At 36.6% G+C, this 72,089-nt stretch overlaps 5 protein-coding genes and 1 pseudogene across 7 annotated transcripts; 4 read left to right on the top strand and 2 right to left on the bottom strand.

The window, feature by feature from the left end:
* Positions 1-13,278: 13,278 nt before the first annotated feature.
* LOC143545658 (4-coumarate--CoA ligase 2-like) lies at positions 13,279-18,826 on the top strand. The gene is made up of 6 exons (XM_077037503.1): positions 13,279-13,881; positions 14,773-15,324; positions 16,374-16,572; positions 16,841-17,054; positions 18,206-18,308; positions 18,585-18,826. The coding sequence occupies exons 1-6, from the start codon at positions 13,447-13,449 to the stop codon at positions 18,702-18,704; spliced, it is 1,623 nt and encodes a 540-aa protein (XP_076893618.1). The 5' UTR covers positions 13,279-13,446; the 3' UTR covers positions 18,705-18,826.
* Positions 18,827-22,195: 3,369 nt separating this feature from the next.
* On the top strand, positions 22,196-27,098 carry LOC143545659 (4-coumarate--CoA ligase 2-like). Its single transcript, XM_077037504.1, has 6 exons — positions 22,196-22,636; positions 23,120-23,671; positions 25,075-25,273; positions 25,746-25,959; positions 26,476-26,578; positions 26,878-27,098. The coding sequence occupies exons 1-6, from the start codon at positions 22,202-22,204 to the stop codon at positions 26,995-26,997; spliced, it is 1,623 nt and encodes a 540-aa protein (XP_076893619.1). The 5' UTR covers positions 22,196-22,201; the 3' UTR covers positions 26,998-27,098.
* An 11,201-nt stretch (positions 27,099-38,299) lies between these two features.
* Positions 38,300-44,578, top strand: LOC143545642 (4-coumarate--CoA ligase 2-like). Of its 2 annotated transcripts, none has more exons than XM_077037489.1 (6): positions 38,300-38,760; positions 39,350-39,898; positions 42,066-42,264; positions 42,564-42,780; positions 43,777-43,878; positions 44,355-44,578. In XM_077037489.1, the coding sequence occupies exons 1-6, from the start codon at positions 38,326-38,328 to the stop codon at positions 44,479-44,481; spliced, it is 1,629 nt and encodes a 542-aa protein (XP_076893604.1). In that variant the 5' UTR covers positions 38,300-38,325; the 3' UTR covers positions 44,482-44,578. The 2 variants fall into 2 exon arrangements, with proteins under 2 accessions (XP_076893604.1, XP_076893605.1); XM_077037490.1 differs by having other exon boundaries at positions 43,777-43,879; positions 44,362-44,578.
* Positions 44,579-47,313: 2,735 nt separating this feature from the next.
* Positions 47,314-49,102, bottom strand: LOC143545641 (mitogen-activated protein kinase kinase kinase 20-like; annotated as a pseudogene).
* A 7,003-nt stretch (positions 49,103-56,105) lies between these two features.
* LOC143545640 (ubiquitin receptor RAD23b-like) lies at positions 56,106-60,003 on the top strand. Of its 2 annotated transcripts, none has more exons than XM_077037488.1 (12): positions 56,106-56,290; positions 57,902-58,063; positions 58,147-58,185; positions 58,271-58,335; positions 58,430-58,637; positions 58,700-58,825; positions 58,928-58,993; positions 59,074-59,121; positions 59,193-59,302; positions 59,377-59,458; positions 59,559-59,702; positions 59,780-60,003. In XM_077037488.1, the coding sequence occupies exons 1-11, from the start codon at positions 56,225-56,227 to the stop codon at positions 59,673-59,675; spliced, it is 1,089 nt and encodes a 362-aa protein (XP_076893603.1). In that variant the 5' UTR covers positions 56,106-56,224; the 3' UTR covers positions 59,676-59,702; positions 59,780-60,003. The 2 variants fall into 2 exon arrangements, with proteins under 2 accessions (XP_076893603.1, XP_076893602.1); XM_077037487.1 differs by having other exon boundaries at positions 58,268-58,335.
* A 2,713-nt stretch (positions 60,004-62,716) lies between these two features.
* Positions 62,717-65,796, bottom strand: LOC143545632 (uncharacterized). Its single transcript, XM_077037482.1, has 5 exons — positions 65,577-65,796; positions 64,250-64,470; positions 63,638-63,766; positions 63,438-63,569; positions 62,717-62,889 (listed from the first exon to the last, which is right to left on the bottom strand). The coding sequence occupies exons 1-5, from the start codon at positions 65,794-65,796 to the stop codon at positions 62,773-62,775; spliced, it is 819 nt and encodes a 272-aa protein (XP_076893597.1). The 3' UTR covers positions 62,717-62,772.
* Positions 65,797-72,089: the final 6,293 nt, after the last annotated feature.

The following is a 72,089-nucleotide window of genomic DNA, read 5'->3' as shown; positions in this document are numbered from 1 at the left end:
GCGAGCGCGCTATGTTAAGAACCAGCGCGGGCACATTATGTGCGCCCGGCGCGAGCATATGTTAGAATCAGCGCGGGCATTTATGTTTGCCCTGCGCGAGCGCGCCATGTTAGTCAGCGCGTGCATGTGTTATGTGCGCCCTGCGCGAGCGCACTATGTTAAGAACCAGCGTGAGCATATGTTATATGCGCCATGCGTGAACGTATTGGCCTTATGTTTTCATGTAACTTAAACGTTATGTTGTCTATGGGTTGACCATCCCGCATGATGCTAAGGCGGGTGCATCCTACATCGTTTATGCGCGTGCGGAAGGGAACTAACCTACCCGCATGGCGGGAACTTTGAGAGCTAGTTTGTCTGAAGCTCCAGGATGGAATTGACTTCAACATGACTGATCACTATGTTGAAATACCAAAACCACCTGGAGAATCTACAAATGAAACTCAAATGTCCCTAACTGCGAGAAGGTTACGCACCTACCCGCAGCAAAGAAATGTCCTACACGCAGAAAGCTATGCGCACCAAGTTAAACGCGCAGAACACTTAGTCAAAATGTTCAGATTTAAGGAAATTGTCCCCGCCCAAAAGAGGGCGGTTGCGTGTTTCAGAAAACTTCTACTTTTTACTGTACACTGTCTAAAGCACTGAAAAAGCAAACTGTAAAGGTCAACTGCCAGCCACCCACTCTCACCAACCACAGCCCTGCATGTCCTGTCCATATCAAATCAGAATCTTTAATCTACTTTTCTACTCTTTTTAATAAATAATAATAATTTCCATACTTTATCATCATTTCAAAAGATTTCAATTCCCTAAAGCAAGGGATTATGTTCCCTTGAGTTTGCCTATAAATTTGTAGCCTAAATTATCACCCAAAACACACTTCAAAGAACTACAAACTTGCACTAATCCTTTCCCAAGCATCCGTTGTTTCCAGCTCCGATCCTGTTACTAGGTAAGCCGAGATTATAACCTTGAGATCTACTTTCCAACCCTTATATCTTGATCTTAATATATATATTTGTTATTTAATCGTATTCTAGACCTTCGATTCCGAGGCCAACACCAAGAAAACCCGAATCTCGATTAACCCCTTAACAAGAACCACAGGTGAGTCTCACAGCCCCTATTTTCACTATTTTCACCATTTTAAACTGCTTTCGGGGCGAGGGACACGTATTTAAATAATGTTTTATCATGGTATATTTACAAGCTAAGCAAACGATTACGTGTTTAAGTTATGTTTCATGATGAGCAATGCGAACAGTTATCTATGGTTTTTCGATGATAGTGCACCAGATTCGAGTAAGTGATCACTTTACCATTGGAACTCTAAGGGTAGGGACTGCTGGTTTGATCCGCCCACTCGTAGGGGTCGCACCTCTTACATAGACGAGTGCCTAGTATGGTCACGGGGCAGTACTATGGGTATGAGCCCGCTCGTAGAGGTCGCTCCTCTTACGCAGACGAGCGCCTTGTTTTCCGGCACAACGTCCGCGCGTAACCCGCGGGACGGTATTACAGCATATAATCGCTCGTAGTGGCAGCGTCACTTACACAGACGAGCACAGTTTTCCAGAAGTGTCCGCGCGTAACCCGCGGGACGGTATTACGTTATTTTAGCTCGTAGTGGCAGCGCCACTTACACAGACGAGCACAGTTCCCAGAAATGTTCGCGCGTAACCCGCGGAACGATTTTATCAGAATATGTTGATAGAACTATGTTTTACCAAGCATGTGTTTTAATGATGCTAACAGAATTATGTTTCAGAATGATTATGATGCAATACGATTTATCAAGTTACTAAACTTGTGAACTCACTCAGTTTATACTGATTCAAATGTTTTTACGTGTCTTTCAGGAGATAACTAGGTAGCGCATGGAGTCGCACTTAGAGCACCACACGCTGAACATCTAAAACAAGCTTTTTGGAAGATTTTGGTTTTATCCCCTCGATGCGCACGGTTACCCGCCGCGCAAGGGGATATGGCGAGAAAATCTTCAGTTTTTGTACTTGGATGTTTTTTTTATGTAATCCTTAAACAATGTAATGTATTTGTATTAGACTTCTCATGCGCAATAAAAATCTTTGAATGTTTTGCAATGGCCCGTGCTTAAGTATCAATCCCCACTCGTGCGCGCCCGGCTGTTTCCGCCGCTCAGGGCCGGGTGTGACAGATTGGTATCAGAGCACTGGTTATAGCGAACTAGGAAAAGAAGTTTTTAACCTAGACTATAACCTTTGGGGAATCGCATGAAATATTTTTCAAAGAATATTTTCAAAAGAAAAATCACACACGCACTTAGGAACACGGGTCACAGTGTCTAGAGATAAGAACATTATGTGCTCTGAGTACATGCGCTAAGTTTGTTACATTTTCTTTTTATGAAAAGAATGCCTCCAACCAGAGCCAAGGGAATTACCATGACACCCGAGGAGCTCGCAGAAATAATCGCGCAGGCGATTGCAACGCATGAGGCCAGCAAGGCCGAATCTAGTCAGGGTCGCCAAGAGAACGAGACCCCAGAACCCGAATCAGGAGCCTTGGACAAAGGTTGCTCCTATAAAACATTCATGGCCTGTAGGCCTTGGCCGTTCAAAGGCACCGAAGGAGCCATTGGGCTCTACAATTGGATTGACAAGATGGAGACAGTTCTCTCCATCAGCGGATGTAGTGAAAACCAGAAGGTCCTTTACGCGACCTGCATGTTCCAAGAAGCAGCTTCATCTTGGTGGAAGCTCCAAGTAAAGACTTTGGGGCGAGAAGTTGCTCTTCACAAGACCTGGGAAGAATTGAAAGAAATGATGATGAGAAAGTTCTGCTCTCGCGCAGAAATTCAGAGCTTGCAACAAGAATTCTGGAACCACACCATGGTAGGAACAGATATCGATGCCTACACCAATCGTTTCAACGAGCTTTGCCAGCTGGTGCCAGACATGGCAAACACAGAAGAAAAGAAAATCGAGAGGTACATCTTTGGGTTACCTCCTGTCGTTAGGGTCCCGCTCAACGCCGCCGCACCTCCGACCTTTGACGAGGCGGTTGCGCGAGCCATCACCCTTACAAGGGATACGGTTCGTGCGGGTATGTTGACCACCCGCTTGAACGAGCAGCGAACCTCTGACTCCAAGAGGAAATGGAACTCCCACCGGGGATCAGACTTCAAGCAGCCACCGCCCAAGAAGCAGGAAAGCACAAGGGTTTACGCGATTCAAGCCGCGGAACCATCAAGGAAAGGATACAGCGGGCCTTACCCATGGTGCAACAAATGCAAGTATCACCACGAAGGCGAATGCGCGAACGTCACGTGCGCCAAATGTGGCAGACCAGGACACAAGGCGATGAATTGTCGCATCAGAGAAGCTGGATCGAGCGACAGCTGCTACGCATGCGGGAAGCCTGGACACTTCAGTCGGGATTGCCCACAGAAAGGAAACCAAGCTCGCGGGAGAGCTTTTGTGATCGGCGCGGGTGAAGCAAAGGAAGAGCCGAATGTGGTAACCGGTACGTTTTTGCTTAACGGTCATTATGCATCTGTCTTATTTGATACTGGCGCTGACCTAAGTTTTATATCCCATGAGTTTAAAAACTCCCTGGGCTTAGCGACCAGTAGGCTAGACAAACCTTATACTATAGAACTAGCCAATGGTAGGCAGTTATGCGCGAATGAAAGGACTGAGCAATGTGTGTTAGTCGTGGGAGGTCATGAGTTCAATATAAACTTGTTGCCAATAGATTTGGGAAGTTTCGATATTGTGGTAGGTATGGATTGGTTGGTCGAGAATCTCGCGGAGATTGTTTGTCATGAGAAGCAGGTTCGAATTCCACTGTTGAACGGAGAAACTTTGATGATTCAAGGGGAAAGAAGGGGAGTTGCGACGAAACTGATTTCATGCCTAAAGGCGCGTAAGTGCCTAAGGAAAGGGTGCTACGCCTTCCTGGCGCATGTAGTAAAGAAAGGAGATGAGCGAAGAATTGAAGACTTACCAGTAGTGCGCGAATTTCCAGAAGTTTTTCCTGAAGATTTGCCCGGGTTACCGCCGCCGCGACAAGTCGAGTTTCGTATTGATTTGGTCCCAGGAGCTGCGCCAGTAGCTCGAGCGCCTTATCGCTTAGCTCCATTTGAGATGCAAGAGCTATCCAATCAGTTACAGGAACTATTGGATAAGGGTTTCATACGCCCAAGCTTTTCACCTTGGGGAGCTCCAGTACTGTTTGTAAAGAAGAAAGATGGTTCGTTCAGAATGTGTATTGACTACAGGGAGCTGAACAAGCTGACAGTCAAGAATCGGTACCCCTTACCGAGGATTGACGACTTATTTGACCAGTTGCAGGGATCCAGTTATTATTCGAAGATAGATCTACGGTCAGGATACCACCAACTTAGGGTCCATGAGGAAGACGCGCCAAAGACAGCCTTCCGAACCAGATATGGCCATTATGAGTTCTTAGTGATGCCTTTCGGGCTAACTAATGCGCCGGCTATATTCATGGATCTGATGAACCGTGTGTGCAAACCATACTTGGACAAGTTTGTGATTGTGTTTATAGATGATATTTTGATTTACTCTCGAACCAAGGCCGAGCATGAGCAACACCTGAGAATGATTTTGGAATTGTTAAGGAAAGAAAAGTTGTATGCGAAGTTTTCCAAGTGCGAATTTTGGCTTAGAGAAGTTCACTTCCTCGGTCACGTTGTAAACGAGAAAGGAATTCACGTTGATCCTTCCAAAGTCAAGGCCATCGAAAACTGGGAAGCGCCAAAAACCCCAACTGAGGTGAGGCAATTCCTTGGACTAGCTGGCTACTATCGACGCTTCATTGAGAACTTCTCCAAGATAGCTCTACCTCTGACCGCGCTAACTCAGAAAGACAAGGCGTTTATTTGGGGCAAGAATCAGGAAGCGGCATTTCAAATATTGAAACAGAAGTTATGTAGTGCGCCAATCTTATCCCTGCCCGAGGGGACAGATGACATCGTTGTTTACTGCGACGCTTCACATCAAGGACTCGGATGTGTCCTTATGCAGCGAGACAAAGTTATAGCGTATGCCTCGCGCCAACTTAAGACCAATGAGAAGAACTACACAACGCATGATTTAGAACTTGGAGCTGTTGTCTTCGCGCTAAAGATTTGGCGCCATTACCTCTACGGTACGAAATGTGTAATCTTTACGGATCATAAGAGCCTCCAACATATATTCGATCAGAAGGAATTAAACATGAGGCAACGAAGATGGGTTGAATTGTTGAATGATTATGATTGCGAGATCAAGTATCATCCGGGGAAAGCGAATGTGGTAGCAGACGCGCTAAGCAGAAAGGAGCGAATAAAAACGCTACGAGTCAAGGCTCTAAGGTTGACCATTCACGCAGATCTCTCTACCCGCATCCGAGACGCTCAGCAAGAAGCCTTGAAACCAGAGTTTGTTAAAAACGAATGCCTTGGGGGTATGGTTAAGAATTTGGAACTTAAAGGGAACACTCGATATTTTGCCAACCGCATATGGGTCCCTCTCAAGGGAGGATTGCGCGAGCAGGTATTAAACGAAGCTCACAAGACGCGGTATTCCGTACATCCTGGCGCAGACAAGATGTACCAAGATGTTAAAACGCTGTATTGGTGGCCCAATCTTAAAGGCGCCATCGCGATGTATGTCAGTAAGTGCCTGACGTGTTCAAAAGTAAAGGCTGAATACCAGAAACCATCGGGGTTGCTTCAACAGCCAGAAATTCCCATGTGGAAGTGGGAACAAATCTCTATGGACTTCATCACCAAACTACCAAGGACACCTGGGGGTTATGACACGATATGGGTTATTGTAGATCGGCTAACTAAGTCAGCGCACTTCCTGCCGATTAAAGAAACTGATAAAATGGAAAAGCTAGCCCGACTATATATTCGAGAAGTAGTTTCAAAACATGGAGTCCCAGTGTCCATCATTTCTGATAGAGATAGTCGGTTCACCTCAAGGTTTTGGAGATCATTACAAGAGGGGTTAGGTACTCGACTGGACATGAGTACGGCTTATCACCCCCAAACGGATGGGCAAAGCGAGCGAACAATCCAGACATTGGAAGATATGCTGCGCGCGTGCGCGATCGATTTTGGAGGTAGTTGGGATACCCACCTCCCGTTGGTTGAATTTTCTTACAATAACAGTTATCACACAAGCATTAAGGCTGCGCCGTTCGAAGCTTTATATGGGCGCAAGTGTAGATCCCCACTGTGTTGGGCTGAAGTGGGCGACAAGCAAATGACTGGTCCAGAAGTGATCCAAGAAACAACAGACAAGATTTTTCAGATAAGGGATCGCCTTAAGGCAGCACGCGACAGACAGAAAAGTTATGCTGATATGAGAAGGAAACCGTTGGAGTTTCAAGTAGGGGATAAAGTACTTTTGAAAGTCTCTCCATGGAAGGGAGTCCCCCGTTTCGGTAAGCGAGGAAAGCTAAATCCGCGCTACATTGGACCTTTTGAGATCCTGGAGAGGATCGGTCCAGTTGCTTATAAACTCCGTCTACCCGCCGAACTCAGTGGAGTTCATGATACGTTTCATGTATCCAACCTCAAGAAATGTTTATCTGACGAAACGTTGATTTTACCGGTGGAAGAAATTCATATTGACAAACAGCTGCACTTCGTAGAAGAGCCTATAGCAGTAACCGATTGGAAAGAACAAAGGTTGCGCAGAAGCAGAATCAAGTTGGTAAAAGTTCAATGGAACTCAAGGCGTGGGCCTGAATTCACTTGGGAAAGAGAAGATCAGATGCGCATAAAATACCCACACCTCTTTCAGAATATGGCTTCTGCCAGCAACGTCTCCTAAATTTCGGGACGAAATTCGTTTAACGAGGGGAGAATGTGACACCCGGTAAATTCCCCAACCCCTTAAACTAAGTAATCAACCTAATAATTAGGTGATTGTAAATATTATGCGCGCCATGTTAGTCAGCGCGTGCATTTGTTATGTGCGCCCTGCGCGAGCGCGCTATGTTAAGAACCAGCGCGGGCACATTATGTGCGCCCGGCGCGAGCATATGTTAGAATCAGCGCGGGCATTTATGTTTGCCCTGCGCGAGCGCGCCATGTTAGTCAGCGCGTGCATGTGTTATGTGCGCCCTGCGCGAGCGCACTATGTTAAGAACCAGCGTGAGCATATGTTATATGCGCCATGCGTGAACGTATTGGCCTTATGTTTTCATGTAACTTAAACGTTATGTTGTCTATGGGTTGACCATCCCGCATGATGCTAAGGCGGGTGCATCCTACATCGTTTATGCGCGTGCGGAAGGGAACTAACCTACCCGCATGGCGGGAACTTTGAGAGCTAGTTTGTCTGAAGCTCCAGGATGGAATTGACTTCAACATGACTGATCACTATGTTGAAATACCAAAACCACCTGGAGAATCTACAAATGAAACTCAAATGTCCCTAACTGCGAGAAGGTTACGCACCTACCCGCAGCAAAGAAATGTCCTACACGCAGAAAGCTATGCGCACCAAGTTAAACGCGCAGAACACTTAGTCAAAATGTTCAGATTTAAGGAAATTGTCCCCGCCCAAAAGAGGGCGGTTGCGTGTTTCAGAAAACTTCTACTTTTTACTGTACACTGTCTAAAGCACTGAAAAAGCAAACTGTAAAGGTCAACTGCCAGCCACCCACTCTCACCAACCACAGCCCTGCATGTCCTGTCCATATCAAATCAGAATCTTTAATCTACTTTTCTACTCTTTTTAATAAATAATAATAATTTCCATACTTTATCATCATTTCAAAAGATTTCAATTCCCTAAAGCAAGGGATTATGTTCCCTTGAGTTTGCCTATAAATTTGTAGCCTAAATTATCACCCAAAACACACTTCAAAGAACTACAAACTTGCACTAATCCTTTCCCAAGCATCCGTTGTTTCCAGCTCCGATCCTGTTACTAGGTAAGCCGAGATTATAACCTTGAGATCTACTTTCCAACCCTTATATCTTGATCTTAATATATATATTTGTTATTTAATCGTATTCTAGACCTTCGATTCCGAGGCCAACACCAAGAAAACCCGAATCTCGATTAACCCCTTAACAAGAACCACAGGTGAGTCTCACAGCCCCTATTTTCACTATTTTCACCATTTTAAACTGCTTTCGGGGCGAGGGACACGTATTTAAATAATGTTTTATCATGGTATATTTACAAGCTAAGCAAACGATTACGTGTTTAAGTTATGTTTCATGATGAGCAATGCGAACAGTTATCTATGGTTTTTCGATGATAGTGCACCAGATTCGAGTAAGTGATCACTTTACCATTGGAACTCTAAGGGTAGGGACTGCTGGTTTGATCCGCCCACTCGTAGGGGTCGCACCTCTTACATAGACGAGTGCCTAGTATGGTCACGGGGCAGTACTATGGGTATGAGCCCGCTCGTAGAGGTCGCTCCTCTTACGCAGACGAGCGCCTTGTTTTCCGGCACAACGTCCGCGCGTAACCCGCGGGACGGTATTACAGCATATAATCGCTCGTAGTGGCAGCGTCACTTACACAGACGAGCACAGTTTTCCAGAAGTGTCCGCGCGTAACCCGCGGGACGGTATTACGTTATTTTAGCTCGTAGTGGCAGCGCCACTTACACAGACGAGCACAGTTCCCAGAAATGTTCGCGCGTAACCCGCGGAACGATTTTATCAGAATATGTTGATAGAACTATGTTTTACCAAGCATGTGTTTTAATGATGCTAACAGAATTATGTTTCAGAATGATTATGATGCAATACGATTTATCAAGTTACTAAACTTGTGAACTCACTCAGTTTATACTGATTCAAATGTTTTTACGTGTCTTTCAGGAGATAACTAGGTAGCGCATGGAGTCGCACTTAGAGCACCACACGCTGAACATCTAAAACAAGCTTTTTGGAAGATTTTGGTTTTATCCCCTCGATGCGCACGGTTACCCGCCGCGCAAGGGGATATGGCGAGAAAATCTTCAGTTTTTGTACTTGGATGTTTTTTTTATGTAATCCTTAAACAATGTAATGTATTTGTATTAGACTTCTCATGCGCAATAAAAATCTTTGAATGTTTTGCAATGGCCCGTGCTTAAGTATCAATCCCCACTCGTGCGCGCCCGGCTGTTTCCGCCGCTCAGGGCCGGGTGTGACAGTTAATCAGTTAACTTCAAGCCCAAATTTGACCTGTTAAAGTTATCCGTAAATAAAAAATTATAAATATAAAACAACGGTAAAACCCAGTGTTGATTTAATAAGTTAATGGGTTGTGGCTCTAGTAAGAAGCTACAAGCCAAAAACCACCACCATCAAGTACCAATGTTAATTATATAAACACTCATATTAGAAAATTATTTTGAGGCAATTCATCAAAAGTTATATTTTACATGTTAAAAAAAGAAGTTAAAATAATCATCAATCAAAAAAGATGAATATGATACCCTTTTGACCTTTGTTATTCCCCCCCCCCCCCCCCACCCACACACACACACACAAACAAAAACAAAACAAAAAAACCCAAACCCACCTTAAAATTCAACTAACATTGTAGTTGGTTTCCATGTGATGTATTCTCTAGAAGTCCTTTAGAATTAAAGCTCATGTTTCAACTTCATTTCTTGTGCTTTCTCTTTCAACATAAAAAAGAAGATGACTTCCTTCCTTGTAGCACCAATTGAGATATCCATTTTATGTAATGCCAAAGGGGGGCGTCCAATTCCAAGAAAATCATATACATTTTTGCCTCCAACAAAATCAAAATGTACCTAAAAGGAAAGAAAAAAAAACTAAAACTCTAATTAACTACAAGATGCATTTACTTAGGTAATCATGATGACGTTATCTAAAATCGTACATATAAGATGTCAAAGACAACAAAGTTGAAAGTCGGATAAGACTATAAGATAAGACTGGACAGACCTCTCACTAGCTTATAGTTCAAAATAACCGAAACTCTAAGTTTATAACGGTAAATATGTTAGTTCATTAACCGATTCTATTATTAAACCATTTGTTATGGCAAGAATTCTGGGTGTGAAAAGGTACATGTGCACAAGTGAAGGGTGTCACCATTCAAGTGAAAGGGCGCTACCCCTTGATGCGTATAAGCCTTCGCGGATGTTGCCTCACACAAGCCATGTTTTTTCATATTTTTTTAATTACTAAACCATTAAACAAATTATTTCACTTCATCTCATAGCACAATTACATTTCATATTTCACCTACTATAACACACTCAACTTAGTGTGAAATCTCAAATCTCATTTGCCACATAAACACTTAAGTGTATATGTTTACCCATTCACATTTAATTGATAGCCTTAAACATTGATTTTTTTCTTTTTATGTCATCTCTCTAAAAAAAGAAAAAAAGAAAATTCAAATTAATTTCAATTGTCAACAACATTTAATACACTAGATATCATGAACATGATGATCATTTTTAAATTGTTGATCATGGCTAATGTGGGACCAAAATGATATATACTGACTATACATGCTGAAGTTATATATTTTCAATAAAAATAAAATACAAAAAGTTAAAACCCCCACAGTAATCCGATCCACTCCTGCGATTGCGGTAAAACTTTAGGATGTGAAAATGCACAATCGAACAGGTGAAGGGCGCCGTCACCATAGCACCATTTAAGTGAAAAGGTATCGTCCCTTACAGCGAGAAAACCTTAATGGGCGTTACCTTTCATAAGCCATGTTTTTTTAGTTTTTATAATTACTTATAAATTATTAAACCAATTATTTCACTTCATCTTATCACACAGTTACATTTCATACTTCATCCACCATAACATACCAAACTTAGTGTGAAATGAGAAATCTCATTTGGCATATAAAAGCTTAAGTACCCACATTTACACTTCACATTACCTTTTTCACTATTCTCATTACTACTAGCATAAACACTGATTTTTTTGTCATGTCTTTTAGGGAAAAAATAATGAAAATTCAAATTAATTTCGGCTGTCAACAACATTTAATACACTAGATACCATGAACATGATGATCATTTTTAAATTGTTTGATCATGGCTAATGCTGGACCAAAATGATATATACATGTTTGAAGTTATATATTTGATTATTTTGAAAGAGTGAAATGCGTTTTTTGTTCATGTGGTTTGTTCAAATTTGCGATTTTAGTTCAATAGTTTCAAAATTGCGATTTCCGTTCTTGTGGTTTCATTAAACTTGCAATTAAACCTGACCCCACTAACCCAGTTAAGTCTGGTCGTTAAACCCATCAGTGTGCCCCTTACATGAAGGGCAATTTTGTCATTTTTCTCCCCAAATAAACCTCAAGCGTGATTCGCAAACCCCCTCACGTGAGGGGCTGGTGTGTATTTGGGGAAAAGGGGACAAAAGTGCCCCTACGATGATGGGTTTAAAGGCCATACTTAACGGGTTAGTGAGATCGGGTTTAATTGCAAGTGAAATGAAATCACATTGACGAAAATCATAAATTTAAAACTATTTGACTCAAACCATAGATTTGAACAAACCATATTGACAAAAATCACAGTTCACCATTTTCAATAAAATAAAATATAAAAAATTAAAACCATCATAGTAATCCATCCACTCCTTGTGGTAGGTAGGACCAAGGGTAGAAAAGGTAAGCCAACCTGGATCGGTCCAAAACTTTGTTACGTCAACTTTAAAACATGACCACCCGATAGATGATGACAACACCAAACTAGATAAAAACTTATAGCTTAAAACCAAACCTACCAAACTTATTAAATAAACGTGACATTCATTTTCACTAGTATTATTATACACCCTGTGATCTATATTAATTCTAAGGTGTTACGTTATTTATTTGTATAAATAATTCATTTTGATTAGAATATTGAGAAAAAAGTTATGAAAGTGATTGATCATGTAAATTAAAGAGAAAATTGGACGAACGATCAATGTGGTTTTATTGTATTGCAAGTTTCGTCCTCGTGTTTTGAATATTGTAAACCTAGTTTAAATGTTTGTGAAGAATTTCATGTATAGCTCTTACTATTATTTCTAGTTAGCTTTTAATAAAAAAGTAATTTCATGAGCCATTAGTTTGAGATTAATTACGCCTTTTCAAATTCGAAATCTTAAAAAAACATACTTTTAACTCCAAATTTTCTAACGTTGACTTCATCACCTTCATCTAAATTCTAAACCTTCGATTTTGCACTGATTGAAGGTGGCAAAGTCGACGTGAGGAGTTTCGAGTCTAAAATAGTATTTTACTTTTTTATATTTTTTATTCCAAGTTTGAAAAAACTTAATTCCCCTCACATAGTCACATGAATAACACGTTACAATACCTTTTCGATAAAAAACTAACTAAAATAAACGGTGGAAACTCAACGTCCAACCCTTCACAAAAAGTCAAACTAAGTTTCTAAATTTAAAAATATATATATATATATATATATATATATATATATATATATATATAGGGTTGTCATCATTTAAGAACTCTAGAAAAGTTAAGAAATCTTGGGAACCCTAAACAATTAAACTTTTTTTAATTTTTTTTATATACTAACATTATTTAAAAGTAGTTTTATCATATTTTATATAAAAAATTTTGATTACATATATTAATTACAAGTTTACATATGTGTAAAATTTATGTACTACCAAATTTACATAGGTGTAAAACAAAACATAGATATGTATAAAAACTAATTTTCAAAATTGTAATTGTAAATATAGATATACAAAATGATGAAACTACACTCACATAACATTAAAATACAAAATTTTTTATAAAAAACATTAGGTTTCAATGGTTCCTTCAAAATCTTAAATAATTTAACAGTTCTGTAATGACACTCATCCTATATATATGTATATATTTGGATTATCATATAATATTTTAATAAATGATCCAATTACAATAGAGAATGACAAAACTGATCCTACTGAAAAAAAGTTATCGTTTTTCGGTGTCGTTAAGTTACTGTACAAGATCCGCAAAACTCTTTTCAGAACTGTAGCCACATCGAGGGCAAGAGACCCAAGGGTATCGAAAACAAAATGAATAAAAACGTGTTGATTCTCAATACATTCCTTCTCGTGCTTAATTAGCAATTTTTCCTAATTCTATATTTAAACACAACCTACCTAACAACAAACCCGATATCCCTAAACCCGACAAAAAAAGACACCCGATAAGCTCCACATTCAATTATTCGAAAATCAAACTGGCAATATATTCAAAACCACAAGGATATCATTTGTAATTTATTTTTTTCTAATTAAAACTCATCATTTCCCACCAAACCTTCATCACACATATATAGTTGCATTTACATATAAACTATATAAAGGTTTTACCGTTTTGGTTTCTTATTCTTATTCTTATATTCCCATAAAACACACATAATAATCTCTCTCTAGAAACACAACACCAAAACATATTATTTCCGATGGAAACAAAACATGAAATAATATTCCGATCAAAGCTGCCGAACATATACATACCAAAACACCTACCCCTGCACTCCTACTGCTTTGAAAACATTTCTGACGTCATCGATCAGCCCTGTCTGATCGATGGCGCCTCGGGTCAAGTGTACACCTACGCTGACGTCGACCTCACGTCACGAAAAGTTGCTTCCTCACTTCACAAACTCGGTATCAACAAAGGTGATGTTATCATGATTCTACTCCCGAACTCACCCGAATTTGTGTACTCGTTTTTTGGTGCCTCGTTTATTGGTGCCATATCGACTATGGCGAATCCTTATTTTACTGCAGGTGAAATTATTAAGCAGGCGAAAGCGTCAGAAGCTAAAGTTATTATTACTCAGTGTGCACATGTACCGAAAGTGGAAGCGTTTGCGTTAGAGAATTCGATCAAGGTAAAGTTTTAGCTTGGAATATTCTGAGTTAGTGGCGTTCAGTCATAAAACAGTGTTTGGATTCTGACTTAGTGGCGTTAAGTCATAGGGGGTGTTTGGGTGAGTTTATAATTTTGCTTTTTTGCTTATTTGCTTATTAAAAAGCAAAAGCAACTTTTGAAAGCTTTATTTTAAAGCTTCTGTTTTACCAAACACCTTTTGTTTTTCAACAAACAAATAGCAAATAAGCAGGTTTTAAAAGCTCACCCAAACACCCCCATAATTCAGCGCGCAGGGCTGTCCTGCAAATTGTTAAAAGATTTATAGAATTTTTAAAAATTAAGAATTGTTATAAAGTTTTTTAACTTCTTTTTATAATAAAAATCAACCATGGGTGATCAGGCCATGAACCGTCTCTGGAGCGACTATGAGCACCAAGGCCGGCTGTCAGGCAGGGCCGGGTGGTTGACCAACCCCGGTCATACACCCTGACATGCTCGATTTTTTTATATAAAAATATATTATTTAAAAAAAAAAGAAAATCTTCCACCCCAGTGGATCTGAGCACCAAGGCCGGGTGGTTGATTGATCCGATCCGGCACCCTGAGTTAATAAAAATCTGTTTTTTTTTAAAAAAAAATATATGCATTCTTAATGTTTAAACCCAAATTTCTAAAAAAGAAATTTATTCTTAATGAAAAAAAAAATATGTATTTTTTAAAAATTAGTATCTTTTTAGAAAAAAATATATGTATTCTTAATGTTTGAAAATAAACTAATTTAACGCCCAACTTTTTTTCTCCTCCGGTCCAAAATCTTTTCTCAATTCTCGGAGACAGTATTACCGAGCGCATGCAATGCATGACTCATATTTTTATAAAATTACCTTATAACTGTTACTAATATGTTTAGGTAATATGCATTGATTCGGCTCCAGAAGGATGCTTGCACTACTCCGAGTTAACATCAGGCGACGAGACTAAATTACCCGAAGTCGAGATCTCTAGTGATGACGTCGTAGCGCTCCCGTACTCTTCGGGTACCACAGGACTACCAAAAGGAGTGATGTTAACTCACAAGGGGCTCGTGACAAGCGTTGCGCAACAAGTGGATGGAGAGAATCCGAATCTATGGATACACAATAAGGATGTGTTAATGTGCGCTTTACCGTTGTTTCATATCTACTCGTTGAATTCGATTTTATTATGTGGATTACGCGCTGGTGCGGCGATATTAATCATGCAAAAATTCGATATAGTGCCGTTTTTGGAGTTGACCGAGAAGTATAAGGTGACGATTGGTCCGTTTGTGCCGCCGATAGTTTTAGCGATCGCGAATAATGAGCAAGTGGTGGATAAGTATGATTTATCGTCGATGAGGACGGTGATGTCCGGTGCGGCGCCGTTGGGGAAGGAGCTAGAAGATACTGTTAGAAATAAGTTTCCGAATGCAAAACTTGGACAGGTATGAATATAATACAATTAGTGTACCGGTACCGAAATACTGACACTCAATATTCATAAAAAAAATGGATATCAATACCAAAGGCAATGAGTAATAAAAATATTAACACATAGTAGTTGGATATGCTTACACGTATTTCATATAATTTTACTAAAAATTGACATAAATGATAAATTTACTTGTTCCACAATAATTGATTCCTGGATAGGAATATATATTGGATACTCGAATATAGAAAGTATAGTTAGCATAAAACATTTTAAATATTTTGTTTTTAAGATTAGTTCACATTTGGTTTAAGGTATGTGTGGATAAGAATGAGTAAATGAGTAAATTTTAGCCACATAGAAGTCATACCTAATTTCGGTAAACGTGACGGGTAATGAGTTGTCGATGTCAACGATTATAAGACCGGGTAAGAAATATAGATAAGTACAATACCCGGTCAATTGTTGAGCGCAAATAAAAAATTTTTTTAGCAAGACCATAAGATCTTTTGATGAAGATCTATAGCTTTTTATTCCTTTTAATTGATCAAAAAGGTAAATTAATGTTACATAATTATTGTATTTCCAACCTGACGGTTACATAATATTCTTTGGTCCATTGTTGTTAAAAACAATAAAGGCAAAATAATTATGTTATTTAGCACAAACACCTAAAAGAAAATTAATTTAAAAATATATTTTACTTGTATATATATATGTGTTTTTTTAACTGTAAACTTTTATAAACAATGCATCCAATGAACATTCAACTGTAAACCTTTATAAACAATCAAACTTTTATATATTTTAGTTGTATATATAAGTCGTTCCTAACTAATGTTATGATATTTGAATTAAAATATTACTCAAACGCCATATAAATCTTGGCCACGTGAAATTCTGTGACATAATAATAGCAACCTTTTCTCATCGGCAATGATAATATTAAATAACAAAATAAAATAATAAATTTTTTGGCTACTACAGAAATATAATAATTGAATTAACTGAAATAAATGGGGTAGGTGTTAATTATGAGGTTGACATGAATGATCATGACAGGGTTATGGTATGACGGAGGCTGGACCGGTGCTAGCCATGTGTTTAGCCTTTGCTAAGGAGCCCTATGAGATCAAGTCCGGAGCATGTGGTACCGTGGTTCGTAACGCTGAGATGAAGATCGTCGACCCTGAGTCAGGCGTGTCCCTCCCCAGGAACCAGCGAGGCGAGATTTGTATTCGTGGTGACCAAATCATGAAAGGTGCGTCTTTTAATGAAAGTTTGTATTCGTGGTGATCAAATCATGAAAGGTGTGTCGTTTAAAGAAAGTTGTGGTTCGAAAAAGAAAACTTATGTTTATTATTTGTTTGTTTGTTTTTTTATCTATATATAAACAACATTTTATGAATTGATTGATTGCTACATCTTGATGCATATCCATTGCGTATTTGTGTACATAATTAATTAAATAAATTATTAAATTTGTTCATACTTAATAATTATGGTTTCATGTTCCAAAATCTTTATAGGTTATCTTAATGATCCGGAAGCTACAAAGGCAACAATAGACTCGAATGGGTGGCTACACACAGGTGATATAGGGTTGATTGATGACGATGATGAGTTATTCATAGTAGATCGTCTCAAGGAGTTGATTAAATACAAAGGGTTTCAAGTAGCACCTGCTGAGCTTGAAGCGTTATTACTAACTCATGCCGGCATTTCAGATGCTGCCGTGGTCTCGTAAGTCTATTATGCTCAGATATATTGTTATATATATGTTGGAACCGAATTAAAATAGTTTTAATAAAAATGATAATAAGACATTAAAATGAGTGGCTATGACATCCAATAACAAAATATTTACGTTAGCACTTCGCTTAGGGGTGTGCATGCGCGTGTATATACATACACCACACATACGACACGAGAGTCAGTTAGGTAATTTAGGCATCGAGAAAACGTACGGGTAGAGCCAGTTTGGTAATATTTAGTTTATGGTTTGATGGTTATATATTTTTGAACATTGACTAGTTTGATAAGCCACTATTTAGAGAAGCAATTAGATCAAGTCATTATGTGACCAAATAGACTGCTCACGTGACCCTGGTTTATAATAGAGTGATAACTTATTTACTTAATAACACTAACTAAAAAGTTTTGTGTATTAAAAAACAGGTTTTAAATTCAATACATACAATATTACAAAAAGTCAAATGCATTACCCAAAATAATTAGTTTAGTTTGGCAAAAGTGAAGCACACTTGATTGGATCTGCACCAACTTCGGATACGCACATGTTTGGTTATTGCAAGCTGGCACTAACATTTATGATAATTAGAATGATCCAAATATCCCACCAACTACTCAAAGTCATTTGCTTGTTTTGGCTCCGCGATAAAATATTAGGCCTACCAGTTATCAATATTTGACTTCTCTCTGAAACAAAATTTCAAATGTTAATTATTAGTTTGACACTTCAAAGATTGAAACTCATAACAAAAGAAAACCTCTAAGGAGACCATGGGCATGAGTGACGGCACCAGAAATCCACATTAAGTATGAGCTTTAAAATTAGGTACCTCTACGGCTCTACATGTACTGACCTTTTATTTTACTTTTTGAACGGTTGTACTTACATTTACGCCCCACAAATGGTAAAAAGCACGTGGTGATACTTTAATTTGTTATATATGCATTAAATTAAAGTATATATTGTTAAGTAAAATGTAAAAACAGTTATTACTATATGTATTCGTCATGCTGAAGATAAAATTTGTACTTCTATATAACGTTTGATGCGGTTTTACGATTTCTTAATAGACATTTGCAACTTAGAAGTTAGAACATTATTTTGACTCGAATGTTGACCATAGACCATCTCTTTATCTTAGTATGGTAAATGACGTAGCTGGAGAGGTTCCGGTTGCTTTTGTGGTGAAAATCAACGGCTCAGGTGTAACAGAGGACGATATCAAGCAATTTGTATCCAAACAGGTAATTGTAACTGATTCACATAAATCCCAAATAAATCATGTATAGTTTACATTCAAAACTTAATATAAGTATAGCTAGAACCAATTTAAACTAAAAAACATATAAACAGTTGTACCTATTGCTTTAACTGTAATATAAAACGTAAACCGCCTCCTTTTTTTTTCTTTGTCGTTGTGTATTGTAAGTGATACCTATTAATGTTTATGCAGTTCTCGTGTATGTGTAACATATTGACTTATATCTAACAGAGATTGATTATGATTTATTACATTGTAGGTGGTATTCTATAAGAGAATAAATCGCGTGTTCTTCACCGACACAATTCCAAAATCACCATCAGGGAAAATTCTTCGCAAAGAGTTGAGAGCGAAGCTTGCGGCTGGGGTTTCAAATTAATTTTCTCTACATACATCATAAAAGTTAATTGCTGAAGAATGTTTTTGGTTGGTGGTGGGTCAATAACCAGAATATTGTTTGTATGTTGACTCTTTTTGATGATTGTAGCCCTTAATTAGGTTGATACTTGATATCATTTGATTTCAATCTCTGTTAATTGTTAAACTTTTACCATATAAGGGTGGACGGTACACAACCGATATGGGTGATCAGGTGATGTGTCACTTGGTACCGGCTTGAACACCACCCGTCCCCTCTTGGTATCGAGAAAAATGATCCCCCGATTGGCATGTTTGTCTAGACGATCCCAAACCTCAATTGGCCATGACTGTTATATTCGTCGTTAAAAAAGTTAAGTGATTTAAAACCAAACAATATATATAATTGAATCGAATTTTGTTTTTCTCACACAAATCTTAGATTTTCTCTCTCTTAAAATTTCAACCCACAATTTATTTAATTGAATCGATGTTCTGTCGAGAAAAAAATAAAATAAATCTTCGCTACAAGATCCATAAAAAGGAATACAGGTGTGGTTCGATAATACCGACATTGTGTGGTGGTTCATTACCATACCAATACGATAATGTCACTTATATAGCTTACTATACCAAATATACAACATTTTGAATAAAACTTTGTTTTACAAAATTCATGCCAGAATGTCGAGGAAAATAAATAAATACAATTGTTTATTCATTTTTTTAAGTTAACGAACTCAAGTTGTTAGAGAAAACTTATGATCTAAATGTCCTTCAAGAAATAGTGAAATGAACTCTCTTTCATCAAAGTACTTGTATACCATTCTCATTGACTAAATTACAAGCTATTCTAATTCCTAATCATACAACACAACATTTTAAAGATGTGAATTAAAATTTTAAAACCTCAACTTGTTATTCCTTGAAACCATGTATACAAACCTTCCCCAAAAGTATTGGTCACTCTACATCGAGTTGCCACGGATTTAGCTCCATAGCGTTGGTTAAGTCCACCAGTGAAACTACCTGTTTCGGTTCAGGTTCAAGTTCTTGCATTTGATAAACATGAACATGCCTATAACCATTTCCCTTTAGAATTAAAGTCCATGTTTCAACTTCATTTCTTGTGATTTCACTTTCAATGTAAAAATCTATAACTAATTACATGATAAGGTTAATCATGATAAGGTTATTGAATAATCGACTTTTTGCAGTACAGATAAGTTTGAGATGTGAAAGACGAAAAAGTTGAAACTCAGATAACGTATCAACTTTGAGTTGGACGGACTCATCTAGTGTGTGTGTATAATCCATCTCCTATAAGCAAATTAACACACTTTCAGTTTATGGGGCAACGCCAACACCTAATGCAAACGGGAGAGCAAATTTGCCTTATGCTCTACTTGATCTTGTAAGAGCATTCACATTCAAACTACCAAATTTGGTGAGCGGATTTTATAATTTAGAGAGTGGTTTAGGGTGTTGTGAGTAGATGAGAGAGAAAATATAGTGATTTTTCTGTATATTTGAAAATCTATTGTTCACCCTCTATAATTTTTTAATATTTGTTGAAAGTGGTTGTTAATAAAAAAGAGAGAATGGGTAATGATAAAGGTATATGAAAAGTATTATTTAATTGAAAGAACATAGAAAATATAATAATTTTAGTGTAATTCTTGATTAAGAGATAGATGATTGGATGTGAATGCTCTAACTTATACATTTTCCCCTCTAAACTTTACTCAATTTTAGTTGTTTAATATTACCTACATTTCTGTCCTCTTATCTTTAATCATATATTTTATTTTAAACCAATTTCTTCCCATAATTTTTAAATGGTCATATTTTTTTCATATGTAAATATCTTTTTAAAAATATTATGGTGTTGCTAAAGTTTTTTTTAATTAAAAAAAGTTAACATATTTACGTGATTACCAGTATGTGGGTCGCACATATGTTTTTTTAGTAGTTCAACATAAGTAAAATTATAATGTTATATCGTGTTAAAAAGTGGTGTGACCAAAATCGGTTGGTTCATTAACCAGTCCTATTTTTAAACTTTGATTCCTTATGAGTCCTGCTTTCTAAGGAAAAAGAAGATTCAATTTAATTTAGGTTGACCAGTAAATAACTAAATTTAATATAGTAGATGTTATGATTAGTATGATCAATTATAGTAACATGTATTGATTATATATATGGCAATAAAATAACATATATAAAATGAAACGAGAGAAATTCTATTTGTGTCCATGTGGTTTCAAGACGGGTCACGTTTGCACTCCTAAAAGTGAAAATGACACGAATGAGTTATGTGGTTTCTAGGCTCTTTGATTTGTGTCCCTCCATCTAAATGAGAGTCTAGTTTCTAACGAACAAAGTGATATCACGTGTTATTAAGCGAAGGTAATTGCAACTTTATAAATTTGGAATCCTATAAAAGTATTACTCTATATCTTTTAACTCCAAAACATCTAGCGCCGAATTCATCACCTTTATCTAAACCTTTGATTTTGCACTGATCGAAGGTGATGATGTCAACTGTAGAAGTTCTAGAGTTTAATGGAGTATTTATTAAAATTTCAAATTATAAAAAAAAACACAACTGCTCTTACATGAATGACACAATGATATCATTTTTTTTGTTAAAAACTAATTGTGATTTAACAATAAAGACTAAACATGCAATTCTCTCGTAAATGTTTGAACTAGACTACTAAATATTAAAATACAAGAATCAAGTTTTCAATATAGTCAAACCACAAAGACGATTTTAAATTTTTTTCTCTTAAATACAAAATTTTTTAACACCCTTTAAAGTAAATAAGTAAATCCATAATACCAAATCCTTTCTTTCACATCATATTACCAAATTCACCATTTCCCACTAAACCCTTACCACGAGCAATCGCGTATAAAGGACTTATCCATTTGGCATTTTATTCCTATAAAAATACACACAACATTTGTCTTTAAAAAAAATACACAATTTTTTTTTTTTTTTTTTAACCAGATAAAAATAAAATTTTATTTATTTCTACTGATGAAACATAGATATTACATCAATATAGCAGGTAGGCGGGCAACAAGCTGCGCCGCCACCCCTTTCTGAATTGCAAACCCTAACCTGCTAAAGACATACCCCTGCCCCTTTGGAGTCGACACATTGCTATGCACAACCTGTTGGACCCTGGTTAGAAAACGGATAGCTTCCGGTGCCAAGGAGCCAAATGTATCAAAAGCCAGAGGGACAAAAACATGTTGGTTCTCTTCGCAGGCTTTAGCATGTTTCTCCACCTTCTTCGTTTCAGCCCTTTTTATTGCTTGCCCAGCTACAAACCCATTATCCCTCAAACCAGCTAAGGGAGATACCCCTGTGAGGTCAACACAAGCGTGTTTTCCCCCGGCCCAACCAAAGACGAGCAAATCTGCCGGTCGTAGAGTGGATCTCCCTTCCGTGGGGTCTGTAAGGAAGTTTACGGGGGCTTCCTTTTTAGCTGATATCCCAGCTCGCCAATGGAAACTAAAAAAGAAATAATATTCCGATCAAAGCTGCCGAACATATACATACCGAATCACTTACCGCTACATTCATACTGCTTTGAAAACATTTCTGACGTCATCGATCAGCCGAGTCTAATTGATGGCGCCTCAGGTCATGTGTACACCTGCGCTGACGTCGACCTCACGTCACGAAAAGTTGCTTTCTCACTTCACAAACTCGGTATCAACAAAGGCGATGTGATCATGATTCTACTCCCGAACACATCTGAATTCGTCTTTTCCTTCATAGGATCTTCATACCTTGGTGCCATCTCGACCATGGCGAATCCTTATTTCACTGCGGGTGAAATTATTAAGCAGGCGAAAGCGTCAGGAGCTAAAATTATTATCACTCAGTATGTGCATGTCTCCAAAGTGGAATCATTTGCGTTAGAGAATTCAATCAAGGTAAAGTTAAGCTTGTAGTTTCTACCTCGGATTCCGATTTAGTGGTGTTCAGTCATAATTCAGCATGCAGGGCTGTCCTGCAAATTTGTTAAAAATTTATAAATTTTTTAAAAATTTATAATCGTTATAAAACTTTTAAAAAATTTTCAGGGCACCGAGGTGATAAGGCTCTCCACCCCTTGGAGCGGCTCTGAGCACCAAGGACGGCTATGAGGCGGGGCCGGGTTGTAGACACTTGACATACCCCGACCCGACACAAGTCAGACCCGAACTTTTAAAAAAAATTAAAAATTATATATGTTTTTTTTGGGAAAAAATGTATTTAAACCCAATTACTCAACTAATTTAAGACCCAAGCTTTTTTTTTTTGGATTTCGGCTAAAAAAAATTTCTTCATTCTCAGAGACGGCCTTGCTCAACGAACATGCAGTGGGTAACTCATATTTACATAAAATTGCCTTCTAACAATTACTAATATGTTAGGTAATATGCATTGATTCGGCTCCAGAAGGATGCTTGCACTACTCCGAGTTAACTTCTGGCGATGAGACCAAATTACCCGAAGTTGAGATCTCGAGTGATGATGTCGTAGCGCTCTTGTACTCTTCGGGTACCACGGGACTACCAAAAGGAGTGATGCTGACTCACAAGGGGCTTGTGACGAACGTTGCGCAACAAGTGGATGGAGAGAATCCGAATATATGGATCCACAACATGGATGTGTTGATGTGTGTGTTACCATTGTTTCATATCTATGCGTTGAGTTCGATTTTATTATGTGGATTACGCGCTGGAGCGACAATTTTAATCATGCAGAAATTCGATATTATGTCGAGTCTGGAGCTGATCGAGAAGTATAAAGTGACGATCGGTCAGTTTGTGCCGCCAATCTTGTTAGCAATCGCAAATAATGAAGAGCTCGTGAATAAGTATGTTTTATCATCGATGAGGATGGTGATGTCTGGCGCCGCACCGTTGGGGAAGGAGCTGGAAGATACTATTAGAATCAAGTTTCCCAATGCAAAACTCGGGAAGGTATGAATATGATATAGTATTGTACAAGTACAGGTACTGATACAGCGATGCTAAAATTTCTAGAAAAATAGGTATCAAATACCATACTGAAATTTTTGGTATGATATTAAGTAACAAATGCATCCTAGATATGGGCACGGCTGACATATTGTGTATACCAGTACACGATAATTGTATAAAATATAACTTTATTTTTTAAATAAACTTATAATTATATAACAAGATACTTAAAATGTATTTAACATGTAACAATGTATTTTACCTGTTTAGACACAAAAATTAACAGGTAAATTCATGTCTACCTGTTTAGTACACAAAACATGTTAAGACCTTATCTGTTACCTGTTAAAGTCCTGTAAGTACGTATCGTATATTCGTATCTCGTGTATAAATTGACAGCCCTAATCTCTCTCATACATTAACACACTTTTAAACACATAGTAGATGGATATGCTATTGCTTACACGTATTTTTTTAATTCACACAAATAATTTTACTAAAACTTTCCAATATAGGAATCTTGGATACTCGTTAGAAATTAGAATATAGAAAGTATAGTTCGTGTCACGTGTTGGACTTAATAAGATGGATTAGCACAAACAACATTGATATTTTTGTGATAATTCATCATTACTTTTTCAATATTATTAAAAATAAAAAACACACTTTACAATTACCCTAGACCAACTATTTATACTAGGAAAAATATATTAATCATAATTAAACATATATAAAATAAAAACTTTATTTATAACTTTAACAATTATCTCCTAATATTAATTATTTAATTGAAACCCTAATTTTTGCCTTCTAATTCTTTATTTGATTCACCCCTCTGAGTTACTTAACCTCACATGTTAAATCAATATAATTATATCATTCATCCGACGGTTACAAAACCGAGTATGAAATTGAGATAATTACAATATCAGATCAATTGTCGTACGTGTACAAATGGCTGGTATAATTGACTTGTTTGAAGTTCGAATCTTTTACCTAATGCTTAACTTGATGGCTAAATTGTCTAGTTGAGTTCATAATATTAAACACCGGCTGCCTCACCTTTTCTTTTTCATGCTTTACATCAACATTAATAGTAGCATCTTTTAGATAAAGATTTATTTCTTTTATACAACTCTTAATTATGAAAGGATCAAAAAAGGTAAATTATTGTTACACAATTATTGTATCACTATTTCCAACTACGGTTACATAATATTGCTTGGTCCATTGTTGTTCAAAACAATAAAGGCAAATAATCATGTTAATTAGTACCAAATATAAAACAAATATTTAACTATATATGTTTATTACTTGTATATACAACTCGTTAACCAATGGCCCATTATTTAAAATTCATGGGGTAGTTATTAATTATGAGGTTGACATGAATGTCGTGACAGGGTTACGGTATGACGGAGGCCGGACCGGTGCTAGCCGTGTGTTTAGCCTTTGCTAAGGAGCCTTATGAGATCAAGTCCGGAGCATGTGGCACTGTGGTACGTAACGCTGAGATGAAGATTGTCGACCCGGAGTTAGGCGTGTCCCTCCCAAGGAACCAACGAGGCGAGATTTGTATTCGTGGTGATCAAATCATGAAAGGTATGCCATTTTAATGAAATTTAGTTTAAAATAAACTTATGTTTATTATTTGTCTATTTATGATTTGTATGTAAACTACATATTTGAGCATTCACATTCAATCCAACAATATATGTGAGTGAAGTTTTTATAACTTAGGGAGTGGTTTAGAGTGTTTTGAGTGGAGGAGAGAAAAATACAGTGATTTTTCTGTATATTTGAAAAGTTACTGTTCATGCCCTATAATTTTTTTTAATATTTTGAAAATGATTGTGAGTGAAGAAAAGAGAAATGGTAATGATAAATATATAAAAGTATTTATTAATTGAAAATGATAGAGAAAATATAATAATTTTTAATGTAATTTTGAATTTAAATATATGAAATTGAATGAGAATGTTATGAATTGTTTGACTGCTACATATTGAGATATCCATTGCGTCCAATGATGATTATTTATGATTAATTTTCCATGTTAAATTTTTTTTTATAGGTTACTATAATGATCCGGAAGCCACAAGGGCAACGATAGACTCGAATGGGTGGCTACACACGGGTGATATAGGGTTGATTAATGACGATGATGAGCTATTCATTCTGGATCGGCTCAAGGAGTTGATTAAATACAAAGGATTCCAAGTAGCACCTGCTGAGCTTGAAGCGTTATTACTAACTCATACTGACATTTCGGGCGTTGCTGTGGTCCCGTAAGTCCATTCTACTAGAATATATTGTTATATATCGTAGAATTGAATTAAAATATTTTTAAAAAAATTGTAATGAAAATGAAGGGCTATGACATCAAATAACCAAGTATTTTGGTTAGCACTTCGTTTTGGTGTGTATGTGTATAAACACCACACGAGAGCTCGTTAGGTAATTTGTGCTTTTAAAAACGTACAAATAGAGCTAATTTACACAAGCTATTGTTGTATGTGCTATTCACGAGACATTTTTTTCAGTATAATTTACCAAAAGTAACGTTGTTATTATATTACATATATTCACATTACTTAGCCTAAAAATATAGGGTAAACTTAATGAACATGTATCAACATCTACATGAGCTATTGTTGCATGTGTCATACTTTTAAAGATAAAAACCAAATAATTCGTACTTCTATATGATGTTTGATGAGGTTTTACCGTTTCTTAATAGATATTTGCAACTTAGAACATTATTTTGACTCGAATGTTGATTGTAGACTATCTGTTTATCTCAGTATGGAAAATGAAGCAGCCGGGGAGGTTCCAGTTGCTTTTGTGGTGAAAATCAATGGCTCATGTGTAACAGAGGACGATATCAAGCAATTCGTATCCAAACAGGTAATTGTAACATATTTACATAAATTCCGAGTAATTCCTACATATTTTATATTAAATAGTTAATAGAAATATAGCAAGAACCAGTTTAAACTAAAAAAAATCAAATCATATAAATAGTTATACCTATTGCTTTAACCATAATATCAAAGAAGGTTATGTAACCGCCTATTTTTTTCTTCTTTGTCATTATGTATTGTAAGTGATACTTATAATGTTTATGCAATTCTTGCTTATGTGTGTGTATGTATATATATTGACTTATATCTAACATAGTCTGTTTATGATTTATTACATCGTAGGTGGTGTTCTATAAGAGAATAAATCGTGTTTTCTTCATTGACACAATTCCAAAATCAGTATCAGGGAAAATTCTTCGCAAAGCGTTGAGAGCGAAGCTTGCGGATGTTGCTCCAAATTAATTTTCTCTACATACATCATAAAAGTTAAATTGCTGAAGAATCCATTTTTGTTACTGTTTGGGTCAAAAACCAGAATGTTGTTTGTATTTTGACTCTTTTTTTATTTTAATTATTGTAGCCTTTAAATAGGTTGATGCAAGCATTGTGCATTGCCTATTTATTATTCAATTAATAATTCAATCTCTGTTTACGGTTATACAAACTTTCACCATAAAAGGGTGGACATAACACAAGCGGGATGGGGATGTGTCATTTGGTACCGGAGGGAATGCCGCTCATCCCCACTTGGTTTCTAGAAACATGATCTTGATCGACATGTTTGTTTAGGCGATCCCTAGCCTTTAGCCCTTGAATGGTCATATGGCTGCTAGAATATATCCGTCGTTAGAAAAGTAAAATAATTTGAAACCAAACCATTATACCGCTAAAATTTTTGTTTCACAAATCTTAATTTTCTCTCTCTCAACATTTCAACCCATGGTTTATATAAGAGAAAATTCCCAAAATAGCCCATTTATAGAATGCGGTTCCAAGTTTGTCCTCTTAAATTCAAGTTTTCAACTTTGTCCCTTTTGTATCTCGTCGTCAGCGACATGTTAGCGAACACCGACGATGTGTTAACATAACATAGGGTTGACGATGCGTCTATGTTGCTAACATAAGGTAGCAGCGATGCGTTAGCAACATAACGCATCGCCGCTACCCTACGTTAGCAACATAACGCATCGCCGCTACCCTACGTTAGCAACATAACGCATCGTCAACACATATTCCGGCCACGTGTCGTTATTCTATTTGTTTTAGTAACGCATCGTCGGTGCGCTGTCATATCGTCGACTACGAGATACCAAAGGGACAAAGTTAGAAACTTGAATTAGTGGGGATAATTTTTAAAACACATTATCTAAATGGGCTATTATGGGAATTTTCCCTTTATATAATTGAACCGATGTTAGCTTATTATTAAAGAAACATGACATTCATTTTCGCTAGTATAATTAATAATATAAATTGTAAGGAATTAAAAAGATAGATATTTAATAATTGAAAAATAAATAGTAGTAATAAATTATCATATTTAAATAATTGAATTCACTAGTATAATAAATAATAATATAAGTGGTAAGAAATTAAAAAGATAGAATATTTAATGATTGAAAATAAATACCATTAATAAATTATTGTGTTTAAGTAATTGGATATATACAATGAAACAATCATCGGAGTCATAAATAGGTAAAAAACAAACCTACCAAACTTATTATTAGACTGAGTGGTGTGGGGCTTCAACAGGGGCGCTAGAGCCCCCCTGCTCGCGCCCCCAGGCGCTAACACCACACCACCAGGGCGCTAGCGGGGCGCTAACGCGAAAAACAATGCAGGCGTGAGCCGATTAGCGGGAGAAGGCTGAGGGGTGTGGGGGGCTTTAATGGGGGCTCCAACCAATAACATTATGACATGTAGCAGAAAGAGAAACTGGATAAGGGGGGTGTTGGAGCCCCTGGCCCTGGTGTGGAGGGGCTCCAGCAGGGGCTCCAGCGAATTTTTTTTTTATTTTTTTTATAAATATATAACAACGTATTATTAAAAAAACTCATAAATTATTAAAAAAAACACACATTAATAAAAAAACAAATTAATATCTAAAAATAAAATAAAAATTAAAGTACTAAAAAAAACATTCTTCTTATTCTTCGGCTTGGTCTTCTTCGATCAACCTCTTTCGGATACGTTCCTTTTGCTTTTCCATTAGCATTTGATCGACCGGATTTAGGTTACTGAAGTCTCTAGTAAGAAAGTCCAAATCTCTCATTCGACTTTTTTCCTTTTTGTCATAAGAGACCACCTCCATGGTTTTGTTGAATTTATTGAGGGATTCAACAACATTGGCGATGTTTACGGCTTCCCCCTCAGCCGGTTTTTTCCCCTTGGCGTCCCTTCCCAATGGCCACCTCCTCGGCGGTGAAGACGTTTCCTCCTCCGCAATGTTTAGGTCGAATCCAACGCGGCAATCCGACCCGGTTGAAGTGCTATACGCTCCAGACGAACTAGTTTTAGTCCGTTTCGGCCTTACTTCCGCATCAAAGTCCGGCGCCACCAGCTCAACCTACTTGGAACACCTTTTCAACCTCTCCCACAACTTTAAATCGTCCCACGTCTTCACCATCCCATACCTCCGCAAACACTCCTGCTTCCACTCTTCGACCGTGAAATTGTAAACCGCCAAATCATCACTGCCACTTGGTCTCATACGACCGTTGTTCCTGTTGAAAAGATTAGTAAACAAGCCGACAAATTTTCTGATTTCGGACCACCGACCCGAAATCATATCGGCGTTCCGCTCTGTACTCCCAACGAGCATGTAGAACGTCTCCCTAACCTTTGTCCAAAAAATCTTGCTCTTTTGGTAGTCGGCTGCAAAATGACTAAATAAATTAGATTTGCATTTAACTTTTTTATTTAACTTTTTTATTAAAAATCATTTTTAAAAACGTTAAAACAATTACCGCAACGCCGATCCTCAGAAATGACTATCCAAGCCCGACACAAGGCTTCCTTCTCATCCGATGACCACGGAGTGGCTTTCCGTTTCGTCCTCGGAGTCGAAGCCTGTCCCGACCCGTCCGTTGCAACTTGTTTTTTCCGGTGGACGCGTCTTTTTGGTCCCGTAGCTTCACCGTGTGATTCTTGTGTCTCCGGAACAACAAAGTTAGGAGACGGTTGTGTGTTGGATGGTTGAAAGCCGGATGATTCTTGCGGCTCCGAATAAAACATCGGTTGGTGCGGTGACGACCATAAATCATCGTCAAGATAATCTGAATCAAGATTTGGGAACCAATTTCCAGCCATTTTTTTAAAAAAAAGTAGAGAAGATGAATTGATTTTGGGTGAAGGTTTGAAGTTTTGGTATAAAAATGGGTGAAATGGGGTATAATTATATAGGAAAAATATTTTTTTTTTTTGGTTTGTTCGGCTCCCAACGGTCAAAAAACCATCAAAAGTTGTGCAGCCCTCTCTCTTCGACTGAGGGGTGTGGGGCTTCAACGGGGGCGCTAACCCGAAAAACAATGCAGGCGTGAGCCGGTTAGCGGGAGAGTAGAGAGGGCTGCACAACTTTTGATGGTTTTTTGACCGTTGGAGCCCCCATTAAAGCCCCCCACACCCCTCAGCCTTAAAGAAACGTGACATTCATATTCACTAGTATAATTATTATTATCCTTATAATTAATAATAATAAAAATATGGTAAAGGAATTTAAAGATGGATATTTGAAGATTGAAAAATAAATAGTATTAAAAGTAATTGAATTCACTAGTATAATTAATAATAACAATAATTATAAATTAGTATAATTGAGAAGTTTGGTGTCACAAAGTTTTAGATAAGACATTAAATATTTATATAATTAGTTTCAAGAGTTATTCAAATTTGTTGTTGGTTTGATGGTTGATGCAAAGCTTTCTAAATCTTGTCTCAGTTATACGCCCAGGTTCAAGTCTCTCTTTGAGTGGCATGCATGTATTGATTAGGTTTTTAAATTTTGTTTTATTTGTTTATTTTTTTAAATATGACCAAAATTATTTTTTATGTTTAGTTTTCGTACACGTAATGAATCTAATTGATACCGATGGAATTCGCATCCAGTTGTCGCCGTAACGCCAATGTTTTTGTCTTAATATTGGTAACTTGATGTAACTATTTTTTAGGTTTAGTTCTGAAACATAACAAACGTAGATGGTACCGACCAAATGCAACGACTATGTTTTATTTACCGAATAAACATTGTTTTAAACATGTATAAATTTTGTATCATATGTTATAAGGGTATCACTACCATACTAAGTGTTTACTAATTTGTGTTTTGAGGTTAATATATGTATAGGTACGAACCTAGATGATACCAACATAATTCGTGTATGTCGCCGCAACGCGGCGGGTTGCAATCTAGTTGTAATATAAATGGTAAGGAATTAAAAAGACAGAATATTTAAAGGTTGAAAAATAAATGAAAAATTCTCAAAATGTCTCTTTTTAGAGAGAGATTTTAAATATATTCCATAAAAAGTTTAATTTCATATTTGTCCCTTTACTAACATGTCGTCGTCTCTACGTTAGGAGTTCGAGACGACATGTTTTTAACTCGTCGCCACCCTGTCATGTTAGCTCAAAACTCGTCGTCTCACCGTCATGTTAGCTCAAAACTCGCCGTCTCACCGTCATGTTAGCTCAAAACTCATCGTCTCAACGTCATGTTAGCTTAAAAAATTAAATTTAATGAATCTTGTTATTTAAACAATTATATCTAAACAAGGTACATATAAAATGATTTTGATGATATGCATGAGTTTTTTTAATTGTATTATTATCCAAAATCCAATATACATGAATTTAAAAACCAATAAAACTTAAAAATGTTTTTTAGCTAACATGGTGGAGAGACGACGAGTATTAAGCTAACATGGCGGGGGTGACAACGAATTTTGAGCTAACATGGTGGGAAGGCAACGCATTTTGAGCTAACATGACGGTGGAACAACGAGTTTTGAGCTAACATGGCGACGGTGAGACAACGAATTTTAAGTTAACATGACAGGGAGGTAACGGGTTAAGAAACATGTCGTCTTAAACTCCTAATGTAAAGGCGACGACATGTTCGTAAAGGGACAATATGGAATATAAATTTTTAGATGACATATTTAAACTCTATCTCTAATAAAAGAACATTTTTGGAATTTTCCCAAAAATAAATACTGGAGTATTAATAAATTATCATATTTAAATAATAACATAAATACAATGAAACAATAATCGGAGTCATAAATAAGTAAAAACAAACCTACCTAACTTATTATTAAAGAAACGTGACATAATAATTAATCACTATACTTAATAATATTAACAATAATATAAATGATAATAAGGAATTTAAAAGATGAGTATTTAAAGATTGAAAAATAAATATTATTCATTGTAGGTTCCCAGCCGGATCACACAGAAATATCTCGTAACACGAGGGTGCGGAATCCCCACGTAATACAATACGAGCGTAAGATAGATAATATGTTGAACCGATAAACAAACACACGTCACAATACTAATAAACTCGATTGTATTGCAACACTTCAACACGTGATATCAATAATCACTAACACACGTTCGGAAAAACTCTTAACAACTATAAGCCGAAGTGGAGGTTTAAATAGACCTCGACAACTTCGCCTAACATACTAGGCGAAGTTGTCATAACTTCGTTTATCCTCCAAGTTCGCCTACATCCCAGGCGAACTTATACAAAACCATATTTAAAACCAAACAAAACAATCTAAAACGATTACAGACACATACATAACACAAGATACTGAACTACTGACATTATGCACCAACAGACTCCCCCTTGGCAGTAGCTTCATATCTCTATCTTCATTCTCGTGTCTAGTAATCCCAAAAATCTCATGTCACCCGTCTTCAAGCATGAACGCCCTGTCTTACACATACATAGACCACCCTTTGGTACTTATTGGCTTCATCTTTCCACGCAAGAATATAGAATATCTTCTTATCGTTTAGTACCTGCAAATCAGCTTGAGACAAATTTACCAAGTGCATGGGATCATACACTCTCAGAATCTCCTGTTCGTCCTCATCTTCCATAACAGCTTCAGTTGTTTGACTATCAACGTACTACCACTTGAGACTCTTTAAAACATCCTTGGGCATTGTCTTCATCGGCACTTCTTTCAAACATCGAATCGGCTTATATTTCATCACCATCCAAGGTTTGCCATCAGCTCGCATTCCCCTTTCCTTATCTTCAACTAACTTCCCTTTCTGAGGCTTTAACAACTCAAACTTCTTCTCTTTCACACTTTCTTTCCACACGATCTTCCCAATTATTCTAGCCATATTGTCATCACTCCTATTAATCAATCTCAATCTAGCCAAATCCTTCACCTCACACTCAGGCAAGGTATTGAGCGATCTCAATGTTCTCTTAAAATACTGAATCCCATCAAAGCTTTTAATCACAAATAACTTTAACTACTCATCATACAGCCAGCAAATAATACCTTTCTTTGACTCAGCATACCCCTTAATATTGTAACTCTTTTTGAACATTGTTGGAGCCGCTGGCTTCTTTGTCTTAACAAACCACTGAGCATAGCCTTCTTTCCATCTCGGCTGTTCTTCCCACTCAGACTCATCTGACAGATCCATATCTTGACTCACATTCACCTTGTCAACATCTGGAATATCATGTTCTACACTATCATCCACAATCTCACCTTCTTCTATCTCACTATCAATTACAATCTGTTCTCCTATCTTTTCAATCTCATCAATAGTTAACACATCATCTGTTAAATCATCATCATCACCCAACATTTCCTCATCATCGACAACCACGACATTTTCACCACCTGATGTACCAGTTGACTTCCCCTGAGATGTGGAAGTCCCAAGAGTTTGTTCAGTTCTTGGCAACTCACCACCTGCACCTTTCGATGTATTGGGATCATCGTCTCTGTCTTGTCTCTCCTTTGTTCTCAACTCGTCGCTCTTGCAGCTCATCTCCCCCTGAGATGCTAAGAACTGTTTTAGAGCATCAAATAGTTTACCGTGTTCAACAAGGAGGGACGATTGGATCTGATTTTCTGCTACAAGTCGCTGGATAGCTTGATTCTGGATTAGATTGATTCTTGACTGTTCAGCAACTACCCGTTCGAGAGCCGCTATCCTTTCAGAATCAGACAAAGTAGCATCAAAATCAAAACGCATGTGAGAAATGTCTTGAGCATAAGGTGGAGGAATACCAAAACTAACTGAAATATCTGAAGTAGTCTGAAAAGTAACTGCGGGTGGTATTGAAACAGGCAACCCCGCAGTAGCAACCAACGTTGACTCAACAAATCTTGCAACCACCTCCGATGGAGTGACAGTAGGAGGTGGCAAGGAGACTATCTCCGGTGCTGTAAATTGAAACGTGGTCGGAGGAACACCAAAGGATGACGATGTGGTCACCACGGGAACACTTGAGGTAATCGGTACTGTCACAATCATAGAAGCAGGAACCATAGTCATACCAGATAACGAGGGTGGAGAGAAACGAACCACCCTTGAGCTTTCACCAACTCATGAACTTTCACCATCTCTGACCTTCTTCGATCTTCGTACCAACCTGTCTAATTCCTCCTCATAGTCAGATTCACTGTCATCCGAGTCTTTCTTTCTCTTGCCATGTATTCTATCTTGTCTGACCAGAATCTGTTGTGCTTCAGCAATATCGTTAGTGGAGTAGTCAGAGTCGGTTCTCTCAGAATCCGCTACAGACGTAGCGACCATAGAAACATTCACACCAGAAGCCTCAGCTACTGGGGCTCGAACCTCAGCAGCTGGATCAGTTTGTTCCATGTCAAAGAACCCTTGCCCTCCAAAGGCTGCTTCAAGATCGACCTGTTCTTCCGGAGCTGCAACAGGATCAGCAGGCAGTGCTTGCTGTACCCCAGGTGGTGGTTGAACCACTGGAGGTGGTTGAGGAACATTAGCCTGTTGCGGTGCCCGGTCACGAAATTCATCTCCTGGAGGAGCAATATAAGCAGGATTCACCAAATAACCAAACAATGCAGTGTGCCGCGGACGAAGCTCTGGTTTGCTACGAGCACTTGATGACCTACATTGCGCAAAAATTCCCTTACTTACACTCTCAACATAACGGATAGGACGTCGTTGAGGCAGCGTAGGGGCTACGTGATTCAGAATCATCTGTAGGAATCTCGGGTACATCAAAAATCTTTCCCTGGAGACCGCGCGTCTCTGACGATCAATTTCATAAAACACCATCTGACTAAAGCTGTAGGGCTTGTTGTAAGGCAGGGCAGTCATTGCAGATTGCATCGTTGCCCCCATACCGTCTGTACCAGCTTTACGACCAGACATGCACACTATCATCACGTGCATCAGAAAACGCCACTGATCTAATAAAATTCTCTTTCTCCTTTGAGTGTCACCCAACGGACCCGAATAACCCATACGCAAAAACGCACCATCTCTGCATGGAGCCGGAAAATCTGTTGGATCATCTGTAGTTTCAGCCCCGAACTGTAAAGCGACCCTTATTTGATCTGCCGAGAACTGTACCACCTGATTGTTCACCGTAGCGCGCATAACCGGATGATCAACTCTACAGTCATATTCTACCGTTCGCCAAAAGTCTTCAATATTTGGTAGAGAAATGGGGAGAGTAGTCGTGATAGTGTGAAAAATACGTGAGCGAACGAGGAATGAAATGATCTCACGATAGTCGTCTATACCACTAGCATCCGGATCCAAAGTGATATACATGTTGTGACCAGGAAAGAACTGTCGGTTGTTGTCACCACCTTCGTCACCACCAGCACCACCAGCCCCTGCCACAGCAGCCATATCTGCACAACAAACGGTCTAAGTTAGAACATTGACGTAGCATATCATAACTTCGCCTGTTACCATGAGCGAAGTTATGATAACTTTTATATTTAACTTCGCAGAACCCAACTTCGCCTGAGAAAACAGATCAGAACACTTAAATAATATAATCTTGATCAAGCGAAGTTATACATATGGCGAAGTTGAGTACAACTTCGCCTAAACCCTAACTTCGCCTGAATCTGAAACGGCGTATTACAGAGATCCGATAGTGGTTTTGTTTGGAGTATTTGAGAAAGAAAAACATGAAAAGATAGTTCAATTGAGGTCTAGAAGACCAAATGGGTTACAAACACAGTAAAAACAGATAGTTTAACGAGTGTTTAAAGGATTGCTCAAACTATGTCACAAATCGGACCACAAAGGCTTCTGATTAACACCATTAATATGAATTACAGGTTAAACCGATCCTACACACCTTTATCACGGACAAGAAACAGATAATAATGAGGTTCGATTCAAGGTATAAATTCGCCGAGGGTTAGAAGTGTGTGGTTATAAGTTCGCCGAAGGTTTATAGTTTGGAAAATATTTGACTAAGTTGACCACTGTTACACCTTATATAGTTTTGAAAATACATGGGCGAAGTTAAGTTTAACTTCGCCCTTTTGATAACTTCGGCCCTAAGTAGCTTACCATTAACTTCGCCTATAGTCAACCTGGTGGTCAACTTCGCCTATGTAGTTTACCAGTAACTTCGCCTATATTAATTTACAAACAGAACCTTATAAATTTGATCAAAATGCAACTGGATTTTAAGATCCTCCGTTAAAGATTTAAACTTTACGATCAAAGAACCAAGTAACCAAGTTTTAAACCATAAAACAAAATAGGCAATGAAAATTTTAGTAATAAAATAAACGGGATCAAATTTCAGTCTTGATGAGAACCTGCATGTTTTAGAAAAGATCCAAACATGAATCATACTAATTAAGTGGCTGTCACATAGATCTATGTTCAACGGTATTATGACATAAAGAAACAGGTTGTAAGCAGGTATAAAACTTAGTATGGTTTTCATCGTTTCTGTGATACGGATTGGTTCAATTAGGCTCAAACTTTAGATGGACATCACATGAGAGATTGTGATGCCTCCTATCTATTCTCAAAGCGTATTTGGCTTTCCCCAAGTCACCCCGAGTTGACTTCGACCCGTAGTGTCTGATTAAACAGTAAGCACACATCGATCTTTAGAGTCTTCTCCCCGTTCTCTTTCTTGCCTCTTTATTGATATTTGAAACAAAATAAGCTTCAGAAGGCTTAACACATTAATTGATTTTTTTTTCTTTAATAAAGACATTAATACAGCTTCAAATTGTAGACAACTGCAAGTCCCGAATCTGGATCACTGTAGGTACTTGACACTATCTTCTCAGGAATCAGAACACTCACGGGCTCGTGTATGACTGGGTAATCACTTTTCTGCCTATCATTCGGAAAGATGTATTTGGAGACATGCACAACTCAAAATGATTCTCCACTTTAAATCGAGGAGATTTAGTTTGTATCACTTCTACTTTTAGGCACCATAGAAAGCTACCATGACATACAATGGCTGTTCTAGAGTCTTTTAGGCCTAATAACTTCACCAGTTAAGTACACAGAATTAGTTTTTCTATCACTTTCCATGGTTGGATCAATTGTCTTTTAAACATTGTATTGAAACTTCTTACGAAGTTATAGACTTGAAAAATTATATCATTTCCCTAAAAAAAATTAAATTCTGTCGCCCCGATCAAGTCAAAGTTTTCAGGTAAACGGCTATCCTGAAGATCCAATGGATTAGTTGGTCCGACCACATACGAGTATGTGTCCTTCTAACTAAGTATGAGCGACTAATTTTCAGCGACAGAATAAAAACCCATCATAACCCGCCCCGGTCACTTTCAGTCATCTGGTTAATGGCTATCCTCATAATTTACTAGTAGAAGTAAGGACCAAACATATCCGAAGATGTGTCCTTCAAACTTAAGCAACCGACATAATTTTAAGCGCTGATACCAATTGTAGGTTCCCAGCCGGATCACACAGGAATATCTCGTAACACGAGGGTGCGGAATCCCCACGTAATACGATACGAGCGTAAGATAGATAATACGTTGAACCGATAAACAAACACACGTCACAATACTAATAAACTCGATTGTATTGCAACACTTCAACACGTGATATCAATAATCACTAACACACGTTCGGAAAAACTCTTAACAACGATAAGCCGAAGTGGAGGTTTAAATAGACCTCGACAACTTCGCCTAACATACTAGGCGAAGTTGTCATAACTTCGCTTATCCTCCAAGTTCGCCTACATCCCAGGCGAACTTATACAAAACCATATTTAAAACCAAACAAAACAATCTAAAACGATTACAGACACATACATAACACCGAACTACTGACATTATGCACCAACATTCATAAATTATTATATTAAACATTCATAAATTATTATATTAAATAATTAACAACTATAATTAATAATAATAATAATAATAAAATAATAATATCTAATTCACCCTTTCACACCAAACCTTTTATACTACCTGTAATTGTAGGCGAACTTATACAAAACCATATTTAAAACCAAACAAAACAATCTAAAACGATTACAGACACATACATAACACCGAACTACTGACATTATGCACCAACATTCATAAATTATTATATTAAACATTCATAAATTATTATATTAAATAATTAACAACTATAATTAATAATAATAATAATAATAAAATAATAATATCTAATTCACCCTTTCACACCAAACCTTTTATACTACCTGTAATTGTATATAAAGGCTTTTTACTCCTGTAAGATACACACAACATCCCTCTATCTCTAGAAACACCATTACATTATCCAATGGGAATTGAAAAAGAAATAATTTTTCGTTCAAAGCTACCAGACATATGCATACCAAACCACATGCCACTACACTCATACTGCTTCGGAAACATTTCAAACGTTATCAACCGGCCATGTTTAATCAATGGCGAAACTGGCCAAGTGTACACCTATGCTGACGTCGAGCTCACGCCACGAAGAGTTGCTTCTTCGCTTCATAAATTCGGTATCAACAAAGGCGACGTGATCATGATTCTACTCCCGAACTCACCTGAATTCGTGTTTTCCTTGTTTGGAGCTTCGTACATTGGTGCCATCTCAACAACGGCGAATCCTTATTTCACTGCACGTGAAATTATTAACCAGGCGAAGGCGTCAAAAGCTAAAATTATCATCACACAATGTGCACATATCTCAAAAGTTGAAGCGTTCGCATTAGAGAATTCAATCAAGGTAAAGTTAAACTCATAGTTTCTAGCTAAATTTATCATCACACAATGTGTGCATGTCCTTATTATTTTTCTATAAAATGGGTTTGGTAATTGGGTTTTAATTTTAAAAAATAAAAATACATATTTTATTCAAAAAAGAAAAATATAAAACTTTTATAAACTACCTCTAACAATTACTAATAACATTATGTCTAATAGGTAATATGCATCGATTCGACTCCAGAAGGATGCTTGCACTACTCGGAGTTAACTTTTATTTAATGTGTATTAATTAAATATGATAAGTTTTTAATAGTATTTTTCAAAAGTGGAAGCATTCGCATTAGATAATTCAATTAAGGTCAACATAAGTTGGTTGATGACTCACTTCTAGTATGGATTCTGACTTATTGAAGTTCAGTCATAATCCAGCGTGCTCAGGGTCATCTCCGAAAATTATTATTTTTTTAATGGGTTTGGTAGTTGGGTTTTAAGTTTAAAAGATAAGAATACATATTTTATTCAAAAAGAAAAATATATATTAACTTTTTAAAATTTTAGAATAAACTTTTATAAATTACCTCTTAAGAGTTATACGTTATGTCTAATAGGTAGTATGCATCGATTCGACTCCAGAAGGATGTTTGCACTGCTCGGAGTTAACTTTCGGCGACGAAACTAAATTGCCGAAAGTTAAGATCTCAAGTGATGACGTGGTGGCGCTCCTATACTCTTCGGGTACCACGGGACTACCGAAGGGAGTGATGTTGACTCACAAGGGGCTCGTGACGAGCGTTGCGCAACAAGTGGATGGAGAGAATCTGAATCGATGGATACACAATAGGGATGTGTTGATGTGTGTGTTACCGATGTTTCATATTCTCTCGTTGAGTGCGATTTTATTGAGCGGATTACGCACGGGTGCGGCGATATTAATCATGCAAAAGTTTGATATCGTGTCGTTTTTGGGGCTGATTGAGAAGTATAAGGTGACGATCGGTCCGGTTATGCCGCCGATCATGTTAGCGATTGCGAATAATGAAGAAGTGGTGGATAAGTACGATTTATCTTCAATGAGGGCGGTGATGTCCGGTTCGCCGTCGGGGAAGGGGCCTGAAGATACTATCAGAACTAAGTTCCCGAATGCAAAATTTGGCCAGGTATGACTACCATATCGGTACCCGTATCAAATATATCAATATCATTTTTTTAAAAAAGTGGATTTCGAATACCCTTAGTCGTGTCTTGTTGGGTATGAGTTCTATATAAGTTCTCTCTCACACACTGTTTTAAAAACCGGTTCATGCCGGTCGGTTTAACTGGTAATACTAGGTATCACATTATTTTTGTACCCAGTCGGTTTTCAAGCGGTATTGAGCGAGTTTCTGGGCATTATTTGTTTCTTTTTTCGCTTAATTTTTTTTAAGAACAAGTTCGAAATTGCATATAATGTAAATGAAAATAGATTAGTAGTTTTTAGAAAAACTAGTGATAACTTGCAATTTTTTATAGAATTGAAGTTTGAAATTGGATAATGTATATAAAACAATATGTTAAAAATAGTTGTTTATATAATTATATATGCACAAGTAAAATGCTTTTATAATTATCTTCAACATCAAAATATTGAATACCGAATATAATTACTTTTTACTTATTAATTAATTATTTAAAGTACTTGAAGATTTTCATTAATTACAAAATAATTATATTTAGTATATAGTAAGTATTTCAATTCAAGATATGCATATATAATTATATATAATATAAATTAACAAATATATTAGCTCACCTAATCATTATCTCATTATTATTATATTATTTTTTAATTAAAAAAAACACAAAAACATCACCATTTATTAGCTCACATAATCATTACCCACCAATCACAAACATTCAACACCATGTTGTGAGGGAAACGTCCCCCACCTCCGTAATCTCCAAAGCGCCCCATCGCGGCCGGGGGGGGGGGGGGGTTCGACGTATTGATTATTTTCAAATTAATTCTCTTTTTTAAGTGTTAGAGCTAATAACTTGATTATTTTTCCAACCTAACGGTTACATAATATTTTTTGCTCCATTATTTTTCCAACTAGATAACATGGCTTTATTGTCCAACCCCATTTAACAACTCGGCAAAGAACCATAAGATGGTTACATGATATATCGATTCCTACGTCTATACCTCTTGTCAAGAGTGCCAATTTTTAAGCAATTTGATCTAAAAGTAACCTCCAAAAGCAATTTACTTTAGTTGAAATACATATCAACCAAAAATTACCATGTTATCTAGTTCTCACCTCAAGTTTTTTACCATAAAGCCCTCAACCGAACCATCCATACATACCCTTCCACAACCAAGTACCTAGGCTCATCGTCATCACGGCCAACACGACCGGATTCAAACCATTTTTAAAGTCACCTGTAAACTAGGCCAATGTTGGTATACTAGACCATCTTCATATCCAACTAAAGGTATTTTAGACCACAAATAACACTCTTTAACATAAATATCTTTCTGTTTCTTCAAGGCAAATAACATGGTGAATAAGATTTTTTTACGGCCTGTCATTTACCCAACTGTCAAGCCAGAACAATATATTTTTCTCCCATGCCCATTTTCACCTACAACCTGTCAATAATTTTCAGATTACCAACACTTCATCCTAGTCCGGTTTGTAAATACTTTTCCAGGTTTCTTCCAAAGATTTTTTTGACTGAAATGGTTCCCCTTAATTGAACACTCGTATTTACAACATATATAACTTTAACCCACATAGTGAACTTACATTTTTTATATCTTGACCACCATTTAACAAGTAGGACAATGTTGGTTGCATTCAAACTCTCAACCCCTAAATCCCTTCGATCTTTATCTCGAATTATCCTTTGTCACGCTACCCAACTGATTTTATTTGGTTAATTAGTGTTGTTATGATGTTAGAATTAAAATATTACTCAAGACACCATATAATTCTTGGCCACGTGAAATTCTGTAAAATTATAATAGCAACCTTTTTTTAAAGGTTATAATAGTATTAATACTAAATAGTTAGGGTTGTAAACGGATTAACCCAAATCGGACAAGAACTTGTATATGTTCGTCCGTTAAGCTTACCGAACACAATTTTTTTGTCTATGTCTGGTTCGTTTATTAAAACGATGAACATAAACGAACTTCCCGCCAGACATCCAGTTCTCTTACAGCTCCATAAATAATCAAATAAAATAATAAGTTTCTTGGGTGCTAAGAAATATAATATTTGGAGTAACTAAAAGAAATGGGGAAGGTATTAATAATGAGGTTGACATGAACGGTCATGACAGGGTTACGGTATGATGGAGGCCGGACCGGTGCTAGCCATGAGTTTAGCCTTTGCTAAGGAGCCTTATGAGATCAAGTCCGGATCATGTGGCACTGTGGTTCGTAATGCCGAGATGAAAATTGTTGATCCCGAGTCAGGTGTATCTCTCCCCAGAAACCAACGAGGCGAGATTTGTATTCGTGGTGATCAGATCATGAAAGGTATTTTACTTATTTTTCCACTTTTTTTTTTCAAACTAGCAAGACGTTAGAAGCCTAGAAACTATAAACATCAATTAAAGTGAAAAATTACGCAAGTCATTCCAACTTAAAGATTTAAATGGATACCCATTTTACTAATGTTTATTTTTCTTTTCTATTTTTATTCATATATAAACAACATTTTGTGAACTAATGTGAATTAATTGATTGCTAAATCTTCATATGTATCCGTTATGTCCTGTGTATGCTGATTATGTATGATTAATTAATTATGGTTTCATGTTTATAAATCTTTATAGGTTACCTTAATGATCCAAAAGCCACAAACGCAACAATAGACTCGAATGGGTGGCTACACACGGGTGATATGGGGTTTGTTGATGATGATGATGATGAGCTATTCATAGTGGATCGACTCAAGGAGTTGATTAGATACAAAGGATTTCAAGTAGCACCAGCTGAGCTTGAAGCGTTGTTACTAACTCATACCGATATTTCAGATGTTGCTGTGGTCCCGTAAGTCCATTCTACTAGTATATTCTTATGTATGTTATATATGTTGGAACTGAATTAAAATATTTTAATAAATATGATAATTAGATGTAATAAAAATGAGTGGCCATAACATCGAATAATAGAAGTGTTATATAACATATCAACATTTACATGAGCTATTGTTGTATGTGTTATACTTTAAACTTAATTTTTGATGTATATGGATTTTTATAACATGTAGACTACTAGGTAAAATGTTTACTTTTTTTACATGCATTAAATTGTTGTATACTCCTTGTTAGGTAAAATGTAATAAAAAAAGGAATATTGGATTTTAATAATCCCTATTAAATGGTATTGACCGATAATAATCCATATTTATTTTATCGCCACTGGCGGTCCCAAATTCAAAAGGGTTGCCCCCAATGGTCCCTCGTTAAAAATGACTTAACGGCGTTAATAGTTTTTCAGAATTTCAAACCAATGTTTTAGGGCTTTTGATCGTTAGGATGATACGAGCCGATTGATATAAAACTTAGCTCGAAACAATGATCCAAATGACTTGATTTTGGTTAATTGTAAGTTCAAACACCCGAATTAAAGCATTGTTTCGTCATTTTGAAGCACTATTTCAAACTAAATTTTACAACAATCGACTCGTATCCTCCTAACGATCAAAAGCCCTAAAAAATTGGTTTAAAATTCTGAAAAAATTATAACGCCGTTAAGTCATTTTTAACGGGGGACCATTGGGGGCCAACTTTTTTGAATTTGAGACCGCCAGTGGCAATAAAACGAATAGGTATTATTATCGGCCAATGCCATTTAATAGAGATCATTAAAATCCAATATTCCATAAAAAAAATAACGTTCACTGCATTTTGAAGATAAAAGATCAAATAGTTTGTTCTTCTATAAGATGTGTTGATGCGGTTTTACCATTTCTCAATAGACGATGTCAACTTAGAACATGATTTTGACTTGAATGTTGATCGTATGTCTGCATGTTTATCTCAGTATGGTAAATGAAGCAGCAGGAGAGGTCCCGGTTGCTTTTGTGGTGAAAAGCAACGGCTCAAGTGTGACAGAGGACGACATCAAGCAATTCGTATCCAAACAGGTAACCTATTTTGAAAATTTGATCAAATTGAGAGAGTTTGTGAACAATTGTTCATTTTTATTAAAAATGCATTACAAGAAATGAAAGGTATAAGTAACTAACCAACTAACAATCTCAATTTTAAGTTATTAACAAATAAACTAAAAAAGATGGATGCGGCATAGTTGAGCCACGTATTTCAACAAATTTTCACGTAAAACCTGAATGACGCATGAGTTTATATTCAAAAGAATAAAATCTTAATAATGTGTGTGTATTTGGAAAATTACATATACATTTCAATCTGATTAATCCCTATTAATCCCGATAATCGTTAGTCCCTACCCTACCACCTAGCGAATTTTACAACACTAGCCGTACATGACCGCCTCCTTTTTCTCTTTCTCATCAACTTTTCTTGCGAGCAATGTGTAAGTATTTATGCGGCTCTTGTGCATGTATATATATCTTACCAAGATTATATACTATTTATTACATTGCAGGTGGTTTTCTACAAGAGAATAAACCGCGTACTCTTCATCGACGCAATTCCAAAATCACCAGTAGGGAAAATTCTTCGCAAAGAGTTGAAAGCCAAGCTTGCAGCTGGGTTTCCAAATTAATTTTCTTTGCATACATCATAAAAGTTTTATTGCTGAATAATGTTTTTTTGCTTGTGTGGGTTAAAAACCATAATGTTGTGTTTGTCTTTTGACTCTTTTTTTTATGATTGTAGCCCTTAAATAAATAGGTTGATACAAGTATTTGTATTGCCTACTTAGAATTCAACTAATAATTTCAATCTCTTGATACAAGTATTGTGTATTGCCTATTTGGTATTCAACTAATAATTTCAATCTTTGTTAATTGTTAGACAAATTTTCACCATATAAGGGTGGACGGAACACAAGCGGGATGGGTGATGTGTCATTCAGCACAGGCAGGAACACCGCCCCTTCCCCACCTGGTATTGAGAAACATGATCTCGATTGGCATGTTTGTTTATGTGTCAACCGGCAAAATAAAAGGTATTTTAATATTCGATAAATTAATTTAAGATGCGTTTAGATTTAGTTTAAATGAATTAATTAAGTTTCGATCTGTAAGATACTAATATTTCTTGGAACGTTAACATTTAAATATATATGCATCATATATTTTTCGTGTCAAATATGTGATCATTTGTGTAAACATTCGCACGTGCAAATTGTGCGTAAACATGTGTATTTACTTAGGAGCTCAAACCAAATGTGTTCCTGATGAAGAAAAATATATAGTTTATACGTAAACTTATAAAAATAACATCGAAAGTACATTTGTCTAAATATTTTATCGGTTCATCCGAGTTCGACCCGAAAATTAATTTATATAAATTTATGTTTTTAGTAGATTTTTAGTTTTTATATATAAAATTATTTGAAAATCCACCAACTTATCTAATTTTGTGTCATCCAAACATTTAAAAAAAACAGAAGAAATTAAACAACCTAATTAACCTAACCTAGCATCTAGACCCTCCACAACAAACATCTATATGCCACAAATCTTGTCTTAGAGTGCCATTAACCCAAAATCCTTTCTTCCACCCCTTACCTTATGTACACCCACCTCCTCACATCCATATTTTTGTTATTTAAACCAACCTACACTCTTTCTTTGTCCATCTAATATTCTAAATATTAAAGTGCTACTCCTCCTTTAATCATTGTGGAGGTATACTAGAAATATTTCAAGCCAAAACAAGAGTTCAAATTACCTTGGGGATGAACACTTAGTTAATTATATTTTCTTTCTTATTTTCTTGGTAACTTTGGATGAAAAGTTTGTTGATCCTGGTTACACTCATACACTTTGGTCTCATGACCATAGATAATGAAAACAACCAAGAACATAACCCAAAACAACCATGTATGAAAGTGTACATGTATGGTTTAAAATGGAAATTTTATAAAGGAAATTATATGGATCATGTTCTTATGATCAAAATTTTTTAAAAAGTTTTGTATAAACATGTTGACATCTTAAAAATATTCTGAATGTTATGTTTAGAAATGCAACATTTTGAAAAGGATACATACTTTTGATTCAAATAAACGTTTATGTTGCTGGTTTGATCATTTTTAGTTGTTTATCAGTAGATATAAAGTGTTTGTTGGGAAAATTAAAGTAGTGATCTTTCTTGTTCGAGTTTTTGATTTTAAACCAAAACTAGTCGTTATAATGTCGAAATTTTAAAGAAAATAAAATAAAAAAAAATTAATCTATTCATACCCTACTGGTAGGGTCGGTTCCGGTTTCGGGTATAGAATACCCAGGTATAAAAGAAACCGGTTCTAGGTATTTTTTTGGGTCCGGTTCTGAGTACGGGTTTTTTGTGCACCTCTGGTTGGAAGTTGGAACTAGCCTAAATTGCTTATCATAGGCCCAGACCTTTTAGGCATCTTGGGCCTAGGCCCGTTGCTCACTCTTTGTGGCTTGAGTGCTGCTTAACCTTTAAAATTATGGATTTGCTAAATATTTAACACGAGCGGATTGTTATACAATAGAAGCTTTACGTAACTGAATAGAAGCTTTGCATATTAATTATGGCTCGTAAAGTGATTAAACGATACTTTCCAAACAAGGACTGAAATGTAACTCCATCATAAAATAAAGGTGGTTTATGAAACATTTCGGTTTTAAGTATTCATGTTAATTTTAGGCTTTTAGATTTCGAAAGGACTAATAAGGAATGACATCTCCTGTTTGGTTAACTAAGTATATCTAGTACTATCATGTTGGATTCCTCGTATGATGTTGTTTTTGACAAACTCATGTTTTTAGGTTCGGTTTCATTAAAAGGAATTTTGCTACCATGGAAGTTGACAAGAAGAATAATGTGCACCGTACTAAACCTATAATAACAATATTCATGAACGAAATAGTTGTTTGTTTATTTATTAATGTTTGGACAATTTAATAGATGATAATACCATGGTCAGGCAACGGGGTGTGCAAAGTCAGTTGAGTTAGTTTAGGTTCGTTTATGAAAGATTGCTTTACCATAACCATAACCGAAGGTCGATCGGTAAACCATCAGTTATGGGTCAGTTTTAGTTAAGTTTGGTTAATTGTCCAATGAATTTTTTTTCCTTTGTTATGGTATTCCAAGCTATGTTATAAACAGTTGCAGCTTAAATCTAATTGTTCAAACTTCAAAGCTAGAAATGGAGGTATAAAAAAGATGGAAATAAAGGTACGAAATTTGGTCACACACAAGCATACACGGTTCGGTTCGGGTTCGGTTAAAGTCTGTAAACGAACACACATTATCCGTAACCATAACCGAATGGTCAGTTGCAACATAAATGTCGTCTTTGGTTAATTTTTGGTTAACAATTCGGTTTTTGCTCACCCCTTCGGGCTGGTGTAACCGCCAACTCATCAATGATCTTGCTGGTGTATCTTCATGGTGCTGTCATGCGGATGTTAATTTTGTCTTTATTTAATAATGTATATGCCATAAAAGGTTAGATATTTGGAAAACCATAAGTGGGTGTAATCTTATCAGTTGCTTGGGGTTGAAGCAATGGGATTGTTTGATTTGGGGGCAAGGGTTTATGTAAACAAATGTTTATACTTTATATTGTAGTTGGTTACAAGTTCTTTTAAGGAATATATCTGTCAATACTCCTTACAAAGCAACACAATATTTATGTCATATCCTATCTTGCAAGACTCAATTTTCTCATTCATTCAATTACATCATGCTTCTAACAATAATAAAAGTATCAAGTTTTAATAACAATTATCCATGAAAGAGTTTATTATATTTCAACAATGCAACATTAATATCACTAAATACAACTATGTGTTGTATGTACCATAATACAACTATGACTCTATAACCACTTGCAAATAATGATCCCTACAACTTGTAAATGGTTAATGTTATAGAATCTCTATGCTTGTAATCTAGAATCTATACTTTCTTCTTTTCCATACCATTCACATCTCACTCGGACCACGAAGATAAGTTATAGCGTGATTCTTCTGAACAAGACGACACCCACAAACCGCCACCATTGTCATCATCGTCGTCGTCATCAGAAAACGACGACGACGATGAAGTGATGGCATTTATGTCAAAAACTTCAATCTCATTAACATTAACATTATCCTCATCTAAACCTTCTAAAAACGGATGGTTTAGCAACATTTTAGCGGTTAACCTAAACATAACTTTCCTAGACAAACAACCCTTCAAGAAACTAACCGTGTCGTCAGACAACCCGCAATTAACAAAAGGCAAATCATTTACATCACATATCCGACTTAACACCTCGTCCACCCCCAAATCCTGACTTTCCAACCACAAATGTTTCCCCGTCAACATATGAAACACAATACACCCGACCGCCCAGATATCAGCAGGCGGTTCTTGAACGCCTTTAATCACCGCTTCGGGCGACAAGTACAAAGGCGTACCTCTCCAATAACCATATTCATTCATCTTATTATCATTATTATAATTATATTATTATTATTATTATTATTATTATTATTATTATTATTATTATTATTATTATTCTTACCTACCCGTTTCGCTGACCCTAAATCCCCAATTTTAGCAATAAACCCGACATTTCTACAATCCGAAACAAGCAACACATTCTCGGGTTTTAAATCACAATGAACATACCCGCGCTTATGCACATGACTCAACCCGATTAAAATCGACCTAGCATACCTTCTCACCTCAATTTCCCGCAACCCGTTACCCGAAATCCTAACCCGATCCGTCAACGTCCCGCCCGACCCATACTCCAACAACAAATTATAAATCATCAACCCATTCTCCCCATCAGTAATCTCTTCCCCAAAACATTTAATCACATTCGGACACCCGCGAATATTATCCAACACTTCCTTCTCCTTCTGGACCGAACCCGAGACCGACACCTCAGCCGATTTCACCGCCATCACACGCGGGTACAACCCGTTCCTCGGTTTCGAATTCTTTAAATTGGCAATGAACACACAACCGAAATTGCCTTTGCCAATCATGTCACCGCGATACCAAGCAACACCGTCTCCGAACCGGGTGTTTCGGGTTTTCGGAAGGTGTGATTGTTGCTGCTTAGTTCGTTTCAGTTGGTGTGAATTGTGTGCGGCAAATGAGCTTCTTTTGTGGGTGTTGGAGTTCATAATTGTGTGAATTTGAGATGGGTATTTGATGTAATTGGGTGTAATGAATTGGGATTAATTATAGTTAGGGTTAGGGTCTAGAAGAATGGGTTGATGATGATAATAATAATAATGATGGTGGTGGTGGTGATTATGGAATGAAAGTTATATAAACAAACGAAGGTGTTTTTTATTTATATGTATATGTGGTGGTGGTGGTGGTGGTGGTGGTGGTGGTGGTGGTTTATTAAACCGTAAATGCTTTTTTGATATTTCAATTTTTTTATATTTCAATAAACATTTCTAACAAATAATTTATCTAATTTTTTTATATAAAAATCAAATTTTATTTGTTTTTTAAACAATGTTGGAATTTATAACATTTTCATAAAAAAATGATAATGAGACATCCAGCTTTTACACCCAAAATATATTTCTTTGTAATATATCTTACAATTAATAATTGAAATAAGAATAAGAAAATAAACGAAAACATAGACTTAAGGCTTCAAAATCGAAAACTGAAAATCGTAAATAATTGATTTTGAACAACTCTAATTGAAAGATCTTGTAACGATGAAATCCAGTAATTTTCAAATAAGTAACACGTATAAGCGCTAAATTAGCATCTAGATTGTTAATTATCATGGAATTATACATCGATGAAAAATATAGATCGTGTTACATTATAATTATAAAGAAACCATACATATTATAAGGAAAATGTAAAATTACCTGACGTTGGTGTGTACTTTGTATCTAGGGCAGAGTGACATCAACAAATACCAAAAGAAGAAGCTCGATTAATCTTCGTCTTTTAAACCATCAGATCGTTGATCTATGAATTCATTTTCTCCTCTTTTGCTATGGTGAATTAGGGTTTTTGTGAAGAATGAACAAGGTTTTTCGCATGCATGCAAATCTCCAGTTAAACTATTTTACAAGGATCAATGTTGTAAAAGTAGGTCTACAAGGCCGAGTACTCTCCTAGTACTCGCTACAAGGTATGATGTCGAGGGGAGTTTCTTTAACTCCGCCTAGTTACTAAAAATTGGTCAAAGGTGGTCAACATTAGCCTGAATCACATCTAGTCGGTTAATTTTGATCTATTTTGACTTAAAAAATACAACATAATTCGTATTTCTATAATATTAAAGAACGAATATCATTATTTTTAATTAATGATCAACATTTTTTAGAATAATTTAGTGTTTAAAAATGTATTTCTTTTATTGATATTCATTTATTTTGTTATAAATATTAGTAAAATTATGATATTTGAAATATATATATTACCCAAAATCTAATTTTCTTTATATTTATCATGTCCGAATACTCCGAGTACTCCCTCCAAGGAGGTCGGCCACCTAGAGACCGTCTAGCGACTTTTGCAACATTGACAAGGATGCAAAATTCTAATGTAGCACATACAAAGCTAGATTTCACGTTATGAGTTCAAGTTAATGGCAAAAATTGGGGGTTTTAGAAAGAGAACAATGGGTAGAAAATGAAAAACATGAATCGAGGTCACCATATGAAGAGAGTATAAATAGTAAATTATTAGTATGCCTTTTAGGCTAAATTAAATATTTACATCAGTCCTGCTTGCGGTCCGTACATATGATGTATATATGTGTGAACCCTCGGGTGGGCAAAAGTGAAATTGCACTAATTTTGACGTTATTTTACTAATCTCGTGAAAATAACGTTAAAAGTGACGGACGGTTAATCAGGCATCATGTAGTGGCGTTGATAGCTGAAAGATAAGGGTACATGCACCGATCAGCCGGTGTCCCGATGATTGAGTGCTATGTGCCTTATGTCCAAGGCTTGATGCAAAACTACTATCGAGCCGGGGGTCTCACCGGAAGCAGCCTCTCTATCCCTATGGGGTAGAGGTAAGGCTGCCTACATCTTACCCTCCTCAGACCCTACCATAGCTTTGCTATTGGTGGGATATACTGAGTACGATGATATGAAATATTTACATATGTGGCTTAATTTAGACCGCTAGATAGATTCTTTTCTCAACTCAACGTAGCTTTCATCCCCTCCTCCTTCTCTTTCTATAAGTTTTGTTACTTGTCATTCTCATGTTAAACATTAAAATGTTTGTAATAAACTTATAATATATAATAATATTTACCATTCATAAAGTTTATGTTTTAAAAATTGTTAATTTAGTATTTATTTTATAATATATTTGAAATTTGTAATTATCTTTTATTTTACAAAAAAACACACGTTATTTTAGCTATATACATTTACTAAAACTAAAATTTAAAGTTAGAACTTTATTATGTTTGTATAGCCACCATAGTTTGGTAATATAAATAAACTTAATATTATTGCGTATCTCCCATACTTATTGGTCCCTATAATAATTAAAATTGAACAAACAAATCTTTACTCTATAAACAGTATATATATCGAATGTCATATATAAATTCTTTAACTTTCATTGTTAGCGTTCTGCACTGTCAAGTTGTAACATTACGTAAATATCGGGTCAAAAATGTCAATTTTCAAAGTCAAGGAACCAGATTTGCCAAAATCCAAACTTCAGGGACTAAAATGAAAATTCTGAATTTCCTGACCCATCGCGCTACGCGATGGATCAGAGGAGCACCTCATCGCTTACCGCGATGGGGTATCTGACACGCAGTGACACGTGTGCCACGTGGCACACGGTGGTAGCGTCTGCCACCACGTGGCAACACGTCCGCCACGTGGCGCGGTGCCTGCCACGTGGCAGGTCTACATTGTGACTCAGCAGGCCTATATCGCGGTACGCGATAGGCCTGCCAAGGAACCCATCGCGTACCGCGATGGGATCCAATTTTGGCTATAAATAGGAGGGCCACGGGATTCATTCCTCACACACCAAAATCACAAACTACTCTCTCTCTCTCTCTAAAACATCTCTCTACACCTCGAAAAACGTGCCATAGATCCCTCTCGAAATTCGTGCCCCGTTACCTCGTTTTCCATGCCCATCATCTCGATATACGCACCACTTTCCGACAACATTCCGAGTAAAGAGGAGGTGCTGCCCCGACGTTCCGATAATTACCTCGAAGTACGTGTTGGTGTCTCAATAAGCGTGTCGAAGCGAAAGTGTTGATTAAAGTGAGCGTTGAAAAGCAAGCAGCGTCAAAGTGCTGCCCAAGTATCTAGGGTATTTCTAAGCCAAGCAAGGTAGACATGATGCCTGACCAAAATAATAATAAAATATTATAAAGGCTTAATACCCCAAGTCGATATTATTCTCGGTAAACAAAGAAAGATATAACAAAGAAAATAAAGATAATATATATATATATATATATATATATAAGTATATAAGATTATTTTTTGTTATGAAATATATTATTTAAGTGTAATGAGTATACTTAAATAATAAAGAAAGAAAAATACGTTTCTTAATGAAGAAGAAACATCGGGTTTTATAAATAAACTAAAGGTTTATTAATATTACTTTTCAACTAAAGGTTTTAAAGTAAAAAGAAATTATGAACTAAAGGTTCATCGAGATAAATAAGACTAAAGGTCTTAAGCCGGATCGTGTATCCGACTAACAAAAGTTATAATCGTACTATAGGTGCGAGATAGCAAGAGAAAGACTCACGGACGGTGTTGGAACCCGATCCCATTGAAAAGGTTAATACGCCCCACTTTTACAAACTTATTTTCAAACAAACAAACAAACGTGCTATGTGTAAAACTTTACATGAGGCTACGTGTCTCTAAAAACATTATAAATAAGAGTATAAACCTAGCCCTCAGGCTGTGGTATACATTTGTCTGGATCCTTACATATGTGGTATGCGGTGGGCACATCGCACCACGCCTGGTCACGACCTCCAGCCACGATGGGCCGAACCAAAGTATGTTCGAGTGAGAATGACCTTGTGTATATTTATGGTACCTAAGTATGTCGAAACGCTGCGGTGTTTTGCTGAGGTGACCTAGTGTAGAGACTCGAGTTTATAATGATTGTTTAACTTGATTATTCCTGAGCCAAGATGGGCCGAGGCTTACGTGGTCTCGAGAGGTAGTTAAGTAAAGAAAATATTTTTAGCGTCAGCATATTCACCAGCATTCGTTGATGACGTATTTTATAACATTTTGCAGGTAATCAAGATTAGAGCTTGAAAAACGAAGAAGCTCAAGAATCCGATGGCTCGGATAATTTTGTTTTAAATATTAAAATATAATATTTTTGTAAAACATATAAACAAGTAAATACTAAATGAGACTTTCGTCTCGTTCTTTTGTAATGTAAATATTTATAATATCGATCCTTATGTTTTATAAAGTCTTCTGCTAATAACTGCAACTCTGATTTATTAACAAATAAAGTACCAACTATTGATCATACTCCTAGGCCTAGAATGGGGGTGTGACACAAGTTTTTAAAGGTCTAATTAAATCAATAACATGTATGATTTACAGTTTTAAGTTATTTTATAATGGACTCAAAAAATAAATTGTAATGCTACGAACTAAAATCTTTGTTATTTATAACGTGTCTAATAAAGTGCATTGATAAAAATTCCAATAATATTATCTTTTGTTTTCAGTTTACTTAATTTGTATTAAAAACTGGAAACCTTTTTGAAAATTAAAAGTATATTGTTTATTTTAAAATTGCTATAAAAACTATTGTACAACAATTATGTATTAACAATGTTCGATAGGTTTATTGTATATCGATTATCTATTAAATATTGTATTTTCATGAATTATCTGGCTAGTACACAGTCCCAGAAATTAATATAATAACAAAAAAACTATTATTTAAAAGGGATTTCCTTTGATTCTATCAACCATATTCCATCCCATTGAAATCGTATATTCTTTTTTCCATATACTAAAGAGAATAAAGCCGAGAATTCTAGTCCAAACCACAACTAGTTGTCTACTTGCATCATTTCCATTTCAGGTATCTAAAACTTATAAAACTGTTCATCTTATTTTGTTTCATGTCAATTTCTGGGACTCTGGTTTGGAATATGGTTTGAAATAGGATTGTGCTTAAAAGAAAAATGTTGTCAAAAGAGGATATAAGTATGTAAATTTATGTGAATATAAAATATAATTCATAAATGAATAGATGCTTTATTTATTTATATTTATAACAAAATGATAATTTACCGTCAGTCATATAAATGTTAATTTCTACCAAAAGAAAACAATTAACATTTATATGACTGACGGTAAATTATCATTTTGTTATAAATATAAATAAATAAAGCATCTATTCATTTATGAATTATATTTTATATTCACATAAATTTACATACTTATATGCTCTTTTGACAACATTTTTCTCACAATCCTATTTCGAGGTGTGAGCTCTAGAAACACGAACGGATCAACAAAATGATCTAGGAGCGAGTTGTGAGCACAACCGTCATTAAAACTTAGGGACCGAGGTATGAGCACAACCGTCTTTAAAACTTATCGGCTTTGGAAGATAGTCATTTGACATTGTTTAAGCAAATTTGGTTTTAATCAACTGTTCATTTTGTTATATATATGCGTACCTGGAGGATGAATTTGATCAATGATGCAAACCTGTAATCATGATTTCAATCTTGGTTTATTGAAAAATTGACTAGATCAATCTCTGAATCGTGAATCACTTTCAGATAAACCTATTTGCGGGTTACACGCAATGATTTATCGGATAAGACAGAGATTTTCTGTAAATGGAATTGGATTTTGATGATTCTATGTGATGATGAAGAACCAGAGAGAACGAGTAACCGTGTTTTTCTTCTGTATGTATGCGATCGAGAGTTTCATTATGTCTGTGCCAGGGAAAACATCGATAAATGTATACAGTCAATTCCCATATGAGCCCAAACATTAGTTAAGCCCATTTTACATTACACTTAAGCCCAAGTATAAAACGGAATAACAAAGTCTGAATAACATTATTGTTAAACAAGCCCGCACTCCCACGTCAGCTAACTCGTTTAATCTCTAACGTTATTTCCTCGATCGACAAGTTAATCCAATAACACTAAAATATCCAACACATTTAGTTTAAATACAGGTTAATAATTTTGGTTGTTTATTAAGACAAAATTATCTTTGTATTTTTAAATAGTTTGCTAATGTCATTTGGGATAAGATTAAAGATATATGGCAGGAGGTTAGGATGAAGCGAAATCAATTTTTTTTTGGAAAAAACAGATGAATTTGAATTTCATAGAGAAGCTAGGTTTTTAAAAATAAGGTTTGTAATATCTTTATTTGTGGTTTAGTAGTAGGAAGTTTGAGTTTTCCAATGAGACTTAAGTTTGATCTCAACTTGTATTACATTTGGTGGATTATGACAACGAGAATTTAAGCTATGCATTGCGAGGTTGTTAGTTTGAATCCCGAGCCAACCCGGGTTTTCGTCCCACAATGTGTTACATTAGAGAGTTATGCTCTTGTAGTGCAACCGACAATATGATTTCACAAGAGAACGCTCAAACTAAACTCTGAAACCAGCGTGAACCCGGTTAAGACAATATAGTCTGACCATAGATAGCAACGGGACTCTCCAAAATCAAGGAGCGTGATGACTTAACACACAAGAAAGTCGACGTTTCAAAAAACAAAATAAAAATATATAATCTTAAATATATATAAACGAAACATTCAAAAGTTTTCTGGTTGCTCCATACATTTTCTCAAGTCACCCGATTGATTTATTTGTAAATTAATATTTTTCTCATGTATCTGACCGGAATTCACGGGTATGGGTCTCACCAAACCCATATAGTCCTTAAATGAGTAATAACATTTCATTAAATTAAAAGTTAATATCACTAAATATTTAATATATAAATCTTATAAATATGAAAATCTTCAATAATTTAAAATAAATAAATGATTTAAATATATACGTTCATAAATGATACTGTAATAATATATTTCAGGAAAACATTTTCAAAGATTTATTTTGTTTTAAAAAAAAAAGAAGTATTTTAGGAAAACCAAATGATTGCAAAAATTAACACAGGTCACGTGCAAATCACGTGATGAAAGTACAAAACAAACACACAGCACTCCTTCTTTTCACCTTCGATCCGTTTTCTGTAAATCGTTAGGGTTTCCTTCAAGCTCAAGCTCAATAATAATTAATAATAATAATAATAATTAATAATAATAATTGTACGTTTCATTAATCTTCAATTGAATATGAAGCTCAGCGTCAAAACGCTCAAAGGCAGCCACTTTGAAATTAGTGTTCAACCTTCTGATACTGTGAGTTTCGTTACTTATAAATATGTGTTTCTAATTATTATTATTATAATTAAATACATGAATTATACTCATTATGATGATGTTGTATTGTACCTGTGAAATCTGATTTTTATTTATATATTCATTTTTGGTTTAGCTTAATTTATTTTAAATTGATAAAGCAAATCGGATATTTACACGTGTATATATAGTTAGGGCTGTGAACCGACCCGAACTGAACGAGGCCTTGTTTATGTACGTCCAATAAGCTTTTATTGATCGGCGGAATTTTTTAAATGAATATGTTCATGAACGGTGCACGAAATTTGATTTGGCTAACCGAGAATGGTCGGTGTTAGTGGTTCGGTTTGGCTAGTGTTGGTGTTTTTTTCAACATTTTTATGTTATTTACATATAAATTAAACACGTAATACTCGTATAAATTTTTTTATAGTTGATAATTTTGCTTAATATTATGTGATAAGCTTAGGAAAGTCGCTAAATATTATATATAAAATTTTTTTAATGAACAACCAAACATTAACGAACATAAACGGACGTTCACAAACATAATTGAACGAACATGGCCTCTGTTCACGTTCATTCGTTTAGTTATTCAGATGGAATTTCTTATTTATGTTTGTTAATTTATTAAATGAACGAACATAAACGAACTTCCTGCCTAACAGTTCGTTGAACGTTTGGTTTGTTTACAGCCCTATGTGTATCTACATGATTTGTCCCTGTAATTTTTGAAGTTAGTAATTCGTGGTTCTTTGGAAACAGAAAGTGAGACTTGTTTTATAGATATTTGTAGGTATTTTAGTTGGTTAATTTACATGTTTTTGTCTTTTGAGCAGAAGGTTAAGGCATGTGATGCAGTTTAGTAGTTTGTTTTCTGGGAGAAATGTATATAAAAATATTGCTTGTCTTAACGTGTTAATATGTGTACTTATCTATGCGGTCGATATCGTCGATATATCACCGATATATCAGTGATATATCGGTTATCGGTCCTTGGCGATATATAAATCAGAATATCGGTTCAGAATATCAGTACCGATAATATCAATGATATTGACCGGTATATCACCGATACTCCTGATATTAGTGTTTTGAGTCTTTATTATCAAGTTTTAGTGTTCAATATTAGTGTTTTAAGTATTAATCAATTCTTACTATGCTACGATTGTTGGTGTTTTGCAATTTGTAAAAGGTTAATTTGTTCATTGTAGGAGACTATACTGAATTATTAGTGTTAAATTGCTATATATATGAATTTTACATGATATTAAAATTAACGATATCCCACCGATATCGCACTGCGATAACCGATATCTCAGATATCGGTCCTTGACCGATATCCGATATTTTTCCGCATTAACTGCTGAGGTACTTATCAAGTTAAAAGTTAAAAGATGATGAAGTGGGAAAATAGCTTAAAAACGATGTAAAAGAAGTGTGATTTGGCATTCTAATGTGTGCTATTAACGTATTGTATTTCATTGATTAGGACATGTTGATAATTTGCCAGTTTGTTGTGTTAATAGTATGGCATGAATGCATGATGTATTTTCAGTTTCTTCCAATGTGCGAGTCGCATAACTGATATAAAACTTGTTATTGTACTAGATTATGGCTGTGAAGAAAAATATTGAAGAGGTACAAGGAAAAGACAACTACCCGTGCAGGCAGCAACTATTGATTCACAATGGCAAGGTTTTGAAAGATGAAACTACATTGGTTGATAACAAAGTGTCGGAGGAAGGTTTTCTTGTTGTCATGCCTGGCAAGGTATCTCTCTCACTCACACGTACACACACACACACACACACTCACTGACGTCTTTGTTACTGATTATCTGTCTCTCTCAACAGAGTAAAAGTTCTAGCTCGGGTGGAACATCATCTGCTCAGGTACGTTTTTTATCTATCGTATACGATATTCACTTATATTATACGAATAAAGGATCACATTTTAGTTTTTATAACTTATTAGCAGCCTTCAACAACAACTGCACCAGCTTCTAATCCCACCAGCACACCTGATGCTTCTTCTCAACCTCTGTGAGTTCTCAAAACTTATGCATCTCAATTATTAATCATAAAAGTTCTAATGCTTTTGAGATTATATAATTTACACCTGTGCTTTTAAAACCAGCACTTCAAGTTCTGGCCCAGCGACTACACCTGCACCGGCACCCGCACCTGCACCTGCAGCTGCACCTTTATTCTTTGATTCAAGCATGGAGACGAATGTTCAACACATATTGGATATAGGTGGTGGCAGTTGGGACAGGGACACAGTTATCTGTGCACTTCAAGCTGCTTACAACAATCCAGATCGAGCAATTGATTATTTATACACTGTATGTGTTGAAGTTAAGTTCTTGTAACACAACTTATGAACTGATTATCTAATTTTTTACAGGGTATTCCAGATACAGTAGAAACTGCAGTCCGGGCTAATCAACTACCTGCAACTCAAGCTGCTACTGTAAATGCTGTACCTTTATCTAATGGACCCAATGCTTCTCCGCTAAACTTGTTTCCTCAGGTTAATAATCATTTAAATGAATTAAATGAGTTTTTCTCATTTTCACTTTATTTTTATGTTTAATGTTAAAACTTAAAAGTATCGTTTTTGGAATCTTTGCAGGAAATACCTTCAGGTGCTGCAGGTGGAAATCTTGGAACCCTTGATTTTCTCAGAAACAGCCCGCAGGTGGTATTTAGATTTATGTTATTATACTATTGGATAACATACTGTAGTGTTGATTTTATAAATTACAATTTTCATTTTAGTTTCAAGCGTTGCGAACTATGGTACAATCAAATCCACAAATACTACAGGTACAATTTTATAAAAAAAAATATTATGCCTTTTTGTTACACGGTCTAAAGGCAGTTGTTATTGGTTACAGCCAATGCTTCAAGAGCTGGGAAAGCAGAACCCTCAGCTTTTAGGACTCATCCAAGAAAACCATTCTGAGTTTCTTCGACTAATCAATGAACCTGTTGATGCTTCTGAAGGGTAATAGTCATTTTCTTATTTCCCGTATTGTTATTATTATTTTCTGACCTGTTATTTTAATAACTGTTATTTAGGGATCTGTTTGATCAAGGAGATCAGGAGATGATGCCTCATGCAATTAGTGTTACTCCAGCAGAACAGGAGGCCATTGAACGGGTATCAACTTTTAATCATTTCTATTTTTTTTTTGTAATTAACTAAATATGTGTCTTTTGAAGTTATATTTTAGCTGACAAGTTGCTTTATGTACTCTCAGCTTGAGGCGATGGGCTTTGATAGAACCCTTGTCATTGAGGCGTTTTTGGCATGCGATCGCAATGAGGAATTGGCTGCTAATTTCTTATTGGAGCATGCTGCTGATTATGAAGACTAAACAGAAGACATCGGTGACTCTTGAAAGGTTAGTAGTATTCAGTTTCTCTAAAACAAAAGGCTTTCGTACAGAGATAAACGGACAAAAATTTCCGTTCTTTTCAGGTGATTTTGACTTGAACCAGTTTTAGGTTGGTGAACTATACAGGTTGGACGTTTATTGTATTGTCCATTGAACTGAAGGTTTTTTGTTTTACTTAATTTTATTGCACTCTTTGTTTTATTTTTTGTTTTGCATTTGTCACCAAATGTGAAGGGATTAAGAGGATTTTGTTTGAGAAGAATTGTGTGGTCTGACCAATTTGATACTGCTAATATCCCAACTTCTACTTATTCTAGTGTGGTTCATTTTTTGTTTTAGTTTTTATCTTGTTGACTACAACCTCAACATTTAATTGATTTTTATCATCTTTTACTAAATAAAATGACATAAATACTATATTTTCACGTGCGTACACGACACATCAGTTCCTTGTCTTCTAACCCGCGGTGCTTGGATTACTGCTATGTGCCGTCCCTACTGTTATCCTCTGCTCCCTCGCCTTTTTAGTGCTATTCGCGCCACCACCCCTATAAAGCTGACACATTCTTTGTGCTTAAATGGTTACTGTATTGTTTTGGTAATTCATATGCTGTCTTGTTTTGTACTAACCAAAATGGTTGTCTCGGGTTAAATTTGTTGATTTTGAAAAGGTTTTTGTCTGCAAAACCTTTTTTATGTCTACCAGTGGTGATGGGAGGTGGAGACTGGAGACTAACAATGATCACGCATAGTGCTATATATTTGGACTTATTTGAATATAACTATAACTGTATAACTCTAACTTGTTTACTTAACATCTGTTATATAATTCAATTTTAGAGCACCTCCAACGAGCTCCCTATCTTAGTATGGTACGGGTACATGTATTGGTACAATACCCATTTTTGTATCACGTTGTTTTTTTATTTTCAAATCTTCGACGATCTTGAAACCGGTACTAATACGAATAACCGACAACCTGAATTAGTCCGGATATCATTACTTGCACAGGTACGTGACGGGTACCAAATTAGTCGTCCATTTAATGATAAAATAGTATTGAAGAACCCTAATTTGGTCGCCGACTTTAGGTGATTTGTTTATTGGTTCAAGTCTTGGATGTTATATTATTTAATATTGAAAAAACGTTTGGTATTCGTTCAATAATAACATAGTTGGGAATTTATTTTATATATATGAATAATCTCATTTAAACCCCTATATATTCCAAACAAGTACAAAATATCAAATGTGCCCGTACAGTACACAAACATTACCCGAAATTCAACAAAGATGAGTACCAATACCCGTATCGAATATGCTAAATCGGAACGGGTGTAGGTACATATATGGGTACGGGTATTTGAGACAAAATGTTTATCACTAGAGGGTGGTGATGTGGTGGTCCGGTTATGTTTGGCGATGAAGGTGCTCCTATGGCTATAAGTGTAAAATTTTGAAAACTTTGGATTATTGCTTATTTAAATTATTATGTTAGATTAAATTCTAGAAAGGTTCAAACGGACACCTTCCTCCAACTATTGGGCTTATTATCAATCACTATATACATATAATAATTTAGTTCTTTATAATATTATTCGGCCTTTGGATCCAAAAACGACCCCCACGGGCCTCCAAGCGACGCTTTAAAGAAAACAACATACATCGTGGTGTGGTGTCCCACCAAAATCTTAACTTAATTTAGTCACTCTAGAAAACGCGTCAACAACCTTATTGCTCTAACACCATCATCGTATTCCATCCAGCTTTGTTTCTTCATCGTCTTCTTCTTCACAGATTACTATTCTGGTAAACAAACATAGATCCCCTTTGTATCTTTACTTTACTTTACCCTCTTTACTTACTTTTATTTTGCTACTAGTAGGGGTGTGTAGCATAGCATACCCAAAAAATAGAATAAACCAAACAAAACATATGGTTTGGTTTTATGTTTTCGTAAAGCCGAACTTTCGGTTTTGTTTTGTTTTGGTTTTGCCCATATATAAAACTGAAAAAAATAAACCAAACTTATAGGTTTTCATTTTTTATTTTGAATTTTGTAATATTAACAATAATATATAGTTTTTCTAAAATATTTTAGCTTAAATGTATAGAGAAAAAAGATAGAATATAATAATTGCTTAACGTACAGTGGGTACAAGAAAACTTATATTCATGAAATCACATCACAAGATCTTGAAATTGTAAATACATATCCATTTAATCATTGGTTCACCGAAATAAACAGTTTTGGATCGTTTTTCATGAAACCCGTTTTTGAGCGTTTTAGAATTTTTTGCCTTTGAGCGTCTCGCGTATCTATCGTACGTTAAGCAATTATTGTACAGTAACTACACCCTAAATGTATAATAGTTAAATAAATTATTAACTCCAAAAAAATTCGGTCTAAATGAATATATTCATTATTTTTTGCCAACTTCTTTATTGTTTTGTTACAAAAATTTTCAAGCCTAGATACAAAACCAAGATAGTCGAAACTGAACGGAACCCAACTAAAAACCGAAATTTTAATAATTTTGGTTTTTGGTTATGTTTTAGCCCAAACCGGAACCAACCCGACCTATGCACACCGCTACACGCCTATTTGCTGGTATTAATTTTAATAATTGGTTCTTATACCTTATTTCTGTCCAGTGATCACCAAACAATGGTTCTAGACGGCATAATAACCTCACCGCACCGTAGATCGCAGCCGACTGCATTTTCAACATATTCATTCAAAAAACAACACACAAAGGAGGATGAACTGGGTGACTTCTCAACCGTCGTTAGGCGGCACCGATTCCTGCTAACCGCACTCGTACTCCTCACTGTTTCATGCACCGTTTATCTTTATTTCGCGGTTACTTTAGGTGACGTTTGTTCGGGATTAAATACTACTCAAAAGGCTCTTTGTCGTGTCCAGTTAGCCAAAGAATCAATCGCCAAACGAAAACTGTTATTATAAGTTCATTGTTGTTATATAGTGACATTATTATTTGTTACAATTTATGAATTTATGAACAAAATGTAAAATGGGCGATTATTTAATATAAATGGTTCGGGTACATATGATTTATTGAACAATGTTTAGTTCTTTGAGCCAAGCTGTGTGTAAAGGACATGGATCTTGTTTTCCTTGAGCAATTGCTTTCTCCGAGAGTGAATAGAACCAACCGTTTCTCCATTTGAACTGCAGGATTCAGACCGCTTGGTGAGAAAACTAACTAACAAACAAACGAACTTTCATAATATTATGTCGAGCAAACTTCAGCTTTTGTCCATGTTGTTTGTCCAAATCTGCGTTTTAGTGCAGTAGTTTTAAATTTGCGATTTTTGTCCATGTGGTTTCAATTTACTTGCAGTTAAACCTGAATTCACTGACCCCGTTAAGTGTGGTCGTTAAACGCATCATTGTGCCCCTCGCGTGAGGGGCGGTTTTGTCCTTTTTCTCCCAAAATAAACCTCAGTCCTAATTCGTAAGTCCCTCACGTGAGGGGTTGGGTTGTATTTGGGGAGAAAAAGGACAAAATTGCCCCTCAAGTGAGGGGCACGCTGATGGGTTTAACGACCAAACTTAACGGGGTTAGTGAATTTGGGGTTTAATTGCAAGTGAAATAAAACCACATTGACATCGCAAATTTGAAACTACTGGACTAAAACCGCATATTTGGACAAATCACAAGGACGAAAACTGCAGTTTACTCTATTATTTCTAAAATTATTAGCAGCAACGCTAACCTCTTTTATGGCTGTTGGAAAATGGGAAACGGCTCGAGCATAAGCGCATAATCTATCCTCGATCCCTTCGTCAAAATCGACCCCTTTCTCTTCGGCTGCTACTGCTGCCAACTCGCTAATGAGGCTAATTACCTGAAAAGTGTAAATGAATCGTTAAATACAAATATTATTATTATTATGTCAATGATGGTAATCTTTACCTCAGCACGGAAATCCTTCTCGACCACTCCCACAGTGGCTCCGGGATGGCGGGCCCCAACGAGCATGAATGCTGATATCCATATAAGTTTTTCTAGCATTTGCTTCTGAAAAGATTCTCTCTCAAGAACCTGGTTTCCATATTTTTTTTCAAGGTGTATTGTTTTTATTAATCCAAACTATTATCTTTTGGTCGCTGCTGGTCCCAACGAATTGGTTCCTGACGGTCCCAACTCTTAACGTATTTGTTTCCAACGGTCCGCGACTAACAGAATCCTAACGCCGTTAGTTGCAGGTCGCCGGAAAAAACGTTTTTTTGCCAAAAAACTCACAAGTTTTTCTGGAAAACTCAACATTTTCGTCCCAAGCATCTAACGGCGTTAGGATTCTGGCAAAAAATGTTTTACCGGCGACCTGCAGCTAATGGCGTTAGGATTCTGTTAGTCGCGGACCGTTGGAAACAAATACGTTAAGAGTTGGGACCGTCGGCAGCCAATTCGTTAGTTGGGACCGACAACGACCAAAAGGCGATAGTAAGGATTATAAAAACCAATATACCTTTTTACAAGACAAAATTATCCACAATTAAGAATTTAAAATTACACATTAAATACCTTGCAAGAAAGACCGCCTGCGTGTAACCTAGCAGCAACAGCAGAACTCCATTTGCCAAAAGCTGCAGTTAACCCCTCGGGATTGGTATCGGTTATACCGTCCACAGGGGGGTCACCGAGCTTGGAAATAGCAAAATATGCCAAAACTTGGTTAGCATCATCAAGACCTTTACTTTGGAGCCACGGCTCCAGCATCCCGTTCTGGAAAAACACCAAATCTGCTAGATTGTTATGATCCATCATAAGATGCGCAGGTCATAATATCAGAATCCGATCCTACTTAAACAGGGATATGAAAAATTGAGATAATCATCTGTTTATTAAAGTTGCATATGATCCATCACAAGACGCATAAAGATCATCTTATTCGCTCAGTTTTGAATAGGGCTGGTATAACAGGTTAAGACACATCACGATTAGACACTGATTACCTTTAAGTGCTAGAAACGAACAAAACACGATAACTGATCATGTAATTTTTTTCGAAACATGAACACGAACTCACTTAGAAACAGGTTACACAATATGACCTGTTTAGAGACACGATAAATATAACATATTTGGTGAAACAAAAGTTGACAAATGCCCAAAAAAGTCTTAATTAATACATAATCCTTAACATAATATTCCTTAACATATTTAATACAAAAATCCAAAAAAGTCTTGATTAATAGACGTTTAGTTATCGAGCCCGAACTTGACCCTCGTCAAGCCTTGTGTATTTTTAAGTTTTGAGTCTTTTCGGCTTTATTGTATTAATGTCTATCTGAACATCCAAGCTCAAACCGAGCTTTGACTAACTTAAGGTACTACATACAAGCTGGAGCCGAGCTCAAGCCTAGCCTAGCTCGACTTGTCTCATCTACACCCTTAAATTATGCACGGATATTGAAGAAACTTAGAGGTGTAAACGAGCCGAGCCCGATCTTGACTAAGCTCGTTTTCACTCACGAGAGCTCGTTTTATTAAAGGTCGAGCTCAGCTCATAAGTTGTTTTTTCAAGCTAGAGCTCAACTAGTACCTTATATGTTTTCAATTATCTTTATATATCATGAGAAAAACTTTATACAAGCTTAAGCAGTAAGCTCGGCTCGAGCTTGTGTAGTATCTTAAATGAGTCAAAGCTCGGTTGTGCAGTGTGAAATGAATACACAAATGCACAAGCTCGGGTCGATAACTAAACCGGCTTTATTTGAGGCTCGAGCTCGAAAGAGCTTTGCACCCCCTAATTTAGGAAATGAATGAAATTGAATTAGGTATTTAGCTATAGTGGTATAATAATATAAGATTATTATTATTATTATTATTATTATTATTATTATGTTACCATTCCAACGGGAGTGAGGAGTGAGCTGAAGCACAGCATCCAGATCATCGTTACGGGTGCAGACTAATATAGGCCCTGGGAAATCAACCGGAACTGATTCGCCTCGTTTGACCATACTATCATCGCCAGCGCCGAGTTTCTGTAAGGCTGTGCCGACACGGCCACTGCCTACGATAACTGAAGGTATTACTTTAGTGGCAGTTGTACTTGTAGCAGCCATAGAAGGTATTGGTATTGTTGTTGATATTCTTGATCGTTCAAGATTGGAGTATATAGAAAATAGTTTTAAAAGTGAGTTGCAGTGGTAATGGTAACAGAGACAGCCACGAAGACAACCCATGTACCTGTTTGTGTTGGGTCAATGGGCTAACTGCCCGATCGACTGGTTTCAAACCCGACCCGGTTGCAGCTTGAATTGGTTTGGGCCTAAATCAGGTATTGGTAATACCCAAGACGGATTCAGGTCCAAGTATTGTCTTTAAAAACTATACTCTGTGCATTGGGTTCGGGTCGGGTATAAAACTAAGTAATCTAAAACTGGGTATTTTAGTACATTATTTCCGGGTTTTTTTAAAGGGTTGCACTTTTTATGAGTATTTTTCGGGTATTTTTCAGGTAATTTCGGGTATATATTGAATATTTGAAAAACTCGGTTCCGGGTATGGAATCGGTTCTGGTTTTCGGATATTACCAGGTGCAATGCAGGTCCGGTTCCGAGTACCACTTTTGGTACTAAAATGCATATCATATCCTTACCCCACGGGTAGGGTTGGGTACGGATTCAGTTAATAAAAATTTGGTTTCGGGTTTTCTTTCCGGGTCTGGTTCCATTGTGCTCCTCTAGGTTTGGCTCAAAATGATCTAGTTCGTGACCCAACCCATCGGCACGTGACCGGTTCGTAATCCAATTCCCTCAAACTGGTTTGTATTCAACCCGATTTGGAAAACATGTCAAAATAATAGTTTTCGGTCTGATGCAAACCTATTTGATTGGGTTGCACCTTCTTGCCTCTAAACTGGTTTTATACCTAATCCGGTTTCTTTCAAACCGGCTTTGACCATAGGGTTGACCAACCCGAACCGGTTGGGATAAAACCCGATTTGTACATGACTACTTTAGCACCCACTTGAATAAGGCACTACTTTTAAATATATGTAGATGCGTATATAACATATATTAGGTTCACTCTAAGAGTTACAAACCAAAATGTCTAAAGCACACCATCGGTATAGTGGTAAGACTCTACATTTGGTTTTGGAGGGTGTAAGTTCGAGTCTCATAGTTTCCAACTTTATTTTTCAATGTATTTTACATCTCATGAAAATAGATTTCGAAAGTGTGAACTTATTTTTAAATGCGCTGGAATTTTTTTTCACTTTAGACTCCTAAAAAGGTTTGAGCCATCATGTTAAAATTAACATTAATATCCGAGTGAGCCTTTTTAAAAATGGGTTGTCAACCATGCTGATAAACTTGGTTCTAAAGGACACAATACATCTAAATAGATATGTTTCAATTGTCTGGAACTAAGGTTGATAGTAAACCAAATAAAAAAAAAATGCAAGTTATAAAGTTCTAAAATGGGCCAAATAAGAACCAAGGAGTCCATATTTGTTTTATAAGTATATGATTGGGTCAGATGAATCTTAACACAATAACACTTTGCTTGTAGTGACCAAACGGTTAATATATATGTAAATCACTATAAACGTGCACAAGATTCACCATTGTTTTTTTGCTAGTAGTGTAAATTAACGTGTTTTCATCTTAAGCTTAAGCTCAGCCACCCCGAATAATGATTTTTACGTATTGAGTCCAGCCATACTAGTATTTTCGTTCAAACTTCACCTTTGGACAGACTCACAAGTAGAGACGTCAAACAATCGAGAAGAGTGCATACTATATCTCAGAAAATGTAGTGTGCCTAAAAGGTATGTCATAATATGATTATGTGTTAAAGCATAAATGTATAATATACATCTTTCACAATCAAATAAGTTCTCTCAGCTTTGTTTTAGACTTTATAATCATTTCAAAACATATCAATCATAATAAAGTTTTAAGTTTTATATATATTTAAATGCAAAAGATGATGCGTTATTTCAAATCATTGGTTCAAGCAAAATTTAGATCTTCTTCAGTGACGTAGAGATTATCAATTTGAGTATAAAATTTGTTCTTGTTCAAGTTGCATAAATAAATTAACAAGCATAATATTTTATTCAGACCTTAAAAACAGTGAAATTTTGCATAAATATTTTATTCAGACCTTACACAAATGGATCCTATATGATTTCCTATTAAAAGACATGATTTAAACAAAAATTTAATTAAAACAAACAAGTTTACTCCTTTATTTATTATTTTTTTTAACATCAAAGGATGAAATATATATAAAAGACGATGGTCAGAAAAACTAACCAAACAACAAACCAAAATTTATGTAAATAAATGGATTTTGAAACCACTTACTCCAAGAGAAATTAACTTTTTTGTTTCTAGAAACTATCTGAAGAAACACTAACCGAACCCTGGGCAGGTTACTGGCAACCTGGGGGTTGGAGAGATGTTTCCCACGAGGGGTTAGACCCTTGGAAGATGGTTCTTCTGATAACCTGCAAAACAGACACCGTGAGCTCGTCACTGAGAAGGGGGGGTTCCTCCTTGTGACCACCCTCCGGCGTGAGAATCAGACTAGATTGCTCTTTAAATATAAAAGTATATTAAGAGATTGCTAGAGCAGATATCAGGTATAATATGATGATAATGTAGTAAGATATGATAAGATGAGATGGTCATACCATTTGGGGTATTTATAGCCGAAGGTAGGTTTCCAAGGGGTTTAGCCGGCCCAACACGCTACCAACTGTAACCTATGCACGTGCCCTGCCTGTGAGTGGTGGATAGGTAGCGGCTGACACAGAGCAGGCGTGTCGTGCACTCTTCCTCTTCTGCCAACTACAGGCTAGGCACGTGGTATGGCAGGAGTTGGTGGGTAGGCGGCGGCTATTGGTCACAGTGCTGTGGCGTGCTGTCTGCCATGCTGCTGTCAGTGAGCTGTCGCATTCTTGGTCAGATCTTTTGTCTGTACCTCGTCAGGTATCACACAAAAGATCCTCCATCATACGGACTGGCTCATTTAGGCGGGAGTTTTCCCCTCCCGCCTTTGCTCATTCCTTCAGGTGACACTGGGGAGAGTTAAGTGCCTAGTGCGTGTCACACCCGGCCCTGAGCGGCGGAAACAGCCGGGCGCGCGCGAGTGGGGATTGATAATTAAGCACGGGCCATTGCAAAACATTCAAAGATTTCATTGCGTAAGAAATGTTTAATACATTACATTGTTTAAAAGTTACATAAAAACATCCAAGTATAAACTGAAGATTTCCTCGCCATATCCCCTTGCGCGGCGGGTAACCGTGCGCATCGAGGGGATAAAACCAAAATCTTCCAAAAAGCTTGTTTTAGATGTTCAGCGTGTGGTGCTCTAAGTGTGACTCCATGCGCTACCTAGTTGTCTCCTGAAAGACACGTAAAAACATTTGAATCAGTATAAACTGAGTGAGTTCACAAGTTTTAGTAACTTGATAAATCGTATTGCATTAATCATTCTGAAACATAATTCTGTTATCATCATTAAAACACATGCTTGGTAAAACATAACTCTATCAACAATATTCTGATAAAATCGTTCCGCGGGTTACGCGCGAACATTTCTGGGAACTGTGCTCGTCTATGCAAAGTGGCGCTGCCACTACGAGCTAAAAATAAGTAATACCGTCCCGCGGGTTACGCGCGAACGTTTCAGGAAAAAAATGTGCTCGTCCATGCAAAGTGGCGCTGCCAACTACGAGCTAAAACAACGTATTATCGTCCCGCGGTTTACGCGTGGACATTTCTGAAAAAACCGTGCTCGTCTATGCAAAGTGGCGCTGCCACTACGAGTTAAAACAACGTATTACCGTCCCGCGGGTTACGCGCGGACGTTGTGCCGGAAAACAAGGCGCTCGTCCATGCAAAGAGGCGCGACCCCTACGAGCGGGCTCAAACCCATAGTACTGCCCCATGACCATACTAGGCACTCGTCCATGCAAAGAGGTGCGACCCCTACGAGTGGGTGGATCAAACCAGCAGTCCCTACCCTTAGAGTTCCAATGGTAAAGTGATCACTTACTCGAGTTCTAGCGCACATACATCGAAAACCTTAGATAACCATTCGCATTGCTCATCATGAAACATAACTTAAACACAAAATCGCTTGCATAACTCATAAGTATACCATGATAAATCATTATTTAAGTACGTGTCCCTCGCCCCGAAAACAGTTTAAAAAAACAGTGAAAACAGTGAAAATGGGGGCTGTGAGACTCACCTGTGGTTCTTTGTTAAGAGATTAATCGAGATTCGGGTTTTCTTGGTGTTGGCCTCGGATTCGAAGGTCTAGAATACGATTAAATAGCAAGAAATCTATATTAAGATCAAGATATATGGGTTGGAAAGTAGATCTCAAGGTTATAATCTCGGCTTACCTTGTAACAGGAACGGAATTGAAAATCAAATAGATGCTTGGGAGATGATTCAGGGCAGATTTGCAGTTTTAAGAGAGAAGTTTGAAGTGTGTTGAGTGATAATTTTAGGTTACATATTTATAGGCAAATTCAATGGAACACAATCCCTTGATTTAGGGGATTGTAATCTTTTCATATCTAGGTGTGATGATGACAAAGTATGGAAAGTATTATTATTTATTCAAAAGTGGAGGAGTGGGTAAAAGATTCTGATTTTCGCAGGACATGCAGGTCTGTGGTTGGTGAAAGTAGGGTGGCTGATAGTTGACTGTTCATGCTACAGTGTGCTTTTTCAGTGCTTTAGACAGTGTACAGTAAAAAGTAGAAATTTTCTGAAACACGTTACTGTTTTCTTTTGGGCGGGAATAATCCCCTTTATTCTGAAGAATAGACTAAGTATTCTGCGTGTATAACTTTGTGCGCATAGCTTTCTGCGTGTAGGATTCTGCGTGTAGAATATTTCTTCGCTGCGGGTAGGCGCGTAACCTTCTCGCAGTTAGGGACCTTTGAGTTTCATTTGTAGATTCTCCAGGTGGTCTTGGTATTTCAACATAGTGATCAGTCATGTTGAAGTCAATTCCATCCTGGAGCTTCAAACAAACTAGCTCTCAACGTTCCCGCCATGCGGGTAGGTTAGTTCCCTTCCGCACGCGCATAAACGATGTAGGATGCACCCGTCTTAGCATCATGCGGGATGGTCAACCCATAGACAACATAACGTTTTAAGTTACATGAAAACATAAAGCCAAATCATTCACGCATGGCGCATATAACATATGCCCGCGCTGGTTCTTACATGGTGCGCTCGCGCATGGCGCACATAACAAATGCACGCGCTGACTAACATGGCGTGCTCGCGCAGGGCAAACATAAATGCCCGCGCTGATTCTAACATATGCTCGCGCCGGGCGCACATAATGTGCCCGCGCTGATTCTTAACATAGCGCGCTCGCGCAGGGCGCACATAACAAATGCACGCGCTGACTAACATGGCGCGCATAATATTTACAATCACCTAATTATTAGGTTGATTACTTAGTTTAAGGGGTTGGGAATTTACCGGGTGTCACATTCTCCCCTTGTTAAACGAATTTCGTCCCGAAATTTAGGAGACGTTGCTGGCAGAAGCCATGTTCTGAAAGAGGTGTGGGTATTTTATGCGCATCTGATCTTCTCTTTCCCAAGTGAATTCAGGCCCACGCCTTGAGTTCCATTGAACTTTTACCAACTTGATTCTGCTTCTGCGCAACCTTTGTTCTTTCCAATCGGTTACTGCTATAGGCTCTTCTACGAAGTGCAGCTGTTTGTCAATATGAATTTCTTCCATCGGTAAAATCAACGTTTCGTCAGATAAACATTTCTTGAGGTTGGATACATGAAACGTATCATGAACTCCACTGAGTTCGGCGGGTAGACGGAGTTTATAAGCAACTGGACCGATCCTCTCCAGGATCTCAAAAGGTCCAATGTAGCGCGGATTTAGCTTTCCTCGCTTACCGAAACGGGGGACTCCCTTCCATGGAGAGACTTTCAAAAGTACTTTATCCCCTACTTGAAACTCCAACGGTTTCCTTCTCATATCAGCATAACTTTTCTGTCTGTCGCGTGCTGCCTTAAGGCGATCCCTTATCTGAAAAATCTTGTCTGTTGTTTCTTGGATCACTTCTGGACCAGTCATTTGCTTGTCGCCCACTTCAGCCCAACACAGTGGGGATCTACACTTGCGCCCATATAAAGCTTCAAACGGCGCAGCCTTAATGCTTGTGTGATAACTGTTATTGTAAGAAAATTCAACCAACGGGAGGTGGGTATCCCAACTACCTCCAAAAATCGATCGCGCACGCGCGCAGCATATCTTCCAATGTCTGATTGTTCGCCTCGCTTTGCCCATCCGTTTGAGGATGATAAGCTGTACTCATATCAAGGCGAGTACCTAGAGCTCCTTGT

Source organism: Bidens hawaiensis, unplaced genomic scaffold (assembly GCF_021521415.1).
Source record: "Bidens hawaiensis isolate Kalapana, Puna unplaced genomic scaffold, B.hawaiensis_p1.1 tig00013988_1, whole genome shotgun sequence".
In the NCBI taxonomy this organism is placed as follows: domain Eukaryota; kingdom Viridiplantae; phylum Streptophyta; class Magnoliopsida; order Asterales; family Asteraceae; genus Bidens; species Bidens hawaiensis.
Note: the sequence above shows the minus strand (reverse complement) of the source record. Positions and strands in the feature narration are given on the sequence as shown.

What these genes read in the sequence shown, in the direction of transcription:
- LOC143545658 (XM_077037503.1), top strand. Translation starts at nt 13,447, where the DNA reads ATGGAAACAAAACATGAAATAATATTCCGATCAAAGCTGCCGAACATA. An exon ending in TGGTGACCAAATCATGAAAG is followed by an intron (nt 16,573 to 16,840) that starts GTGCGTCTTTTA and finishes AAATCTTTATAG; the next exon opens with GTTATCTTAATGATCCGGAA. An exon ending in TCAGATGCTGCCGTGGTCTC is followed by an intron (nt 17,055 to 18,205) that starts GTAAGTCTATTA and finishes TCTTTATCTTAG; the next exon opens with TATGGTAAATGACGTAGCTG.
- LOC143545642 (XM_077037489.1), top strand. Translation starts at nt 38,326, where the DNA reads ATGGGAATTGAAAAAGAAATAATTTTTCGTTCAAAGCTACCAGACATA. An exon ending in TGGTGATCAGATCATGAAAG is followed by an intron (nt 42,265 to 42,563) that starts GTATTTTACTTA and finishes AAATCTTTATAG; the next exon opens with GTTACCTTAATGATCCAAAA. An exon ending in AAGCAATTCGTATCCAAACA is followed by an intron (nt 43,879 to 44,354) that starts GGTAACCTATTT and finishes ACTATTTATTAC; the next exon opens with ATTGCAGGTGGTTTTCTACA.
- LOC143545640 (XM_077037487.1), top strand. Translation starts at nt 56,225, where the DNA reads ATGAAGCTCAGCGTCAAAACGCTCAAAGGCAGCCACTTTGAAATTAGT. An exon ending in GATGCTTCTTCTCAACCTCT is followed by an intron (nt 58,336 to 58,429) that starts GTGAGTTCTCAA and finishes TTTTAAAACCAG; the next exon opens with CACTTCAAGTTCTGGCCCAG. An exon ending in CGCTAAACTTGTTTCCTCAG is followed by an intron (nt 58,826 to 58,927) that starts GTTAATAATCAT and finishes GAATCTTTGCAG; the next exon opens with GAAATACCTTCAGGTGCTGC.
- LOC143545632 (XM_077037482.1), bottom strand. Translation starts at nt 65,796, where the DNA reads ATGGCTGCTACAAGTACAACTGCCACTAAAGTAATACCTTCAGTTATC. An exon ending in AGAAGGATTTCCGTGCTGAG is followed by an intron (nt 63,570 to 63,637) that starts GTAAAGATTACC and finishes TACACTTTTCAG; the next exon opens with GTAATTAGCCTCATTAGCGA. An exon ending in TTCCAACAGCCATAAAAGAG is followed by an intron (nt 62,890 to 63,437) that starts GTTAGCGTTGCT and finishes TGAATCCTGCAG; the next exon opens with TTCAAATGGAGAAACGGTTG.
- LOC143545659 (XM_077037504.1), top strand. Translation starts at nt 22,202, where the DNA reads ATGGAAACTAAAAAAGAAATAATATTCCGATCAAAGCTGCCGAACATA. An exon ending in CGTTAGAGAATTCAATCAAG is followed by an intron (nt 22,637 to 23,119) that starts GTAAAGTTAAGC and finishes CTAATATGTTAG; the next exon opens with GTAATATGCATTGATTCGGC. An exon ending in CCAATGCAAAACTCGGGAAG is followed by an intron (nt 23,672 to 25,074) that starts GTATGAATATGA and finishes ATGTCGTGACAG; the next exon opens with GGTTACGGTATGACGGAGGC.